Here is a 72,089-nt window from a genome sequence, read left to right as displayed (position 1 = left end):
TATTGTGAACTTAACTATTCACAAACATAAACATTTCAATATATGGGAAAAATCAAACTTGTGATCATTAATTCACCATGTCTCTGCTCAAGTGTTGGACTGACTGATGGATACAATAGGCGGAAAGAAGGGAAGGAGGAAATCTTGATAAAGGGAGAAAGATTTGTTGGAAGAGTCACAAAAAGTCTTCTCTGCTGTTGGTTAATGAAAAATAAGGGAGTACAGTAGGTGCTCATTAAATGCTTATTGGTTGATTGGTTGATAACATGAGTATGGCAGTAGAACCAGCCATCCCTGGTTCTTCCTCTTAAAAAATCAAAATGCAATGGAGTTAATGCCAGTTGTGAACATATGGAATGACACGGTTCTAAACAGTTAGATACTTTTAAGCACCTTAAAGAAACTCATGAATTGAAATAGCCCTCCAAAGAATTTTGTACACATTTATCTGACTCCACATTTATAGCAGAAGGAAAAAGCCAAACCAGGGAAGCTCATCTCTCAAAGGGTAACATAGAGGAATAAAGGAAAGAAGAGTTCAAGATTAACTTAATTCACTGAGCAATCAACCCTGGAGATCAACAGGGGTTATTCTTATGTGATCACCTTGGCTAACTCTCAGCTGAGATTTGACAAGAATATAAGCCAGAGTGAAAGGGAAAGTGTTATTCAGAAACTGGGTTTCAAGATGTTTTATGGGATTCGTTAACATTAGTTAATTTTTCCCGGGAATGGATTTTGGGATTTTTTTCTAGTTATATAAAGAAGTATTTCTTTTTCCTAGACAAAGAATTTCAGAATTTCTGAACTTCTACAACAGTGTACGCTTACCTATCGTTTTCATATGCTTCCTTAACCAGCAAATGATGTGGTAAAATTGTGGGTAGTGGCAGCATGAAGAACAGAACCATTTTAATTTGTCCCATCTGGCATATTAGCATTAATAAAAGATGTTTAAAAAGAGATGCCTTGAAAGGCTTTCACCTACTGATTTAACAAGATAATAAGGAAAGCTTGCAATCTGCCACTAAATATAACTGATAAGAATAAGAGTGTGTAAAATGATGATCACAGAGATTAACCTTTGAGACACAATTTTTAAAACCCCACTGATTACAACACAATCATATTAGTGCTAACATAAAAACAAGTTGTTCTTGGGTTTTAGCATAAATATACTAGGCAAAATTCCATTTTTTATCACTACCAGCTCTACGGAGTCCAGGTAACAGGACCAAAATTAAGATAACTCCCAGGGCAACCCTATCCATCTCACTGACCATAATGATTGCCACCCTCTATGGAATTAATTAACCCAGCCACGATCTGCTGTATCGAGTGAATTATTCTATTTTCACTTCAGGTTCAGTACAATAGAATCTCAATAGCATGTGTCTTCAGTACTTGGTATCACATTTCCCATGTATGCTATTTTCTTCGTGCCCACCTCTGTGCTAGTACTTCATTAGTATTTTTTTCCCATATACACTGGGTTTTTGGTGGGGCATAGGGAAGGTTTGACATAGACTAGCAGCCTCTCAATTAAAATGGGATTTGGGGATCATTTTCTTCTTAATTAGAAAATTTCCTGAGTGGTTTGTCTACATTTTTCACAGTTCCACTGACTGATCATTTTGACCACAGTCATAATTCTGAGGACTGGCACTAGTAACTATACTAAGGAGAAAAACGAATGGCATAGAGAAGAGGTAGGCACAGACACAGAAAGAACCTATTTCTTGAGGCTACTTAGAACTCAGACATTGATTGGGAGAATTCACAGATTGTAAATTAGGAAGTTAAGGAACTCCACTGTGCGGGTATAACTGTTTGCTTACCAAAAGCCCTGCTCCTACAGCCATGAATTTATAATCAGAGGAAACCCGTTCATCAGTAGATTATGCTGTAAACAAACACCTGGAAATATATAGAGAAAAGTGGTTGCATAAGATAAACCACAGCTATTCTAAGTCTTAAGTAAAAGGGGGGGGGAGGATTTTTTGAAATTAATGCAAAATTTGACAGCATGTAAAAATCAGAGCAGAAGAAATACCATGATGCAAATTTAAGGTATCTCCAGGGCAACAAATTCATTTGGTATCATGCATCAACAAGCACATAGGGAGTGTCCAGTGACTTAACAGTTTAGCTTTTGCACATATGGTATCCATTCCTCAAGGCAAACTTTGTGTTACAAAGGTATAGGTTCAACCTATATCAATCACAATGAATGTTTATATATATTGTGTGTAATCATCTCTACTATACATTGGGACTAATTTTTCGATTGAAAGCAACTGTGTATATTTTAAAAGTCAAATATGAAAAGTAGTGCAGATTGGGGATAATAATGAGAATTCTGTGTGCAGAATGAGGATTGAATGTGGCCCATAGGAGGGAATGATAAACCCATGGTAACCATGGCATATTTTTATTTTTAGACAGCCCCAATTAATCAAAATCAGTTTTTGCAAAATTCATTTTTGTTTAGATTGAAGAATTCAGCTGCAAAATAACCCAGCAGTAGATGTAGGACTAGGAGAATGGCTAATACTGTATTTAAATCACTGACAATTCAGAGATAATAAAAGGGCTCAGTCCCCATTCGGCCTCCATTTCAGTGGATTGGGGAGGAAGAGAAAGGGTGGAGCAGGGGGTTGAAATTTGCATTGTTGTTATGAATAATCAAGATTTCTCATTTATCAAATTCAATATTGTTTTTCAGTACATTAGAAAATAACCACACTTTTTTTTTCTTAGTTCCTCCTAAGAATCTTGGAACATGAATTTTTTTAGTTCATTTGATACCGTATGCTGCAAAAACACAGGACAGACATATTGATGCAAGATCACCTCTCTTAGCCCAAATGATTCATTTTCATCTCACAAGCTCTTATTGTTTTCCCTACCCCCCACGCCCCCCCCATATCACTACTTCTAAATAGTATGTTTAGGTCACCTTCATTAAAAAGACAAATCAGTGATTATTTTATAGACACATATTTGCTTAAAAATTACTGATTCATTTTAGAAAAGGATGATATCCTTTCAAACGCATATTTTTTTGTACATTGCATAGATGCCTATGGACAACATTAGTACCAAAAACAAGATACTGCTGGAGGGAAGAGGGCTAATCTTTTGGAAGGGAAAGGAAGGGGAGAGAGCCTACCAAGTAGAAGGTGAAAGGATTCTCCAGATTGCTGTGTGTATCTGTCCTCACTAGCAAACTCTGTAGAGAATTATGAATTCTCTTGTTAACCCAATTGGGATAAAACAATTCTCCAGAGAATTGCTTACATCTTCTAGGTGATTTCTATACTGTAGATGAAGCTATAAAGGCAACATCATTATCTAACAAGTTAATTGGCTATATGTGTGTGTTTATCACACTTACTGACAAAGATTAGTTGAGTAGGGGTAGATTTTCGTGTTAATGAAACCAAAAGTCACGGGGACTACATGGACTTGTTATCTTTATTGTGGCCTCAGACCAATTTCCTGATCCAGACTGACTTTCTCAAGAAAACATGTCACTGGTATTAAAGGGTCAAGGTTATACACTGAACAAACAGTGCCAATTCATTGCGCATTACTTAAAAAAGCAGCCCAGTCTTGTTGTAGCAGTAGCTTCATCTTCGTAAACAGAAGATGCTGATAATAAATGAAATGTATATAGCATTTAAGATTTGCAAAGCATTTTACATACACTATCTAACTTGATACTTATAATCACTTTTTAAGCATTGTTATTTATCCATCTCATGTATGCATTTGATGGGTAAGGAAACTCAGACTCATTGAGATTAAGAGATTTAAACACCATCACAATCTGATAATTGCCAGAGGTTGGATTCAAACTCCATTTGTCCCCAACAATCATCACAGGACTTGGCACACAATAGGCATTTAATAAATGCTTATTAATTAAATGACTGACTAGTTCTCGGTCCAATGCTCATTCTCCTATATTATATTGTCCTTTATAGATATTAGGGTGATTTCTTTATGTCAATCATTTAAAATATAATTTATAAGAGAAAAATTAAGCTAAAGTAGCTCTCTAAATAGAAAGGTTATAAGAAGCTCATTCAGAAAAATCTAATGCCAATGTCTTATTATGACATTGGCTTTTGAAGGTGATGCTAGTGGAATGTAATCTCTGACAACTTCTAATAAGCTGAAAGGCTTCAAGTACCAGCCCAACAACCCCTCTGAAGACCTGCCTAAATTCAGAAAGCATTGGCCACCAGATGGTAGTTTGGGAGGACCACAGTGTTTCTGGGAACAAGCAAAATTTAAAAAAAATCTGTTAGAATTCTCATTGGGATAGTGGAGGGTTGATGGAAATGGAGCAGAATATCCTCTATTTTTAGATTGTCTATAAACATGAATTTAAGTTCTGGTAGCTTTAGCATGCTTTTCATCTAATGACCAGTAATCTGACATAGTGTTGAAGGAATTAAACCATATCAATATGAATTGTCTCCGTATAAACTAACCAAAAGAAACAAATACATTACTAGAACACATATATGATACATAACTATAAAAGTAAATAAGCATAGTACATATCCCTGTTCACATATAATCATTCTTTAATCCTTTTTCATTGTTAGTACACACGTATTTCTATGCATTTGTTTCCCTGGAACCAGGAATCGATACCAAACGTGAAAGTTGATGAATTGGGAATTAAGTAGGTAAGAAGAGGAAATATTAGAAGGGTAAAGTTTCTAAAACAGAACAGGTAAAGATAAATTGTGTCCTTCATATTTAAAAAAGTTAGCTAAAAAATGAGAAGCTTGGGTGAAACACTTTAATGAGCTTATTCAATTTATGAAAAATCTCTAAAGGCTACAAAATGGCTAATACATCACTAATTATTTTTTTAAGAACTCCAGGATATCAGAGATTGGGTTTTTAAGAAAGACATCAGTCTTGATAACAAGTATAAGAGTTTCTTTAAGGATTTTCAGAACAAAGGCAATAAAAAGGCTTCATTTCATTCAAATGAAAAATTCCCTTACTCAAATGTTTTGAACTGTCCTAAGATGTTGTTTATATTATTATTATTGTTTTGACTATAAGTGTGAGTGATAAACTGCTTTGAAGAAAACATTTAATGAATTCCCACCAGTGGTTATGTTATTTTCTTTCGAGTCAGTTGAACTTAGTCAACATATAGGCATTGTCTCATTCCTCATTTTCCTTCAAATTTTTCTCTTCTTCTCATTATGGAAACCAATATGATTGACTTGAATAGGAATGAAACATTCAGTCTGACCAATTGTTACGGCTTGTTTACAGATTACGTAGGGCAGGAGCCTATATACAATGGAATAACTAAATGAAGGTAGCTGCATAAAGTCCTCCCCCTGTCTTCCTTTCCCTAAATCAGCTGTACCCCTTTCTCATCTTTGAATCACAAATTCCATATTTTGGAGCTATTAAGCCTGATGTTATCAGGTCCCTATTCTGAAACTTCTATTTGTCAGTACATTATATTGTCATTTAACCAAGGAAAGAGACATGTGGCTTAATATGGTCTCCCATTAGCATTAGTTGTATTTCTGTTCCTGGTCAAAAGGTAAGCCCTTTCTGCTTACTTCATTCAATGTATGTTTTAAGGAATTGATATCCATAATTTCTGTGTAAACCAAATTCATACTAATATTAAAAAACAGTCTACTGAAACATGTTCCTTGGTACCATTAAATTTTAAATGGTTTTGAAATACACACACACGCGCGCACACACACACACACACACACACACACACACACACACACTCACACACTCCCTTTCCCAAAATGTGAAGCAATTATTGTGCTCTAATCACTCTGGGCTGTGTTTGATTACTGAGATATCGATAAATGTTAAACACATCAAACATTCAGTAACAATGTTTAAATTCCACTGATGCCTAGCTAAAGGAAAATAAGATGTACACATCTGGTTAGTTCCTTGAGTTATAAATCTACAATTAAAATTTAGCCAAGCTTTAGATACTTAACTGCTTAATTGACCATATAATTCCTGAACATTCTACAAGTATCCTGTTATACAAAACACATGGATGTAGGTACACAGCTCAAGGATGACAAATCTTGGCTATAAAATTCTCCTGTACTTTTTAATTTGTCTTTTGATTTAAATGCCTCGAAAGAAAAAAATCTTATGAGGTACCCTTTGAACAGATACATACTCACTTAAAACCTTCCACATGCCTTTTTCTTTTGTAGCAGAGTATCCAGAAGCTGCCCTAATTAAAGTAAATACATTGTGTGGAATTCTTTTCAGACTCAACTGAGAGAATGTGTGTAAATTGCTTTAAAAACTTCAAAGGACTGTATAAATGTCTACCATCATCATCATCACCATCATCATCATCAGTATGGTGTGATGAATAGAGGGATTGACTTGAATGAAAACAACCTAAGTTCAAAATATTGCCTCTGGCACTTGCCTGATGTGTGAATGTGGAAGAGAGGCTTAACCTGTCTGAGCCACCATTTCCTCATCTATAAAATGGGCTGTTATGAGGCTCAAATGAGAGAAAATAATGTACATAAAGCCCTTCACAAAATTTAAAGAATTTTTATAAATGTCATTATTATTCATAGCCGTTTCCTTGTCTGATCTTACAGCAAAGTAAGACATGTTCCATTATGAAGGCATGGAAGAGTGAGTGGGAAGACGCTTCTCAGGGTCTCAGAGGATCTTCATGTCTACAGAAATGCATTAGCTACATTCTACATGACTGAAAAGATCTTGCTGATGTCTTATGGATAGAACTCTCAAGGATTTATTGGGCATTTTTATGAAAGGTAACATCAAGGAAGTGTTATGTTTTGCCCTTCCACCAAATGTTTCTGAGCTATAAATGTTATTTCAGTTAAAGAAAGCAGAAATTCTGCTGAAGTATAAGGCAAAGAGATATTTTTAAATGAAAAACATCCTTGTCCTATGCTGGTTTACTCTGATAAGAGTTCAAGAAAAAATCTGCATTCCCAATGAGCAAGGATTTTGACAGATCTAGGCCCTATGCCTTCTTTGGTGCCACCAAATCAAGGTCAGCTGAGCTATGGAGAGTGAGGTGAGTTTGCCCAGTCTTCAAATATCCACTATATTATCATTTCATGAACATCCTGACACATTTTTTTTCTGGTAATGCATCATTACTCTCCTTACCTGCTTCTCTGATCCCCCTCCCACTTCTTATTCCTTCTTTTTTATAGGTGACCCTTTAATGCAGAACAGATTGCTTATCCAACAACTCTCCCCAAGCCCTACCTCCAGCTATAAGGATGTCACATTTAACATATATTCCACATTGAAAAAACATTAACAACCTATCAGTTCAGACCCATCAATTGTTATCATCAGTCAAATAACATAAAAAATGAGATGATCTTAATATATAAACATTATCACGTAAATATCAGCGATCTCTAAATTTTCATTCAACATTCGTTTGTTGCTTATCTATTTTCAAAGCAATTATCACAGAATTTTGGAGTGAGTTAGTTACCTACCTTTTCAGCAGTGGTAGGGAAAGAGCTTCTAAAAAGGAACAATAGATTTAGAATCCAAGGACCTGGATTCAAACCCCAGCTCTCTTAGGCTTGGCTAAGGGCCTCAGTTTCTTCATCTGTGAGATGAACTGACCACAGGTGAGTGCCTTATAGTTCTAAATTCTATGATCCCATGAGTGATATCCACACCCAACAAATGTTGGCTGTCACCTAACTTCCTGTCTATTGACTCTTTGACTGATTGGCAACAGCAGATTAGTGGAATTATAATTTTTCCTATTCCTAGAATCTATGCCTTTGTTAATGAAGTCCTAGATTGCACTAACTTTTTTGCATGCCATATCAATCTGTGGATACAAATAGAATTGCAGTCTACTAAAACCACACAATCTTTTTCAGACAAATTGGTACCTAAAGTGAATTCCCCATAATATGATTGCATCTTGATTGGGAGCCTGAAGATTTGAGTTTAAGTCGTAGTTTTATCACTAATGATGAGGAGCTGGGTGACCTTTGGGTGAATCATCATGTACTTCTGGACTTCAAATTTCCCATACATAAAATGAAGAAAATGAAAAGAGGTACCAAATCGACAGCCTGCCAGTCAAAATGCCAAAGTATGGCCCAAACAAGACTGAAATATAATTGTGAAATGTTAAACAAAATAAGTGGGCACCTAGGTGGTCCAGTTGATAGAGCCCCAGGCCTGGAGTTAGAAGGACTCATCTTCAAATCTGGCTTCAGATACTTACTAGGGGTGTGACCCTGGGCAAGTCACTTAACCCTGTTTGCCTCAGTTTCCTTATCTATAAAATGAGCTGGAGAAGGAAATGGCAAACCACTCCAGTATCTTTGCCAAAAAACTCCCAAATGGGGTCACAAAGAGTCTGACAGAATTCAAAAGAACACAACCAAAATAAATAAAATTACAATGCCACATAGATAATGTTAATTTGTGGTTTTCTGAGTCAACAAGTAGCCTGCAAGGATAGATCTGTTTCTATTTGAGTTTGCCACCACTGGTGGATATGAAAGCAAACTGTGACATTCTATACCTAGCACTATGTTGTGGGAGATCCAAAGAACATAGTCCTTGACTTCAATACATCATCTTTTAATTTAGTAATACATTAATAAATATAGGAATTATAAAAGGAAAAAATACATCTTCAAAGGGATAGTATAAGGTTAAACTAAAAAAAGTATATTCTGAAAATAAATTTAATGTCTGTTTCCAATATTCTAAAATCCGTAACTAACCCCACCTAACATAGTAATCACACACACTTAAGTCATCTCTTGTTCACTGTATTGCATCCCTATGAAACACATAGGAAAGCCATATTTTAATGTTCAATTTTCCTTTGCCACACAGAGCTTGAAAAGAGGTCATCCTTGAGTCAAGAGCAGACCCAAGGGCAGTGCAATACCTTCTGACTTCCAGACAATGCATTTTTCCTTACCAGCTCCTCCTCTGATGACACTTTTTTTCAGTTAGGCCTAACCTGCCATCTTTCTCTAATAACCTTTCATTTGAACAGTCAATCATTGCAAACTCAGCATCCTTTAAAAATTCTCCTTAACAACCTCATTCCCTCCTACTGAACAATACAATTACAAGAGGCAGATGAAGACAATGGAATAAAATCATCGCATAAGAATCAGCAGTAACAGTTTTCAATGCACTTATCAGCTTACCCAACATAGCAAATTCTCAAATGTGGGATAGAAAAATGTTCCAAAGAAGGAACCTTCATTTCCCAAGATTGTGCAAGCATTTAATTTTTTAGTGCTACAAAATAGTCTTGATGATCTGTGTTTTTTCTTTTTCTCCCATAAGGTTCTACTTTAAGACCTCCATATGCTCAGTTTTAATAATTTGCTTCCCCAAACCAGGAACCATTCCAAATGTGAGTTATGGAAATATTGGGCTTCTTATAAAAAAAACATAAAAAAGAAATTACTGAAGCCCAGGTACCAATCTGTAAGACACATAGTAGCAGAGCTTTGGGAAAGGTTTTGCATGAAAAATTGCACTCAAAATCACTTCTTCTGAGGCAATTTAACTCATTTCACCACAAGTGAAAATTGCTGTGACAAATGTGTCACTATGGAGGTCAAACGGTAATTTGCACGTGTGAAGCTCTCAGCAGGAATTGTCATGTGATCCCAGCAATCACTAGCATTCACACTAGAAATCTTTCTAGAAGAGATGAGGGTCACATGGACTATTTGAAGGATCAAGCAGCTCGAAGCATATGTTTTCCTGGGAAGCAGAGACTGAAAGGTATAAGGAAGAGATATGATCAAGATGTTTGGAGTGGGAAAAATACAGTAATTTTAAGTGCTTTTGTGAAGGGTATCTAGAGAGAAGTGTCATCGGAAAGCAGGAAAGGGGAAAAAATGTAACTTACAAGAATTTGTTGATAGCAGAATGCATTTCATCTATGATAGATATTGGAGAATTTTTGGACCACCTTCTGATTAACCGAAAAGGAAAGAAGAGATCAGCAAGAAAGACAATTGTGACAGCATTGTATGTTTATATAGATCCATGGAGTAGATCTGAATTGCCTGCTCAGAACAAATTTTAGGGACACGAATTAAGGGACGATCATAGTTTTCTGAAAGGTCTGGGAATTACAAATAGATCTCTCCTGCTTAAAGCAGATTTTTCAAGTTATGTGGAGATGAATACAGTTTGTAGGATCCCTGGAAAAAAAAATTTATGTCTGGTTTTAAAGTATTGCTGGTAGTCTCACCACAGAGTCTCATTTCTGTCAACATATCTAAGGGAAGAAACAGGTACCTTCCCATTTGAGAAAGAGTGAATTTGTCCCAATGGGAGAGTGTATAATTTGGCATCAGGGCAGTTAGATGGTGCAGTGGATAGAGCACTTGACCTAGAGTCAGGAAGACCTGAGTTCAAATCTGGCCTCAGATACGTACTAGCTGTGTGACTTTGGTTAAGTCACTTAACTTTATTTGCCTCAGTTCCTCATCTAGATAATGAGCTGGAGAAGGAAATGGCAAACCACTCCAGTATCTTTGCCAAGAAAACCCCAAATGGGATCATGAAGACTCAGACACAACCGAGAAGACTGAAAAACAACAAACAATTTGTCATCAAACTTGAGAACTTTACCCCATTTGAAAGATTTTAGAAAATTCAAGATTTTCTCTACTTCATAACAAAATATCTGCTAATCACATCCCTCACAGTACCTTCTTCTTGCCGTCAGGCTTTTGTCAAGCATTTATTTACTCATTCATTCATTTATGTGTTCTAGGCACTGTTCTAAGCTGTTGTTCACTTCATTTTTGAAGCAGACTGATGACATCATGGGATGATGTCTTGAGTTGTGCATGAATTGGATTTAAGTGAGGTGGAGTTGCCCAAAGTTATCAGCCTCACTCTTCCAGAGTCATCAAACTCTAGAGGCAAGACAACAGCCAAGATGACTGGTGATGGCCCAGGATGCTGTGAATGACCTTGGTGTCTTCCATGTCTGACCAAGCTCTGAGTTCTCCATAGCACCTGCTTCAGGCTCCTTCGTGGAGGTTAGGCCAAATTGTCCTCATCTGCTCATTCTCTCAGGGAAATCTTCACGTGCTTGAGGTACACATTCCCTAACTCACTGATAGGTTTGAGGCCAGGAGATTACCCTCAACCTGCTTTAGCCTGCCCTGGAGATTCAAAAAATGGTGAAAATAAATGAATGAATGAATAAATAAACCCCTGCCCTTAAGGAGTTCACAGGCTAATTGAGGAGAAACCATGCTAACAACTCTGTACATATGAAGTATGTAGAGAATAAATGGAAAGTAATCTCAGAAAGAAGGCATTATCTTTAATGGAGACATATGAGTGTGAAGTGGTACCTGATCTTCCTGTTCTCTATTATGTCCCAAATACATGAGGTGAGATGATAGTATATCAGGAATTTGGCACTGGCATCTCTGTAGAAAACAGCCATGGATTTTTAATTAAATGTTCCAGTTTTCCTCCTAAATATTCAGCATGTTATTTCTACAACCTAAATTATAATCTAGATACAAAAGGAATCATATTTACTTCAGGTGACACTTAATCTAGAGTTATTTAAAAGAGGGAAGACTTGTCTAAACCATTAATATTTATTCCACTTTATCTACAGAGAGGCAAATGGATAAATCTAGTTGCCCAATTATACAAACTCTGACCTATTTAATTATCTAAAAAAAGATAAGAAAGAAACCATTATTTCAGATAAATCTGGCAAGGATATTCCATTTTCATATCAGGGCCATGCTAATATGTTAAAAATGGCAACACTACCTAAATTAATTTGCATATTGGGTGTTATACTAACCAAATAATAAAGAACAATCTTCACAGTACTATGTCAAATAACAAAATACATTTAGAGGGACAAAAGATCTAGAATATCAAACGAAACATGAAAAAAGAAAGGCAGAAGGGGAATACCACTTCCATAGTTTAAATTAGATTTGTAAATAATAATCATCAAAACTACATGGTATTGGTTTAAAAATAGACAAGCACTTTGGTGGAAAAGACTATACAAGAATCAGAAGTAATTAAATTTAATAATTTTAATAATTAATAATTTAATAACAAGCTGCCCCCCCATTACAGGAAATAAACTCCCTACTTGACAAGAATTACTTGAAAAACTAAGAAACATTCTAGCAGGAGTTTGTTCTATGCCAATATCCTATTCCCTATACCACAATGAACTTAAAATGGATACATGACCTTGATATTAAAAGTCATACCACAAAAAAAAAAATTAGGAGAGAAACAGATCAGGTACCTCTCAAAGTTATAGCAAATGGGTCATTATTTAGTAAATGAAAGATAGAGCTGATCACGAAAGATAAAATAGACAATTTTAATTACACAGAATTATCTTTGTTGTTTTGTTTTTGTTTTTGCTTCAATGGCATTAATGTAATTAGGACAAAAAGGGAAGCAGCTGACTGGGGGGAAAACTTTATATTAGATACCTCTAACCAGCATCTGAGATCTAACCACCAATAAATAGTCAAAATAATTGAAGATTATTTTTAAAACCACATAAAAGAATATCCAATATCACTACTAATATGAGAAATATAAATCAAAATAATTCTGAGTTTTCACTTCATACCCAGAAAACTGTCAGATATGACAAAAGATGGGAATAATAAATGTTGGAGGTGTTGTGAAAAAGGGGAACGCTACACATTGTTAGTGAAATTATGAAATGAAACATTCTGGAAAGCAATTTGGAATTATGCTAGGAAAGTAACTGAAAATGTTCATACCTTTTGACCCAGGTATCTCACTGCTAGACATACACCCTAAGGAGGTCCATGATGAGAAGGAGGAGGAGAAGGAGGAGGAAGAGGAGGAGGAGGAGGAGAAGGAGGAGGAGGAGGAGGAGGAGGAGGAGGAGGAGGAGGAGGGGAGGAGGGGGAGGGGGAGGAGAAGGAGAAATATTTATAGCAGCACTTTCTATGATAGCCAAGAACTGCAAACAAAAAAGGATGATCATTGATTGGGAGACAGCTGAACAAGCTGTGGTATATAAATGTAACTGAATATTACTCGGTTGTAAAAAGTAATGAATATGTTTAAAACTTTTAAATTAAAATTTAATTTAAATTTTAAATTTAAAATAAAATATAAACTAATGCAAAGTGAAGACAGCAGAACTAAAAAACAACATATACAATGATGACAATAACGTAAATGGAAACAAGAAAATCATTAAAAATTCAATGCTCTGCCCAAGACTGGCTCCAAAGAAGAGATGAGAGAAGATGCTTCCTTTTCTTCTTTGTGTAGGAGGGAGACTATTGGTCCTGAAAAGAAAACTTTTGGAAAGTTTCGGTTTGTTTTGCTAAAATATTCTTTTTCCTCTTTAATTCTTTATTATTGTGATGAATCTCTGAGAAGGCAAAGAGGTAGACTATATTAGAAAATGTAGGTGATATAAAAACAAAAGCTATCAATAAAAAAGTATATTTAGAAAAAAATAAATTTGGATGATCTGGTGAAAATTGAGCAAAGATGAGAAGTGGTCATTTCTAGTTTGCAAAGGCTAGAGCACTTCTTTTGGCAAAGTAGCTCGGATGTTAGCATTAGTTATCTATATATGTTATATGGTTGGTGAACAATTGAAAGTTAACTTGAGCTATATAAACTAAAAACTAAGGAAAAAAAGTAAGACTTTAAACTTTGATGAGAAAGAGATTATAAATTCCCTGAAGACAGAAACTTCAACTTTCATTTCTTTTTTTTACTTACAGAAAGATGGCAAGAGCTGGCCTCAGAGGTGGAAGACTTGGGTTCGCATCTTGACTTTTATATATACTGGCTATATGACCCTGGACAAGTCACTTAACCTTAAATTGTCCCAGGTGACTCTCTAAGAATGTAAATTACACAGGAGTTGCTAATCTACATTAAAGAGTGGGAACATTTCCTCTCTAGTAGTTCCCTAAACCAATAAAATTCCAGGTTCAATAAAATTTTTTAAAAGTTCTCAGTGATACACAGAGTAGATGATCAATAAGTGTTTAATAACTAATTAAACAATAATTTAAAATAATGACTAATTAAATAATAAATAAATAATAACTACTGAATGGTAGTCCAGTGATATTAAAAGTAGAGGAGTGTTTCTAGTATGTGGGGTGGATGATTTTTGTAAAATAGACAAGAATCCAAAATGAGAAGGTGTGAAAATTTCCTAGTCTAAACAGGTAGAAGTAGTCCCCACATTAGACAGTACACCAATTTAACAAAGTAACTTCACCAGTTCCTTTTCAAAAAATTCCAAAACCTAGTCCAAAGTCAATTTCAAATGTAAAAAATAAATGAATTAGGTAATAAATATTTTAAGTTGAGGGTTTGTTGTTGTTGCTGCTGTTTTTAAGCCTGTATTTGTTGTATGCCCCTGGGAAAGAACTAGAAGGTCTCTAGCGAATTGGGTATAACAACGTTGAAAAATTTATGGAATAGCATTGACAGGAATTGGGCAGCTAGATAGCACAGTGGATAGAGCGCTGGGTCTGAAGTCCAAAAGACCCAGCTTCCTGATTTCAAATTTGGCACTTACTAGCTGTGTGATACTGGACAAATCACTTAACCTTGTTTGCCTCAGTTTCCTCACCTGTAAAATGAACTGGGGAAGGAAATGGCAAACCACTCCAGTATCTTTGCTAAGAAAACCCCACATGGAGTCATGAAAAGTTGGACAACAACAACAGCAAGGAGACGGCATGATATAAAGGAAAAAGCAATACTGGAGTGAGAGGTTCTGTGAGACGGTCAAATCCCTCACCGATGTTTAGTATCTGGTTAGGTTGTGTAACTTGTCAGCATGTTGGGGCCTGTAAAATGGGGGAGGAGAGAAGGGTTGAGTTAGACTGGAGGCTGCTTACAGCTCCTGACTGACATCTTAGATTTTTACTGGAGTACTGACTCAGTGGTCAATATGGACATACATCTCTTGGCTCCATCTTTAAAGATGACACGTCTGAGGTGTTGTTTTTTTTCTTTTCCACTCAAAAGATGTGACATCAAATCAATCAGCAAGCATTTATTAAGTGCTAGGGATGCAGAAATGTAAATGAAATAGACTCTGCCCTCAAAGAACTTATGTTCTTTAGTGGAAGAAGACATGTACACATTTAAGTATATGCAAATAAGACATAGCCAGAACTGGAGAGCAATTTAAGGCCCAAAGTGGTTGGCTTTGCCATCACGTTGGGGCTTACCCTCTTTCAAGTTCTTTTTGTTAGCATGAGGGGACACTGCAACCTGCCTTCTTCTTCCTTGCTGTGCTATTGAAACACTGTAAGAAGACCCTTTGAGACAACCATCTGCTCTCCAATTAAACTAGCAAGCATTTTCCTTTCAATAATTTATTGTGGGCGTCTTTTTGTTTCCAAGTTACTCTCGGTAAAATTTCATGAATTAATTGGAAAAATGAACTAAACAAAGACTTAGCTTCACTTGAAAGATGGAAAACTTCAAGAAGTAAGGTAGGACCACATGGCATGCCATGCTTTGCCCTAAGAATAAATGTTTGTTTTGCTGAACCTGAGAATTTATCCATGTTCCAACCAAAATTTATGAACTGCAGTGGTTATGACAACACATAAGCTTGATACAAGGTTTACTAATAAATTGGGCTGCTTTATAATTGTCTGTGAAATTGCAAGCACTTGACCTTGATTTATTTTGTGGGCTGGCCTTTTCTCCCTAAACATGCTAAAGTGGATCCCCTGCCCCCACCAAATCCAGATGTTTTAACATTTCAAAGAAGATGGAATGCAAACTTGAGACTAAGACTGCTTTTATTTTATTTATTTATTTTAAAATAAGAACAAAGTAAGGCTTTGCTCAAACTAGAAAAAAAATAAAGCTCTTTGGCTGGAAGCAGCCATTTTGGAAAAAAAATATAGAAAGAGAGTAAGGGGATGAGGAAGTTTTGGTTTCAATTTTCTGGAAGTAGGAGAACAAGATAATGTAAAAAGCAGATAAAAATAGATTATCTGAAATAAAAAAGGATTGGAGTCTAGATTTGAAAAAAGTACTCAATGATTCTGAGTCTTACTTAAATTGCCTCTTTTCTAGACTATCTGGGAAGTGTCCCATTTTCCTGAACAAGGAAGGTTTAAGTTTGCTTAGATTTTAAGTTAGGACAAGTTATCTCTCTCTCTCTCTCTCTCTCTCTCTCTCTCTCTCTCTCTCTCTCTCATACAGACACTGACATAGACACACATGCGCACATGCACACACACACACACACACACACACACACACACACACACACACCGTCTCTCTTGGAACAAGTGTTCCTCTGAATGTTTCTTTGATTGGCACTTTTGATAGCACCAGGAATTTACAATAACCTGGGAATTGGGAATTGAGTGGCTCCCAAGAGCAAGCTCAGAGGTGAGACAGTCAAGAGGACAGCTATTCTGTTGTGATCTTATCCAGCCAGCTGGAGGAAAGCAACCACTTATTCCTCACCAGGAGCAGAGCTACTAGGTAACTGTTCCAAATGGATGAAGGAGGGGGGGAGAGGGAATAGAGAGATAAGATAGAAATGTATGGACCATGCTGATAAGGCTAGTGACAATAATAAGAAAGGCTGACAGCCTGATGTGGAAACACAAGGCAGCCTTAAGCCTGAGCCATTGTGATCCTTTCCTTTAATAATGGCCAAGTATAATCTATACTTTTACTTGACTAAACCGTTGCATTAGGAACTTCATGTTTCACATTACACACTTGCCTCCGCCCACCTTTTTTTTTTCCAAAAAGTCAAGCTTTGGTAACTAACTCAGATAAATACCTAGATAGAGAAAGGGGATTGGCCATGCTTTTCTGATAGCATTTGTATAGCATCAGTTTATAATCACTGCTTTCTACCAGCACAGGGCCTCTTGGGGGCATCAGGGATTTCACATAATACAGCCACCAGAAGACTTAAGAAATGAAGTCAGGGTTTGGGGGGAAAAAAGACTTTCCCGTTGCTATAGAATCACTGTTTACTCAATTACCTTGAGAAGCAATAGCCTTCAGAGGGGGTGGTTTATGATGGTTTCATGCAAAATGGAATGTTGAAATAGAAGAGGAAAGATTGGCTTTTATACAGGACCTTTCATATTCAAACTATGATACGGTATATTAGAACGAACTAATATATTATTTCTGCATTAAGTGAGTAGACAAACACAAGAGCTATTACATGCTCAGCAATAATTCATAGGCCTTAGACTGTAGGATCTATATTACTAAGACGGAGAAGCTCAGTAAATCCAACTTCTCTTCTGAACCTACCAAGGGAATGTGAAGTACGGGACGGACCTGCCACAAAATCTGTAGCTTGCTGTTTGGAAATCTCAGGAGAAAATTTGACTGATTGGACATCTCCATCTCTTTAGAGAACTCTTACAAGAGTCTTTCCAAAGACTGTACTTATTCTGTTATACTGACATCTGACATTTGCTTTTCTTCTAGTTTGAGACTTGATCAAACAAATCCAAAGCAGGAGAATTACTCCCTTAGCAAGCCTGACACTGAGCTCATTTCTCTTCTTGTTCTGGGTATCCAAACCAAGAATTCAGCATGGGTTTCCTGTAGAGTCAAAATATACTTGGAGTCACTGATATTTCTCATGACAATAACCAATAAGGTCAAAAGGGATCAGTTTTTAGGGTGAAGAGCTGTTAGATGAAGGATAAATACTCCCAAACATGATGATTTTATATCATCTGTGAAGCCATTTCCAAACTATGGAAAGGGAATATGTTGTCCTATTTTACACTGATAGTAAAAGCAAATATTTATAAGACAAGGCTGTCCAGGAAAGAAATAGTATCCACATATAATCTGTTTTTGTTGCACTGTCTGCTGCTCAGTTTTATAAACAGCTGCTAGCCAAATGTAATTCGAACCCAAACCCAATCACTCTATGTCTGTTTGATGGAGGAAAGGGAATATTTTGTTTAAATATGTCAAAGAAAATGTTAAAAGTCACTTCGATTTTTGGGTTGGTTTTCTTTTTAGTTGCTTTCTTTTTTTTTTTCTTGGCAATATGGACCATCCTTTTGAAAAAGCCTACAGAAACATGCAGCAAGATGAGAGTTGTATTGTTATAAAAGACTAGCACAAAGCTTTGTCACAGAGACATTCGAGTGTTTCCAATCGTGAGTAGGTGGCACAAACATGAATCCTACTGAGAAATAATGAAATGTGTGTACATATGAACCTCCTGTGTATCTTTTGGAAAACATATCCCCAAGAGAAAATGACATAAAACAACTTGCAATTAAACTTCATTTGATGCCAGATGAGAAACAAATGTTTTGGAAAATGTAATTTTTAATACAATAATAATTTGCTTTCCATGTGCAGACCAGCAGCTCTTACACAGTACTGTGGCCTTAGCCAGCACATATTTCCAAAAGAAGTTCAGCTAAAGCTGAGAATTTAATTGAAATATATATGAATATATATATACATATGCATATCTATTTACTTACTAAAATGTTCAAGTAATGAACACTGATTATTCCAGCTTTATATTCACTGTAAAGTTCAGGGGACAGATAGGCAATTATGATATTGTAAAGGCTTTAAAAAAAAGGACATCATATAATCATAAAAAGTACTGCTTCCTATACCAAATCTGCTTTTTAAAACAGAAACACATATGCTTTTTCAACTTAAAATGTGTAAGTATCCCATTAGCCATTTTATATCTCCAGAAACGTTCTTTTAGGTGTATGATTATTTTAGTATGTATATGTTCACGCACACACACACCCATGTATACATATACACACAAAATTTCTTGTATAATGCATTTCCATTGGACTGATAATAGAGTACCATATAAAAGCTTTATTCTATATATTAGAAGGAAGAAGCAATACTTTTTCCCTTTTGACAAAGGGAACCTGTACCGTAGGAAAGTAAATAATAAAGCATTAAACTTGAGACTAATACACATGCATACATACATACATTATACAATATATTGCATACTTATATTACACATATATGCTGCACACGCATGAGAATTGCATGCTTACATGCATGCATGTATTTGTGTGGACCTGTGATTTCTTCCATGGAGGGAATATTCAGTGCAGAAACTCCCTCCAGTGATGCAGCTATCCTAGTCTTTTCTAATCTATAATCACAGAGAGTACTTGGGACCCAGTTTGCTCTGGGACCCACAGCTAGTGGGATGTGTTAAAGATATGTCTTAAACCCAGTTCTTTCGAAACCCAAGTTTTCGCAGAATACGTCACACCATCCAGCTGTCTATCAATATACATTAGTTCACATCATATTTATGAATCTCGGAGAATTAAAAACACTCCCTTAGGTCTGTTCACCTTCAGGCAATTCAATAAACATGTATCAAGTGCTTTCTTCTTGCTAGGCTTTCCATAAAAGCCTATCCACGTATGGGCATTATTAGGTCTACAAGCCTTTTCTAGTAGAACCTCAGTTTTGGGAATGTGTTGAGGATAGGCGTAATAACGGTCTGCTGTCACAAGCTCAGCATAGAGATCCCAGATGAACTCACAGGCTCATTGCCAGAATTGGTCACTAAGGAATGACTTTTTTTTGGTCTAGAGACATTCCTTAAGGTCACCTTCTAAAGCATGAGGATAGCTATCTGTATCAGTAGAGAGACCATTCAAACTAGTGGCAATCATTAATTTGCTTTAATATAAAAAGGAAGGAAGAAGGCGAGAGATATTTATTAAATACTGTTGTCAGGTCCTGTGCTAAGGCTTTTTATAAATCATTTAGTGGTGTATACATAAAGAAATATGTATAAGGTCAGAATTTAGTGGATAGGACAGCCTTAGAGTTGGGAAAACCTGAGTTTAAGTCCCACTTCTGACACATACTGGCTGTGTGACTATGGACAAGTCACTTAATTTATCAGCACCCCAGCCAACCCTCTAAGACTGGAAACTACAAAACAGCCATGCTGCATTGGCAGAGAGAGTTTTATGTATTTAGCAAAGCAATTAAATCACAGGTCTGCGCAAATGCATCCACATGCATGCACACACACCATTTGACAGTCAATCAATCAATAAAATTAACAAGTATTTATTAAATGTCTACCATATGGCAGGTACAAGTACAAAGAATAAAACAATTTTTACTCACAATGAACTTGTAGCACAGTGAATAGAGACCTGGCTTCTGAGTTAAGGAAGACTAGGATTAGGGTCCCTACACTGACCCTTACTGACTGTGTGATCCAGCAAGTTACTTAACCTCTCAGTGCTCCAGGCAAGTAATGCTATTAATTGCAGAAAAGGTGTGAACCTGCATCAGTAGAGGGATTTTCCTCAGGAAGAGCTCTCCAAAACAGTAAATTCATACTCCCAGTCCAGAAAACCAAATTAGAGAGTGACAGACAGACAAACACAAACACACACACGTGCACACACACACACACAGAGAAAGAGAGAGACAGAGACAGAGAGAGGGAGGGAGAGGGAGAGAAGGGAAAGGGGGAGATAGAGAAGCATGGTTTTTCCCCAGGGATCATTAGGCCCAGAGACAGGATTTCATTGATGGAGGATCCTACCAGTTATAAAAAGTGTACTCTTCTAATGCAGGTCATCAAATTCTGTGCAATTTATAATCTTAGAGATCATCTGGATCACTAATAGATTAAGGGATTCGTCCAAGGTTATGAAGCCAGGATGTGTCCTGTTGGGACAGGACTTAACCCAGGTCATCTTAACAGCAATTCATTCTCTCTATCCATTTCATTACATTTGCCAATCACCAAAGGAATCAATTCCAAGAATAAGGAGGTGATTGATTGACCACATTCTGCCATGTACAGACTGCTTCTGGAATGTTGTGTTCCACCCTGGGCACCATGGGTTAACAAGGATGTTGATAAACTGGAAAGCATCAAGATGAGGGTGAACAGGGTGGTTCAGGGCCCCTAATTCATGCCATATGAGGATGTGTTGAAGGACCATGATTGCCCTAGAGATGAGATGGGGGAGTGGTGGGAGGGAGGCATGTTCAAGCTGTCTTTTAAGTGCTTATGCTGGGCATAGTGCCTGGCACCTAAAGAGTGTTTAATAAATTTTTCTTAATTGATTGATTGAAATCTGGTCATGTGGAATCCAGATTACATTTTTTTTGTTTGGCCTCAGAGGACAGAGCTATGAACAGTGAATGAATTTGCAGGAGGTAGTGGTATCCCCTCTCCAGAAATCTTTAAGACTCAATGCCTACTTGTTGGAGTGGGGATTCTTTTTAGGGTATCAAATGGCTGCTGAGGTCCTTTCCCGTGCTTAATTTCTGCGAGTTCCTGATTCTCTGAATCTATTAGGTCAAAATTAACATTGTTTTGAAACTTAATTATTCTAAACTTAAATTAAGAATAAAGAGAGTAGGATGAAACTTTGTATGGTACTGCTACGGTTGATTCATTTCTTTCAGTTGTCTGAATGGCGACATTTTGAACAATGCTCGGTTTGAATCTAACCAAGCTGATGGACTACTTTTGTCTGAATGAACTACTTTGGAGATGTAAATTGATCAGAATAACCAGACAGTTGCTTGAGAAGTTTTTTTTAATTTTTACTGTATAGATATAAATGTATCTAAAGATCAACTTTCACCCATTTAACATTTATAGAATACTAATTATTTTGCTAGGCATTGTAAGTAATAAAAGATTAATAGAATATGGTCTTTACCTTTCCAAAGCTTACATGTGAAGTGGGCTTTTAAGGATAAGTAGGACTTAGTAAGGTAGAAACAAGGTAAGAGCACGTCAGGTGGAGCCAACACAAAGTGGCATAGGGATAGTTGAGGAAGCACAAGGAATAATTAAGAACCATAAGTAATCCCATTTGGCAGAAAAGTAAGGAATATGAGTAGAAATAGCAAAAGCTAAGACAAGAAAGCAATTTGATGTTAGAGCCCTGAGGTATTCAAGTGTTGCACTAACCATCAGGATACCGCTGAAGATTTCTAAATAGGTGAGCAAGCTTATCCAAGCCTTTGGGAGAGGAATATGATGATTATGAAAGATAAATGGGTAGAAGGAGAGACTGAAGGTAGAGAGATTGATTACAAAACTACTAGAATAAGCCCGATGAAGGATAGTAGAGATCTGTTCTCAGAAGTTGGTAGTGCGGTGGGAATGGATGGAGGGAAAATTACATGACAGATATTGTGGAATTTGATTTGACAGGATTTGAAGACTTGATATATAGCATCAAAGGAATGACTGAATGAGTAAAGCATTTATTAAGGGCTCACTATGTGCAAAGCATTATGCTAAGTGCTAGGCAAGCACATAGAAAAATATACTTTTATGGACTCACTGAGCCCACATTCTAGGAGAAAATACACATGGAAGTTTTCAGTTTTAGGTCAGATGGAAAAGTCCCATAGTCTCTAGGGTGCAGTGGTAAAGGAGATGCTAATGACTCTTATTTTATGTCATTTTCACTGATAAAATCCTATCATTTTCTGATTTGAACCTTTTGACAGCATCTTCTGTTCTGGGTCTTCAATAGCTTGTAACAACAGTGTTGCTGGCAGCTGCTGTGACTGTGTAAGACCAACAACACCAGAACACAGGAGGGCTTCTAGCACAGGTTCTTTTATCTGCTTTTCTAAGGAAAGTAACTTTAAGGGGTTAACAATCTCACTTTAATTAAATATACATATACCATTCACTTAGTTCAGGGGGAAAAGCCAGCACCCTAAACTTCAGAGAGAATACAAACAGAAATTACAAACATAAAATATCAACAGATCAAATAACACAAACCAGTATACAGGCTTCTAGCTTTCTGTCCAACATCTCAGTACACAGTTATCAGGGAAGCACCAACATCTGGCTTTTCAAGCCAGGGGGCTCCTTAACAATGGCTACCCAGAGTCTCGTCTGGTCAAATCATATAACACTCTTCCAGTGTGTGGGAGACCCCAGCAAAATGCTGACCTCTGAGTTTATATACCCTGTTCAGGGTCAAAGGGTGTCACTACTATGGGATTCAAAGCTATACAAACTAGGCTTTCCCTTGAGTAAGTAGGTCATCAAAGACCCCTGATTAAATCAAAGAAACAAAGGCCAGATTCATCAAAGGCACTTGATTACCTAAGTGCTCCAAAAGAGCAAACAGTAAAAAACTCCCCCCTTAATTACCATAACATAGCTGTAGCTACAGCACCTGCAGGAGCAGGTTCTAGGTTGCATCTGGGTTGCCTATCCAAATGATGGCTACAGAAAATGAGCTGGAAGCACTGCTATTCCAAAGGTTCTTGGGTTAGGGTCCTGGGCAGCCTCAATCAAAGTCTGAGGGAAAATGGTGATCAAAGTTGGGGTGGTGGTGTTGATTAGGTCTGCCTGGCACATGCTGCCTTTTGTCTCTTCCTCAAAGTGCATTGTTGTTTTGGCTGGCTTGCCATCCCTATGAGTGCCAGTTGACTGGCAATTAGTTTGGATGGGTCCACAGGATCCTCATCCTCAGATGGCTATGAGGACTGGGCTAGAAGCAGGACTGGTGTTCTGGGAGATGTCACTCCAAGTCACTTTTACCCAAATCCCTGTTCGAAGCATCTCAGAAGTTGCTGCTGATTGTGATAAGGAAAGTTCCTTCTCCACAATTATTGCTCTTTCCAATGATAGCTGTGGGGTTTGCACAGGAAATAAGTCTGATGGTTTGGGAGATATGGCTGTTCCCAAGAACTCTTGCTTCAGCTAGGCCACCAGCAAGAGTAGCAGTTGTTTGGCAACTGGTAGGGATGGCCAGGTGAAAGGGAGGTAAGTATACTTTCCTTGGCAATATACTTTCCAGGGATGTACATATAGATGATGAGGTTGACTCATGCAAGTTAGCTAGCTGTGTTTGGGAGGCTTTGAAGAAGACTGTGGGAAAGGAGGTATTAAGACTGCCTAAGAAACTGAAGGTCTACAGAACCATTGTGTTGACTTCATTGTTGTATGCCTGTGAAACCTGGACAGTACATCAACCAACCAACCAAACAAGACTTGCCAGGTGACGATTATAAGGGCAGGTCCAGAAGAAGGACTGCTATTCTTGGGGGCGGAGGCGCTACTCCAAGTCTCTTGCACCTATTGATCTATTGGTGGAGGTTAACCGAAAGCTGTTGCTGGTATTAATGAAGAAGTTGGGCCCCTTCTCCAATATGATTTCTCCCCTCAACTAAATCATTAAAGGAATAAGAAAGCTATGGCATCCCAAAAGTTTTGAGAATGGACAAATCAGAAAATAGAGGTGGCATTCACAGAAATCACAAAGACAAGTGGATAAGGGAGTTTTAGGAGAAAGCTAGTGACTATGGTTTTGGATTTCTAGATGTCTGAAGTACCATTAAAAAAGCCAAGTAAAGATGTCTAGCAGTCTATTGTAAATGAGGGAACTGGAGACAGATGTGAATCATCCACATAGATATAATAGTTGAAAACAAGAGAGTAGACTAGACAGCCAGAGGAGAAAGGAATAATTTGGTGTTATGAGAAAATTCTTTCATATAACAATGTCCTCCATTTGGAGTCACCTGTATCTTACAAAAAGCAACATATTTATGCTCTATATTAATAGATGATTGAATGACTAATTGACTTAAATGGATTTTTTTTTCATTCTTCACAGATTCTCACTTAATTGGGGGAAAGTATAAAACAAAAACATCTAAGAACTAGGGCTATGATTCCAAAAGGTTATAGTATGCAATATATTTAAGTACAAACTACTTTTAAAATCTGGCATTAGACAATTTAGAGTATTTTTTTAAAGCAACATGGATGTTACGTGGAAACTTTTGCAGTGAAAGAGATGAGATGGTGGAAGTCGTTTCTGCAATGCATCATTTGACAGGAAGTTAAGCTATCAGAATTAAGCCTTATAGGTATCAATCTTACATCCATACATGGTGTATGTCCTAGTTACTGCACAGATATGAAAGGCCCATTAGGGTGTCTTATCAGCTGTATATTGGTGTAATTAAAGAGTCTGATAGCATTAACCTGAGCTGTGAAAGTCTCCAGACAATGCCTTGTTATCAGTCATCTAACCCTTGAGTTTAAACAGTGACAATCAGAAGACTTTCTCCTCTACTTAGCAGAGCACAGGAGATCTTTTTTTTTATTGCAACTAGTGGATTTCTTAAGGCATGTGACTTAAACTTTCATTTCATTTTTTTCTTTAAATTTTTTCCCCTGGAGATCCAATTCTCATGGGAATGTTTCCCCAGGTTTCTTTGGTGAAAAGGTTAAAATATTATCCCATACAATTAAGCACAGACTATGTCTGGTTTGCTTCAGTATAGAGCAAATACTGTTGTGTGGATAGACGTGTATTTGCTCAAAAGATGATCCCCTTGATTTCCTAATTCATAACCCTCATGCCATAAGGGTTTTCACTCACATTTATTTCTACCTGTAGCACTTTTGCAAACAACATAGGTGATTGAGGTGCATTTTGTAAATGGCATTCCTCATTAGACCATGAATCTTTTTTTTTCTCCTCATTAGTACTCAAATGACAGTTTCTAGACCAACCCAGTGGCTGCTCCTACCTTTATGATAGTTGGCTGATTCAAATTTCAAATTCTCATTCCACAGATGTTGTTACTAAATGGGCTTCTTCTTTACATAGGCAACTGCTCCTGGGGACAACAAAGATGGAACACGGGATTAAAGCCAGAACATCAGGGTTCTTCTCTTTATGACAGCAGATAAGTCATTCAGACTCTCTGAGCCTCAGTTTCCTCATCTGTTAAGTGTAGATAATAACATGTACACAGTGCTGTCTTGGTAAACAAGCTGAATAGTATGTGCAAATTGATCCGCAGCTGTAAAGATGCTAGATAAATGTGAAGTTCCAACTATTCTTAAGGATTTACTACAAAATGGATTAAAAGGCCACATCAATTCTTATTTTCCTTTCATATTCAGAGACAGCATAATATTCTGGGCATATTACAGGGAATGGCCTATTCTACCTCCCTCTAATAGTCTCTGTTCTAGTATATGGTAATTATCCTTTCCATTGAACATTGTAAGTGAAAAATTCCCACCATCCCTGCTCCACCTCCCATTCTCTTATCTTACTGGGCTTTTTTATATGTACTTTTTCCTTTGGTTAGGCTATCTTGTTTTCATCCATAGTCTATGATCAACTAGCAAGCTACTGTGTTCACATTTTCTCATTCCCTTTCTTTGCCTATGCCCAAGACCAATTTTTCTTAGGCTTCTAAAATCAAAGACCCAGAGCCCTGAGCATGATCTTTAACCAGTTTTCCATGCTTCACATGAGCACTTTCTGTGCCCACCCCCAACTCTTATCAGTCGTCACTCTATTTAGTATACATGAAGCATTGCCTAGATCAGGATTTATTCAGATTATACAGTGACCTGTCCATTAATCAATCCACTGTCCACACTTCATAAAGTGAATAGCAAATGGCCCATTCATTTTGAACTGATAACTTGGACTAAAACACCATCAACTTTAATGCGAAAAGGCAAGGGAAATTCCCACACTCTACCATGAAACCCTGACCTGAGGGGATCTGTTCTAATGTTCACAGGAAGCCATAAATTGTAGAATACATTTTGCCCTGTTGACTCATAATTTGTGAAGGGATAATATCAATCCTTCTCTGCCCTGTTCCCCTTCTCAAATAATCTTACGTCTGCATGAGGAATCTAAAAGTCCTTAAATGGAAAGGATTTTTTTGCCATGACACAAAAGTACAATGCATGATGGGCAGGAGTACATTTCACGGGCTGCTGAAAAGGGACCTACTGGTACCATGGTTTGGAGAAGGCAAATCCATGAAAAGAAAGCTATAATGATGACCTACAGGTAAGCTTTGGTGCAGTAATACTTTTGGGAAAAAAAGAGGAAAAAAATCATAGTTCTGATTTCTTACCTGGTAAATCCAATAAGTTTTTTTTTTTCCTGTGGTACTCATTTTGCTTGACCTCTGTTGATACTGTCACTTATCTCCTCTTTCCTGATGATTCTCTCTCTCTATCCCTCTTTGCTTTTGTGACATATAATCCTCTTGGTTTCCCTCCTGCCTTCTTTACCACAGCTCCTTTGCTGAAACATCACCTTCCTCTTGTTCACTAAGTGTGGGCACCTCCCAAGACAATACAGTAGCTGTCTTGGTAATCTCATCAGCTCCCATGGTCTCAATGACCATTTCTCTGAAGATGACTCCAAAATCCATGTCTCTAGCCCCAATATCTCTTCTAACTCCAATCTGACAATAGCAGCTGTCATCCGCATATCTCCACTTAGACAAGTCTTGTAGATATTTCAAACTTAATCTATCCAAAATGGAATTCATTAAATTTCCCCCAAAATCCATCTCTCCTCCAAATTTCCCCATTTCTTTTAAGGTTACCATCACCCCTGTAGTCACCCAGAATTGCTACCTTGAAGTCACCATTCATTCAACAAGCATTTAAGTATCTACTATGTATAAGTCACTGCATTAGGCACTAGAGATAGAAAGACAAAAATAAAATAGTCCCTCCTCTGAAGAAACTCAAATTCCATCAGAAAAAAAGTTTCATATGTGTGTATATGTGTATAACTTACAATAGAAATGGATATATATTACACACATGTATGCATATGTATGTATATGTGTATATATATGTGTGTACATATATGTATATACATGTATGGATACATATATGTGTATATGTGTACGTGTGTGTATATTACAATAGAGATGATTTTTTTTCCTATCAAGGAACATGTTTAGTCATTTTAGTAATGTCCAACTCTTTATCACCCCATTTGGGTTTTTCTTGGCAAAGATACTGGAGGGGTTTGCCATTTCTTTCTCCAGCTCATTTTACAGATGAGGAAACTGAGGCAAACAGGGTTAAGCTACTTGCCCAGGGTCACACAGCTAGTAAGTATATATATATATATATATATATATATATATACACACACATATATATATAGATATATAGATATATATACATATATAGATACAGATATGACACATATTTAAGTGACTATAAAATCTAAACCAAGGAAATACAAGGTAATTTAAGAGTCAGCAGCAGTGAGGGGACTCAGTTAAGAACCTATGTAGGAGGTGGCATTTGGGTTTAGTCTGAAGGAGGCTTTGAATTCCAAGAGGAGGAGGTGAGGAGGGGCATTTGGGGAAGGGTAGAAAGGCAGGAGTTGGTGTCCCAAGTTTGGGGAACAGCACTTTATGGGATGGTATATCGCCAATGCGGCACCCACAGCGAATGCTTTGAATATGTAGGCGAATTCCCAGGTTTGAATCTCAAGATATAACAGACTCTCTTCACTGAAGACGAAACCAAGACATTTATCCCAACACCAGAAAGCCAAATCCCTCATAGCAACAAAAAAATCTATACACATGATCAATGCAGTGGGCATCGCCATCCCCAAGCCTTCCCTTGCTCGTGCCTTCCCACAAACAAGCTCCCTCTCTCACCCACGCCAGCTGCTCTGCCTGTGACTGCCTCCTCTCTCTCCCAGCTCAGACTCTCTCCAACTTCCTGCTCCGCCCACTCGGCAAGCTCCTCCTACCATGGGCTCATGTGACCCAGGCTTCTGTGTGATCCAGGTTTCCATGTGACCTAGGCTTCCATGTGACCCAGGCAGGTCACATGGGCCTATTAATGGATGGGAAACACCTTCCCATTTTCATTAACCTAACAGATGGGGAACATCATTTTAGCCCATTTGGCTAAAATACACAGTATTTGAGGTATGACGTGAAGTAAGTCTGGAAAGCCAGGAGCAAGAGTGTGAAGGGCTTTATATAACAAATAATAATAGTAATAATACCAATAGCCAGCTTCTACCAAGAAACCCCCATGAAGAGTCAACAACTATTATTATTATAGGCACAGCTGGGTGGCATAAGGCATAGAGTGCAAAGCCTAGAGTCAGGAAGACCTGAGTTCAAATGTGGTGTCAGATACTTACTAGCTGTGTGACACTAGACAAGTCACTTAACCCCATTTGGCTCACTTTCCTCATCTGTAAAATAAGCTGGAGAAAGAAATAGCAAACCATTCCAATATTTTTGCCAAAAACAAACAAACACCCAAATGGGGTCACGAAGAGTCAGCCAACTGAAAAGGAATAAACAACACCAAGACTCCAGGTCCAGCACTCTATCTTCTGCACCACCTGGTTGCCAGGGTGGTCAGTGAGTAGAGAGAAAGAATCCACTGTGGGATATGTTGCAGAAAAAACCAATTAGACTTGAGAACTTATTGCATATGGATAGGGGAACAAGTGTAAAATTATATATGATTCCAGGTAATAAACCAGTTGCTGCAAGGAGGAAGGAGGAGAGGGAAAAAGTCTTAATTAAGCTTCTACTATGTAGTAGGCACTTTATAAATATCTCATTTGATTCTCACAATAACCATGGGAAGTAGATGCTGTTATGACCCCTATTTTCTAGGTAAGGAAACTGAGGCAGGAGAGGTTAAAGAAATAGGAAAGTTACGAAGACGGGTGTATGGTTTTGGTGGGAGGATATAATGGATTCTATTTTGAACGTGTTGATTTTGAAAGGCTTATAAGATAGTCATGTGGAGAAATTCAGAAGGCAGTTGTTACTATGGTTCAAAAAGAAGGGAAGTGGAGGAGAGGGGAGGGAAGTTAACTGCCCAACTGGCAGCCCATACTACTCACAGGTTGTTGTTTGTCATTTGTTCTCGAAGAGGACCATGACATCAGGAAGGGGATGCCATGACTTGCAAGTGAATTGAAGTGAGGAAGGGCTGTGCAAAGTCACCGGCCTCACTCTCTTCTCCAGAGCCCATCTGGGTCCAGTGGCCAGATATAGCTCAGGACCACTAGAGATGGCCCTGAGTGCAGTCAGACAGGAAGAAGGAGAGCAAAGGGAAAGCAGTACGATGAACATTTTAGGAAGAATTTCAAAGATGACCAGATTTAGCAGTTTCAAGTTCATTGGTAATCTTGGAGAGAGCACTTTGAGTTCAGTGATGAAGTCAAAAGTCATATTAGAATAATAAGGGAGAGTATAGGCAATGAAAGAGATAGAAGGTTAACTAGGGAAGGAAGCTTAACGGTCACAGCATAGAAATGTAGAAGCAAAACCAATCCAGGACAAATTATGTTTTAATGGGGGGGTGCGACATACAGAAGGGAGCATTGGTCAGAAAGTTGTACTTTGGTCCAGAAAAGTCAAGAATTGTGAGTGGGGCCATAGCAGAGTAGATTGACATGCTTATACGGGAATAATGACAGTTCATTTGATTAGGTTCATGGTTCCAAGAAAGGGGGCAGGCAACTTGGGAGTGAGAAGGTGCTAGAGGTGAGGGTACAGTTCTGAGGTGTTAGACTTACTGTCTCTCTCCAAAAGGCCTCATTTGTGGAATCACTAGAAGGTATTTATGCGACACTTAGGTCTTAAGAGTGCATTTAGCTTGATTTAATTTCTTTAAAGGTTGTTTGGAGTGGGAAGGAGGGATAGCCAAACCACTTCCTGTAGAAGTTGATCTTTTTTGTCTAATTTGTCCTAATAGGAGAAGTAACGGTCTAAAATTGCACTTAGCAATTGGCTACACTTGGACAGCCCAGGCATAACTAACCAATCTGCAAATAGGTGGTTTCCACACATGAGTTGTAACCTACCTGAAGGTCAAGAGAGTACTATTCATTCTGTTGAGGTACTGACTTCATTATACATTTTTTTCACTTTTTATAGAAGGTCCACACTCAGTAGTGATGTTATAATGCCGGACCATCATCCTCTTTTGCTATTTCATCTTATTTGGTGGAGACATGGAAATGAGAAGAGAGAAATTTCAGACCCCTATTATTTCAGTCACTAAAAACATTCATCCCACTGAATTTACCATGCGAGTAAGAGTTTTGTCAGGCAGTCTATAATCCAGGTTGCTGAAAAATGATCTGCAAATTCATTTCACTTCTTATAGGATAATTTTTTAGTCAATCTGGCCAGGGTCGGAGGCTGAATTCCTTCATTTCTCTTCATGGTCATGCTAAACTATGCACAGTGTGGTGTTTATGCTGTGTACTTCTATTTTGCTACACACTGAGCCATTTTTTTTAATCTGTAGAAAATGTGCAACATTCACAGTCAAGGTTCTAATGGCCATTAATGTATTCACGTGAAGTGATGATTCTAAAAGTTTTGAAGATTTCAGCTTGAAGGCTCCATATTCTCTGAAGCTTAAGGCACTTTGTACCTCACACATTCTGAGACTCAGTCATTCAAGTTAATTACTGGCTGCTGCTGGCTGGCTGCCATGCTCTGTGTACTGTCTCACCCCCAGCTGGGTATGGTCAAAAGGAACCACAATATGTCCTCCACCCCCAGGCCCCACACCCGTCTACCACTCTCCAGTCAAACTATGAACAGCAGCACAAGCTGCCTGAACTTCTTAAAATCATCTAAAGTAAGGCGCTGGCTCCTGTTGGGGTTTTCCCTGTTTTTTATTTAGTTGTGGAACCAAATTTTTTGTTGCAGACAAAGTTTTGCAAACTCTTCTTTCTTCACCAGGACTGAACAGCATTAAATGACTCAGTTTTCTTTGCTGCTTTCTTCTCTTTCTTTTTTTTTCAGCAGCTGTGGTAAATAATTATGATCTGAAGAAACAGAAATAATGATAGGAATTGCATTTTAAAGATCTATAGAAAAATTTCAGCAGCCCTCAACGTCTGTACCTAAAAATCTGTTTTGATTTAACTCAGTTATAGAGGAGATGATAGCAAAGCAGAAACAAAAATCTCATGCATAAACTGTAACAACCATGTGCAATGTGGTTTTCTTTCCTTATATTACAGAGCAAGTTTTATTTCACTGTGAATCAAAGCAAAGGTCATATTTAAGTTGTCTTACCAAAAGAAATTATCCAATGAACATGTAATTGTAAATCAAATAATACAAACTGTGGCAATGACAAGCTAAAAAGAAAGATGGAAGATTGGGTCCATTGGCTCTGTGATGTCTACATTAGGTAACATGAATATTTCAGGATGGGTCATAAATGAGGTTTATTACTAAAAATAATATAATGTCTGTTCAACAAACATTTTGTTATGTCATTGTAAACATGAAGACTTTCAGCTTATGAAAGCCAGTATTAATGATGCCATCTATGTAGGAATCTTGAGGGATTCAAGATGGATGTGTGTTTCACACAAGTTGTGTCCATACAAGACCAAGCAAATATTTGGGGAAGGAATTGAATGAGCCCGTGTATATGGACATGGACAAAAACAACTTAATGAGATTTAGATCATCCCCCTGTTTTACTCTGTCTCCGCCAGTGTTTCTGAATGTTTGTCTCTTCCATTTAAAGAATGAATATCCAGAAAAGATAAATAATTACTGAAAAACAATACAGGGGAAGAAAAACGCTATTGCCAAAGCAATACAATAGATGACTGTCATTTCATTTCATTTTGGAACCAATGTATTTGTTATTTTCACATAGATCCTGTTTTTCTTAAAAATTATGGGAATGTAATGTCATTCCCCAGAGGCAAATGTAGCATCCCTTCTCAGAAGGGAGAGAAGACAGTTTTACTGAGTAATGTGCCAATCTTGTGCCAATGAGATAGTTTACTTATGTGGTCATACTCTACATTTGAAATAAAAATGGAAACTATGATTCCCCCTTATTGAGGAGTGTTATTATTTTCTTTTAATCTTGGTTGTTGTGTTCTGCACTCTAGCTCTTCAGTCAGAGAGGTAGAAGCAACTAAGGATACTATTGTGAGGACTAAAGCTGAAGCAATTTCCATGAGTTTATATGGAACAGGGTATCTGAAGATGATAATGGCTGGGCTTTTGAGCCCTGTATAAGAACTTCTGAGCCTCCTCCTATAGGAGGAGTTAGCTCTATTCTACGATGGTACACAATCTCGTACCATAATTTATTTTATTCCTTCCCCAATCTATGAGTTCTTTCCCATTTCTTTTCTAACACACACAAAAATTATTTTTAAAAATTTTTGGTGTATATTGGCTAAGATGTTTGTCACTAACCTTTATGGGATGTATGCTTAGAAATGGAATCTCCATTAGAAAGAATACAAGCACCTTGGTTAATTTCTTTGCAAAATATCATATGGTCATAACAATTCAGAGCTCCACCAAGAATACATTAATGCACCCATCTTTCCACAACCCCTCCAAAATTGACTACTCCTATATTCTGTCATCTTTGCCAATTCATTGGTTCTGAGGAAATAGCCTCAAGATAGTTTCGGTTTGCATTTCTATTATCAATGATTTGAAGCGTTTTCTCATATACTTGGTAATAATTTGCAATTCTTCTTGAGAAAACATTCATTTTTTATATCCTTCAACCACTTATTTATTGTAAATGGATTATGGTTTTATATATTTATTAGTTGGCTATGTATCTTGGAAAGCAGAGCTTTGTTGAAAATATTTAATACAAAAATATTTTCCAGTTGTCCTAGTTTGATTATTTTATGCATAAGCTTTTCAATATCAGATAATCTAAAATTATCTATTTTATATTTTATAATTGCCTCCATTCTTTGTTTGCTTAAGAATATACCTTCTAAAGCAATTTGGAACTATGCCCAAAGGGCTATAAAACTGTACATATACCCTTTGATCCCGCAATACCACTCATAGGTCTGTATCCCAAAGTGACAATAAAAATGAGAAAAGGACCCACATGTACAAAAATATTTATAGCAGCTCTTTTTGTGGTGGCAAAGAACTGGAAATTGAGGGGATGCTCGTCAACTGGGGAATGGCTGAACAAGTTGTGGTATATGAATGTAATGGAATACTATTGTGCTATGAGAAATGTTGAGCATGCAGATTTCAGAACAACCTGGAAATACTTATATGAACAGATGTTGAGTGAAGTGAGCAGAACCAGGAGAACACTGTACACAGTAACAGCAACATTGTGCAATGACCAACTTTGATAGGCTTAGCTCTTCTCAGCAATACAACGATCATTGGATGATGACAATTTCAGAAGACTCATGATGGAAAATGCCATCCACATCCAGAGAAAGAACTATGGAGTCTGATTGCAGATCGAAGCATAGTATTTTCTGCGTTTTTTTGTCGTTTTTTTTGTCATACTTTTTCCCTTTTGTTCTGATTCTTCTTTCACAACATGACTAGTGTGGAAATATATTTATTCAATTGTACATGTATGACCTATATCAGATTGCTTGCCATCTTGAGAGGGGAGAGGGAAGGAGAGAGGGAGAAAAAAATTTGGAACTCAAAATCTTATAAAAGCAAATGTTGAAAACCATCTTTACACGTAATTGGAAAAAAATAAAATATTGTCAAGTGGAGGGGGGGAAAGAATATGTCTCCTATCTATAGATACAAAAGATATATGGTATATTTTTTCTTCAATTATTTATGGTGTGACTCTTAATATTCAGATCATGTGTGTATTTTGGATTTATTATCGAATGTGGTATGAAGTACTGTACTAAAACAATTTCTTCCATACTGCCTTCCAGGTTTCCTAGAAGTTATCAAACAGGGAGTTCTTTTGTAAGCAATTTATGTTTTCAGGTTTATCAAAAACTAGGGTATTGAATGCAGTTTGGTTTTTATTCATCCTTGTCTATTCTGTTCCATTTATCTTATTCGGCTGGTGCCAAATTGTAGATGACAGCTGCTATAACGTAGTTGGAAGTCTAGAAGTGCTATTTCCCTTTCTACTTTTTCTCATCATTTCCCTCAATATTCTAGATCTTTTGTTCATTTTGTCTATCTTGGTAAAATATAACTTTGGCAGTTTGCTCTAGTGCTAGCTATAGATTAACCTTAATAGTATTGAAATTTTTATTACAATTACATGGTCCATTTATGAGCACTGAACATTCTTCCAGCTATTCAAGTTAGTGGTTTTTTTAAAAAATGTATTTAAGGGCATTTTGCAATTGTATCTATACAGGTATTGAGTGTGCTTTGGTGGAATGACTCCCAGATACTTTTGCTTTGTAGAGTTATTTTGAATTAACTCCTTCTTAACAACTATTTGAGTATGGCCTTGCAGTTAGATTCACAGCAAACTAATAGGTGTATTTTCCAAATCTTCCATTCCTTATTTACTAATGAGTATGTTACATAGGAATTCAAGTGTGAAAAGTCCACGTCCAAAGACAAAATATGAAAATTATTAAAGCAAAATATGCATCATCCTAAGGTCTAATTATATAGTCCTGGTACTATTTCTATTTTCTTATTTTCTATTCAAAGGCAATGTTTTGCCAACTCATCTCTCAGTGGTTCTCATCCAAAATATCTCTCCATTAATTCATCAAAGCAGGCCATTGTCACAGGACTGTGAACATATATCGGCACACCAGAGTAGAGCCCCTGAGGATCACTAACATGTAATTGTGTAACATCCTGTCAACATGAATCCTTTTGTCTCATGCCCAATTTGCCATATTTTAAACATTTCAACTCTGAGGCATTTTATGGAAGCAAAAATAGCTCTCACTGGCCTTGAAATAAGAGCTTGTCAACATTTTGTTTGCAAATGTGGCTTAAAAAGATCAGTTCAACACTCTTTTATTTTCTTAAAATACACACATAAACCCATCTACCCTGATGAATTGATTGAATACCTACTGCAAGTCTGTTAAAGTTACAGTAGTACGGCCTTTTACCTTTGTTGTACATCTCTACTGTCTTGCAAAATGTATTGGCTATAGTGGGCACTTAAATGATCACTGAATAAAATTGAATTATCTATGTGTATAAATATATATTATATATAATAACATATCATAGATTATTTATACCTTACTAATATCTTATATATGTATTTGTGTGTGCATATAAATATTCACATATATACATTTCTAAATATTTTTCATTTAGATAGAGAAACATGAGTTTTTCTTACATGTAATGTAAGCCAAGAGATGACCAGTTAGGAAGCCCTAGGGTCAAATCCAGCCTCTGACCCATACTGACTCTGTGATCCTAGGCAAATCAACCAACTTAGTACACCAAACAACTCTCTAAGATTTTAAATTGCTTTGGTAGAGAGAGTTTCACCATCAAGACTTCTGTACCCTGATGAACTCTCAGATGCTAGTGACACAAAGATTTCCATTCTAAAGCCAAACGAAAGTAAGTTTTCTAAGTTACCTTTCAACTCTTTAGTATTTGCTATGCTGCATAACTATATTTTATTTCAATATTGAATATTAAAACAGAAACTTTGGGAACTTTCTCTCTTAAGAATTATTTTACATATTTTTATAATAGCTATAATGTTATGCACGTGGATACTTTCTCCAAGGATCAGACTGCAACTCCTTCATTTTTCATGGGATGCTATAACGAATAAATTATTTGCCCCTTGATCAACAATTACTTTTTTTAATTAAAATTTTTTCAACCAAAAATATTTTCTCTCCCCTGATGCCACCCTTTCCCTCCTACTAGGGAAAAAAGAAAGGAAGAAAGAAAGAAAGAAAAAGAAAACTTTTAACAAATATGTGTAGTCAAGCAAAACCTTTTCTGGCCAAGGATTTCTTTTTCTTCACTTAGTTATCCCACTCCTTTGATAACATAACTCCTGTCTAGCATGGACCCTGTTTTTAAAACATTTCCAGATGGGGGCGGAGCCAAGATGGCAGCTGGTAAGCACGGACTAGAGTGAGCTCCGTACCCGAGTCCCTCCAAAAACCTATAAAAATGGCTCTGAACCAATTCTAGAACGGCAGAACCCACAGAACAGCAGAGGGAAGCAGGGCTCCAGCCCAGGACAGCCCGGATAGTCTCTGGGTGAGCTATATTCCACACGGAGCTGGGAGCTGGGAGCTGGGAGCTGGGAACGGAGTGGAGCAGAGCCCAGCCTGAGCGGCGTGGACGATCCAGTCCAGAAGCCGGGCGGAGGGGGCCCTAGCGCCCTGAATACGTGAGCAGTTACCAGACCCCTCGACCCACAAACACCAAAGACTGCGGAGAAGGTTAGTGGGAAAAGCTGCGGGAGTGGAAGGAGTTCGCGGTTCGGCTTCCAGCCCCGGGGGCAGCGGAGGTGGGGCAGCTACAGCTGTTGTTACTTCCGGCTCCAGGCCCACCTGGTGGGGGGAATTAAGTGGCGGATCACAGCAGGGGTGCACAGCCTGCCGAAGATCTGAGCCCAGTCTGGACTGGGGGTCCTTGGGGAAGGAGGAGTGCGGCTCTGACAGAGCTGGCACCTCCCCCCCAAACGTAGAACATAGAACTCTGTAATCTACAAGCAGTCATACCCCACTGAAAAACTCAAGGGTCAAGTTAGTTGGTTGGGAATATGGCCAGGACGCGAAAACGCGCCCAGATTCAGTCTCAGACTTTGGATTCTTTCTTTGGTGACAAAGAAGACCAAAACATACAGCCTAAAGAAGACAGCAAAGTCATAGAGTCTACAACCAAAGCCTCCAAGAAAAACATGAACTGGCCCCAGACCATAGAAGAACTCAAAAAGGATTTGGAAAAGCAAGTTAGAGAAGTAGAGGAAAAATTGGGAAGAGAAATAAGAAGGATGCGAGAAAACCATGAAAAACAAGTCAATGACTTGCTAAAGGAGACCCAAAAAAATACTGAAAAATACACTGAAGAAAACAACACCTTACAAAATAGACTAACTCAAATGGCAAAAGAGCTCCAAAAAGCCAATGAGGAGAAGAATTCCTTGAAAGGCAGAATTAGCCAAATGGAAAAGGAGGTCCAAAAGACCACTGAAGAAAATACTACTTTAAAAATTAGATTGGAGCAAGTGGAAGCTAGTGACTTTATGAGAAATCAGGATATTATAAAACAGAACCAGAGGAATGAAAAAATGGAAGACAATGTGAAATATCTCCTTGGAAAAACCACTGACCTGGAAAATAGATCCAGGAGAGATAATTTAAAAATTATTGGACTACCTGAAAGCCATGATCAAAAAAAGAGCCTAGATACCATCTTTCAGGAAATTATCAAGGAGAACTGCCCTGATATTCTAGAGCCACAGGGCAAAATAGAAATTGAAAGAATCCATCGATCGCCTCCGCAAATAGATCCCAAAAAGAAATCTCCTAGGAATATTGTTGCCAAATTCCAGAGCTCCCAGATCAAGGAGAAAATACTGCAAGCAGCCAGAAAGAAACAATTTGAATATTGTGGAAACCCAATCAGAATAACCCAAGATCTGGCAGCTTCTACATTAAGAGATCGAAGGGCTTGGAATGCGATATTCCGGAGGTCAATGGAGCTAGGATTAAAACCTAGAATCACCTACCCAGCAAAACTGAGTATCATGTTCCAAGGCAAAATATGGACTTTCAATAAAATGGAGGACTTTCAAGCTTTCTCAGTGAAAAGACCAGAACTGAATAGAAAATTTGACTTTCAAACACAAGAATCAAGAGAAGCATGAAAAGGTAATCAAGAAACGGAAATTGCAAGGGACTTACTAAAGTTGAACTGTTTTGTTTACATTCCTACATGGAAAGATGATGAGTATGATTCATGAGACCTCAGTATTAGGGTAGTTGAAGGGAATATGCATATATATATATGCATATATATATGTTTATGTATATATATAAGTGAATGTGTATGTATGCATGTATCTATGTGTATATGTATGTATGTGTATGTATGTATATATATATATATATATGTAAAAGAGAGAGAGCAGACACAGGGTGAGTTGAGGATGAAGGGAAGATAGCTAAAAGAAATAAAATGAAATTAAGGGATGAGAGAGTAACTTACTGAGAGAGGGAGATAGGGAGAGATAGAATGGGGTGGATTATCTCCCATAAAGGTGGCAAGAGGAAGCAGTTCTAGGAGAGGAGGGGAGTGGGCAGGTGAGGGGGGAATGAGTGAACCTTGCTCTCATCAGATTTGGCCTGAGGGGGAATACCATACATACTCAGTTGGGTATCTTACCCCACAGGAAAGAAGAGGGAGGAAGATAAAAAAAAAAATAAAAGGCAGGGGGATGATGGAGTGGAGGGCAGATGGGGGTGGAGGTAATCAAAACAAACACTTTGGAAAGGGGACAGGGTCAAGGAAGAAAATTCAATAAAGCGGGATGGGTTGGGAAGGAGCAAAATGTAGTTAGCCTTTCACAACATGAATATTGTGGAAGGGTTATACATAATAATACATGTGTGGCCTAGGTTGAATTGCTCAACTTCTTAGGGAGGGTGGGTGGGAAGGGAAGAGGGAAGGGAATTTGGAACTCAAAGTTTTAAAATCAGATGTTCAAAAACAAAAAAACTTTTTGTATGCAACTAAAAAATAAGATACACAGGCAATGGGGCGTAGAAATTTATCCTGCCCTACAAGAAAGGAAGGGAAAAGGGGATGAGAAGGGAGGGGGGTGATAGAGGGGAGGGCTGACTGGGGAACAGGGCAACCAGAATATACGCCATCTTGGAGTGGGGGGGGAGGGCAGAAATGGGGAGAAAATTTGTAATCCAAACTGTTGTGAAAATCAATGCTGAAAACCAAATATGTTAAATAAATAAATTGCATTAAAAAAAAAAAAACATTTCCAGATAAATAACAACTACTGAAGCATCTTTGTTACCCCTGCCCTTGGAGGATCTACGATTGCTTCCAAACCATGATGAGGCTCCCAAGGAGTAATGGAGGGGAAGGGAATAAGCATATATTAAACACCTACTATGTGTAGGGTACTGTGCTAAGCATTTTATAAACATTATCTCATTTGATCCTTAAAGATCCCTGCAAGGTAGATAGCAGAGTAGGATTAGAGTACTTCCCATAAGTCTTTAAAATACAGGGACTAATCCATTGAAGGTGGGAAGTACATAAATTTATTTTTAAAAAAAAGATGTTCTGGCTGCATTTAAGAACATGCTATAAATCCCAGGTTCTTCTTAGTGTCCGTTTTCAGAATCCTCAAGTGGAAATGTTTGCTTTAGACTCACCACATTAATACAGTTTTTTTCTGTGACATGTAAATCATAAGTTTTCATTGAAACATGACTAATAACACAATGAAAAGTCATAGAACCAACTAGAAGTTGGGAACTGTATACATTTTCCCTTTAAACATCACACCATAAGTAGCTGAAACGGTTGAGAGCCTTTCAAAAATTTTTAATATAAAAATATTTTGGTGCCTTAGTACTGTCTTATATTGTTTATCTTTCTTGTATCAAGGAGATGGAGCATGACTAATTTAAGGTAGAACATGAACAAAAATTCTCCATATAGAGCTAGTTGCTCATTGTATCAGGGACTACTTTCACTTGTGAACATTTGTAGGCATTGACTCATGATGTACATATTACTAAGAGAATTGTTTGTGGCATTGAAGAAAACTACCGTTTACCAATGGAATCTTTTTCTACACTTGTATATTTTTCTCTAGACTATAGACAGATCTCTGTGAAAACTGTATGGCTCCTTTGGCAGCTACCAACCATTAAACATTACTGTTGGTTCCTGTTGCCTTCCTTTTTGGAAGGCAAACATGAAATCATTGTAATCAAAAAGCGGTGTCTGCTCTATTTTGGTTCTTTTTTACAGTGTTCAATTTAGCAAAGAACATTTTTAAATTGAATTTTGCTCCCTTTTGTCATAGAATAACCATGTATTTTAAATAAATAGTACACAAATTTAGGAATATCTCAAATTATCCCCAATTGAAAACTTTCATGCATTACTGCTATGAGGGACTTCCAAAAGCCAAGCATCCTAGGAACAGACACATCTGTTTCTCCCTCAGTGTGAGCACACAAGTACCATTAACTCTGATGGGAGCCATACACTCATACATTGAATGGGCAAGTTCAATAGCCCTCCTCAATAAACGATTTACTTAGTCATTCATATCCTGAAATGACCAACTTCCCCTGGTACAAGGGCACATTTGTTTTACAGATTGGTGTGATATGAAATTGCTCGAGACAGCATATCTTTACATTTCTGGAGCATATTTTAACAGGGTGTTTGTGGTTATGATTGGAGAAACACAGCAAGACTGGGAATTCATAGAACAGAAGACTTAAGAGTCCTGGGTGATACTACTCTTAAATTACATAGATCAAAATGTCCAAGTAGATGCTTAAACTGAAAATAAATAACAGATTCAAAGCCTTAGTTATTTAACACATTTCCAATCAATGATTGAAAAAAAACTGGTAACAGCAAGTTGGTGACATAAGGATACTAATGTGTCACAAATAAGATTTTAACTTAATATCTCACATCTTCATAGTGTTTGTCATAATAATTCTTTCTATTAGCTACAAAAATAATATATGTTTTTATACTCACATTTTTATAAGATTGCATAGCTTGTATGCTGACCAGCTGGTTAGAATCTGGCAGAAAAAAATTGTGGGTATGACAGTCAGCTTCTTAAGTCTATTCAAACCTCAAGTTCTAGAACAAAATCTCCTATAAGCACACGACACAAAGGTGTCCATAATGAATAAGTAAGTAGTGTATTTCCAGGAAAATAAAAAATGTGGTTCAGAGTTAGTCAGAAATATTTCCAAATATTACGTTGTACCAAATTTCTATATACCCTTACCACCTGTCGACTGTACTATTGAAATGGCCTCCTATTTAATCTCTCTGTATTAAGTCCCTCTCCATTTCAATCTATGCTCTGCAAAGCTGCCAAAGTGATTTTTCTTAAGCCCAGATCTAACCACATCACTACTCAATAAAGTTGAACGGCTCCCTATCTCTCTAGGATAAAATAAAAGCTTCTCCATTGGGCATTTAGGGACCTTCAAAACCCAGCCCCAACTGATTTCCAATATCCCCTTCTTGAATGCTATAGACCAGCCAAACTGGCCTTCTTTCCATTCCTCAATGCAGCATTCATCTCCCTCTCTATGCCCTACAATGGCTATCCCTTATGCCTGCAATGTACTCCCCTTTACTTTCACCTTATAGAGTCCCTCTCTTTAAAGCACAGCTCGGTCAATCACTCTTTATATGAATTACTTGACACATCATACCCCAACTGGTAGTAACCTCCCTCATGAACAACTTTGTATTTATCTTGTATTTATTCTCTAGATCTTTATCCTACATGAATTTATGAATTGTGTCCCCCAACAGAATGTAACATCTTTGAGAGTGGAGACAATTTCCTTTTTTGTGTATATGTACCTAACATCTAATACAGTACCTGGAACATAGTAGGTGGTTAAAAAATGCTTTTGGAATATGCTATCCATCTCTGAACAGAAAGATGATTGATGCAGGGTATAGAATGGTATGCATATTTTTGGTCATGGCCAATCCAGGGAATTTATTTTGTTTATATGTATTTACTATAAGTATACTTTTTCGATGAGGAAAGTAGGAAGGAGACAACATAGAACTTTGTGAATTGAAAATAAAAAAATAAAACCAAAATAAATTTTTGTTGATAGGCTGATTGAATAATTGAAGGTCTTACTTGTTCAGGACTACTACTGCTACTGCTACTACTGCTGCTGCTACTACTACTACTTGGATTTCTTTAATTTCTCCAAAAGGAAAATAGTAAAGTGTTTCATATAAAAATTAGTAATGTTGAAGTCGATGGTAGATGTCCCAGAAGTGAACACTATATTGTATTTGTGGAAATTGGCTAGCATCCCTGGTCTCCACAATTCCCAGGAATATTCAGAAATATGTATGCTTACATTTTGGAAAACAAAGATTTACTAAACCAGGAATACTCACTGACCCAACCATACAATTGATTGTTTGGCCCATGCCCCCAAAGAGATGAAAGAAGGAAAAGATCTATGTGTACAAAGATATTTATAGCAGCTCTCTGTGTAATGTAAAGAATGGAAACTAAAGGAATGCACATCAATTGGGAAGTGGCCAGAAAAGCTATGGTACATGAATATGACGGAATATTATTACATCATAAGAAATGATGAACAAATTACAGAGAATCCTGAGTAGTTTGAACAGAGTAAAGCAAGAAGAACCAGAGAACTATTTTATGCAAATAAAATTTTAAAGAAGAGCAACTTTGAAAAACTTAATGACTCTTGCAACCCACCTCCTGACACAGAAAGAATGACCTCAAGATAAAACAAGACAGACACAACTGATGTGGGATTTTTTTTGCTTGACTCTGCATATTTGTCTGTTACGAGGGTTTTATTTTTCTCTCATCATCATCATCGTTAAATGAGAGAATGGGAAACAAGTGCATTTTAATTGAAAAAAGTAAGTCTGCTTTAAGAAGAGAATAATACCATCTGCATAAGCTTACCCGTAGTCACTCATAGACGTTATAAAGCATGACCTCTCTGTGCTTTGATCTAAAATAGAAAATAAAATCAGATCACAATATGGCAATTAAAAAAAAACCCTTCACTATTTCACTGGATTCCTGTTCTCATGGTTATTAATACTCATTTCAGTGCAACCCATTCACCTTCTCATCCTGCATGCAATTCCTGTCCATTACTTCTTATCAATTTTTCACTGAATATTCTCCCAATATGCTGGTGATTTCCTCTAGGTTTTTGACATTCTTTGGGTCCAGAGTGACTCCAAGGCTATCCATATGTTATCTCTCACTCCTGCTAGACAAGTTGTCCCAAAAGTCTTGGTGCAATTTTTAGTTTTCTTAATGTTAGAAGTATAAATGCTACAAGCTTATAAAAAATCATTTGAAAGTTTAAAGGTTAATTTTCTTTTACACTTGTTTAGTTTTAGGAATTTTGAAATCTTTTCATTTTAATTTTAACAAGATGAAATACCTTGTCACACACTGTTTGTGGGAATGTTTCTGGATGACCCTTTCTCAGACCAGTGGGTAAGTAGACTATTTCTCCTGCTTGGCCATCTGACTGATCTATCTCCATTAGAAGTTACTCGTGGGTTATGACAAGACTGTAACATATGCATCCAACTCTTCTTCTTTAGATGATCTTAAGGCAAAGATTATGAAAGCAATCCTTTTGGTCACTGATAAGCAGCTAATGAAAGATTTTACAAAGTTTGAAAATTAGCCAATTGAGTGATAGCGCAGGAGAGCACACAATGGTGTTTATTTTAACCTTTAGTAAGACTCCTATCAACACTTAAACATTTAAATAGTTTATGTTTCAAATTTTTAAATGTTTGTGGCCTTTATGCTTCTGAAATGATTAAATCCTAAAACTACCCTAAGACTTTTAGGATAACTTGTATTACCAATGCATTTCCTTTTCTATACATACTATTTTTCCTGGATGTTATCTTTTATCTTCTTGCATGCCAATCACTGATACAGTCCTTTCAAAATTCTGTAATATATAGCAGCCTACTTAGGCATCCCCAAGCTCTTCTCTATTGCCTTTGAATCACCTATAATTTTGATTCTTTGGAAATCATGGTATTGAATGATTTGTAGTGATAAAGCATAACTTAGAGAATATGGGTGGTAAATATGTGGTGTGCTTGTGCATGTGTGTGTGTGTGCATGTGTGCATGCATGTGTGTGTGTGTTGTATCAGAGACCAATTTGAGATTTTTGAAAGCATAAGATATTTTTCTAAATATAATTCAGTCTCCTCTGTTCTTCCTACGCAATTCTGATTGTCCGTCTCTGGTGCCTATCCAAAAAGTAAGTATTGATGGATTATTCATCCAATTGTCTGTTATAATCTATTTTGTTTTCCCTGTGTGGATTTTTAGGAAAACCTCTTTAAAGTAATCATAGCCTAAAGTCAGGATCCAAAGTATTCTGGAGATCTTACCACCCTGAGGGAATTCTTCTTCCATTTGGACTCTGCACAGGGCCTTCCTCTATTATAGGTGTTATACTTTGGCAAGTGTACATATTCCCATTTTATTCCTCCCATGATTTTGTCAGAGAATTGCTGAGCAAAGTTATTTCTGTGCCTGCATTGGTCACAAAATCGTGCGTGTGTTGTGTGTATTGTGTATATGTGACATGGTAGACTCCTTATTGAATTTTTTGCTATCATCAACAGCAACAAAACTCAGTCCATCAGTTTACAAAGTCCTCATTATAACTGTCAAATGTAGAGGTGTGATGAAGGCGAAATGACAAAATCAATTAATTCATTAAATATTAACATTTTGTATATATGTGATTAATAATGTATAAGTATAGATAACACTATATATACGTATGTATATAATGTGTGTATGTATTTATAATATGTATATGCTTGTATTTACACATGTGTGGTTGGGTAAGTATTTGTACAGGATGCCCAAAATTTTTTGTGCAGTTTTAAGTTTTAGTAACTTGAAGTTCTACTAAAACTTTTGGACACCCTTTATATATACATATACATACTTACATACGTGCATAACATATGCACACATATATACATACATATGCACATGCATATGTAATACCAAATTACCAAACAGTGACTAATCTGCATTGGTATATGGAGTTTCTTCACTTGGAGCTTCCTATATCCATGAAATCTTATTTCTCAACATCCCTTTCCCCAAATACTGTGACTATGATGAGAAAACATGGCCATGTTTTATTTTCAGTGATTCTGTAGGTAGGTCTTGATTAGTGCGAATAATGAAGCCTATGAGGTAGTTGGATTATTTGAACTGGTACTGCATGCATTGCAGTGGTCTGAAACCAATGACATTTCACATAATTATAACTCTGAATGGTACAAATTAAAATGTATGTGACCACTTCATGGGATTTGCATAAATCTTAACTGAGACTTTGCTATATTTAAAAGATTTTATATTTCATTTACACACTGAAAACTCTAAAGAAACATGAAAATATATACAATTTAAGTTTTTCACATTTTCTATGTATGATAGAATATATAATATTACAGAGTAATATTTTTTTAAAATGTTCCTGGAACTTCAAGTCACACTGCTCTGTGGTCTTTTTGTATAACTGGCACCATTTCCTCCTGGAAGAAATTGTTGAACATCGCCTGTGGTTGCAAAGGAAGTTTTCAGTCACCATTTTAGGTCAAAAGGTCTTTGGGAAGAAAAGAGGGAGGAAAAGAATATCCAGCCCCTGTTTGTCACTGCAGACAATCTAAACAAAGAGACCAAGTAGAAATATCTGAGTAACTGATAGTGAGAACAAGTGCCCAAACAACCACAAACTCTACATAAGGTAAGCTTAAAGTTGAGACAGGGATTTAAACCTAGCTTTGACATTGATTGAAATTATCAGCACTTAAGTAAGCATTTGGAGTTTGTTTAAAGATGTGCCACTCTAAAAAGAAGCTTCCTCCAAGACAAGAGATCAAGACCAGCTGGTGGAGAAATGGAGCAGCACATGTTATCCTTGTTAGAGGCACAGAGGAAGAGATGTCCCCAACAGTCCTGTGATAACTTTAAAAGCCTCCTGTGAGAGATTGCTTTGACACCTTGCTTGCCTGAGAACCATTTCAAAATTTCTGGTGCTTTATTTTATACAAATGCCAGTCAGTAGCAGCACTTTCCATTTCTATTTCAAATGGATCATAAAACTGAAAGGACATGAGGACAGGAAAGGAGGAAGTGGAAATGTACCTTTGGTTCAGATCATTCATATCAATGGATGTGTGGGGCTGGTGTAATGGTGAGGAGAGGGGATAAAACATACTATATGTTTGTGTACCTTAGGATTCCTTTGTCTTCACTATTTCATTTATTTTACTTTGCTAATAAAAAAAAAAAACAGGTCTTCTACCCACAGTGACATAAACTCAATATTATGTAGAAGAAAAGTTTGCAGTATGCCATTTTAGATTGGAAAAGTGAGCATTAGAAAGAAATTGTGACCCTTCTCTACTCTCTGATCACCCACAACCCATATAACCTGTCCTTTACCAAGAGGGTAACCAGGGGTCCAGAGAAAAATATGATCTTTCCATTCCTAAGTTTTCAATATAGAAAAAGAAAAATACAATTCTGTCCCATCTATAAAATTCCATGCACACTGTCTTTGTACCAGCACTGTCACCCCAAAAATGAATTAAATATATGTATCAAAAACACTAGTAGAATCAAATTTTGACCATAAGTCCACTGTATTTCCCCTAGTTCTTTCCCTAGAGCATAGAATGTTTAACATTAATCAGATTAGGCTCTAGTTTTCCCAGCACGTGAGTGACTTCCTGGTAGGAAATTCTGACTTTTGTGAAATATGTTCAAGCTTTCATGTCACAGAGGTATCTTCAGATATTGTATGAGATACCAAACAGAACCTCTTGATTTTCTTGTGGAAATGCCATTTTCAGAGCATATCTATGTAACTTGGCCTTGGACATCAGTTTCTGCTGGCCCTGGGAACAGTGAGGCTTTGACTGCCCTTGGAAAGGTAATCTACTCTTCCTTTGTCCTCAAAGAAGAAGAGGGTAGAAATCCCAGAGGACCAAGAAAGGAGCAAGGACATGGGTCTGGGTGAATATTCTCAGGTGTATGAGAATAGGGAGAAATGGAATGGAGAATGAAGCAGGAGACTAGAGGGTAATAGAAGCCAGTGGACAGTTTGCCTTGAACAGTCACTGGACATGAAACTCCATGAGCTATCATCTCTGCCTGCTGATGATGGACAGTCTGAAGTTCTAAGAGGCATCTGGGACAGGTTGATCGCTGCAGAGTCTTTTACTCTGAGGCAACTATTGCAGATGGTGATATTTTTCTGACCCTTCTCCCTTCATCCCTACAGGAGACCATGGAAAATCCAAATCTTACTTGTTTTTTAAAAGTTTATTTACATTTCCATAATTAGTTTAATATGATGACTTGAGACAATATATGAGAGATCCTGACAATTTCTGATTGGTATGCATTTAATTACCATGAATCGGGAGTTAGAAAAAAGGTAGATAGGCATGGCATGGGAAGAGAGACAGAGATACAGACAGATAGAAGAAAGACAAAGATAGAGACAGAGCCACAGACAGAACAGAGACAGACAGAGGCAGAGAAAACTGGGAGTTTCCCCACACAAAAGTGAAAGTCATAAGTATGAAGTTTTAAGTGGTGCAAGGCTTAGTAAATTAAAAACGAGCCGTTTCCCTCCAAGATACCCTTGGGCTATAAATTTCCTGAGGAAGGGGTAGAGTGAAAGCATTAAGTACCAGAAAGTCATGCCTTTAGGATGACTAAAGGGTGAAACTGAGAAAAGTGATAACCACCCCACCCCCAGCCCCCATGAATGAAGTGGTCACACAGGGGAATAGCTTCCATGATAACCCAAACACCTTCAAACCCAGATCAGGCTAAGGAGAGGAGCAGGGTGGAGCAGTTGCAGTGTGCTAAATATTCTACAGACTTCAGTTAGTGAATGATCTTACCCAAAGAGCCTAATTTTCTGCCAGGGAAGAGTCTACAACATTAGAAAAGATCTACTTCAATACTAAATTAAATACATACAGATTGATTGATTAATTTTATTTTTGGTGATATCTTTTGTTTTTATATCAACTTCATTTCTGATTGTATCTTTCCCTAATCCCTTAAACAGCAAGCTGTCTCTTGTAATAAAGATTTAAAAAAAGAGGGGAAAAAAATCGTTCAGTAAAAGTCGGCAATACAAATAGTATTTGTAATATAGTGCTTTAAGATTTACAAAGTGCTTTACATCCATTATCTCATTTGAGACTCACAATATTCCTGCATGTAGCTATAGATATAGATACCACAATTTACTTACCCATTCCTCAACTGATAGACAACTATTTTGTTTGGGTTTTTTTTTTTAATTTTTGTTGTAGTTTGTTGTTATTTTACTATAGTACTACCAAAAATGCTACTATCTCCTTGGTATACATTGCTCTAAGTATGACACAGAGATGATTCCATTTAATTGTTGACAGAATATAAATATTTATTGTAAAATAGTGTCTGTTCCAAGATACAGTCGAGAAAAATAACACATATCTACTGAGTGTTGGTGCTTGGTCCATTCTTAACCTCCTTCCCTTTGAAGAATGGTATAAGGTCACACATACACACACACACATATACATACACACGCACACATCCATGCAGAGGATATCTGGCCTAACTCATGCTGGGAATCTAAGAAGCCTAGATAATCCAAACCCAGTGCACTAGCTTCAAAGAAAAGGGAGACAAGTGTGAGGCCAACAGGGGATTCAAGGGAGAAGTAAGGCTTATGAGACTAGGGAAAGGCTACCTTTGCCACTTCCTATCCTGAAGTAGATGTGGAACAGTCCTCTTCCCTGATCTAGAAGATGCTGCCTTATACACTAAAGAAGTTGACCAAATGCCAGGGCTGAGTCAAAAGGGTAACGCTTCGTCAGGGCAGCTTCCCCAAGCACTCATGTACACGGTGGATTTGAGGAGGGAGTTCCAACAAAAAAGATCACGGACATTTTCCCCATGTTAATTCATGGCCATGCTGAAGAAGATAATGAGAAATTAACACCTCATTCGGCAGTTCTAAGCCATAGAAAAGGAGCAGGATGACATAGGTAACAGCTTCAAGGTGTAAGATATGGGTCTGCAGTAGAATGTAATATGAAGCCATCATGGAAAACAAGAAGGTCAAAACCAAGCTGATGCCAAGAGCCATAATCCTTTAGCAGAGATTCCCTTTTGTGTCAAAAAATACCTGGATATCTTCATTTCAAACAGAAAGGAAGAACATTACCATATCAAGAATCATTAGATTGTGACCTTTTTTATTGTTGTTGATGTTTCATTTTTTGTTAGTTTTTGTTTTTACCTTTTTTGTATCTTCATTGTTCAACACAGTTGCCTGACACAGAGTGGTTGCTTAATAAATGCTTGTTGACTTAACTTGTTGACCCAATTGGCTGCTGGATATGATAACAGGAGGACTTTGGTACATAAAGAACTATAAAGAACATAAAGAACAATATATAGGTGGCTTAGCACCAGTTGCTGAGCAAATATAGGATGAGGGAAGTGGACAAGTGTTGGCCTAGAGGGGGCAAAGCAGAGGGCAGTCTTTGGTGGAAAGAGGGATCTGAATCTCTAGTTTTCACAAAAATAATCTTTTACCTGTCTCATCTTCCCCACATTATTCAGAAGGGAAAACTAAAGCTGTGGGTGGAATAGGTCTGAAGAGGGTTGAGTCAAAGCTATGGGGTGGGTCAAGGCATGGAGGAGGGTGAGGAGAGTCTTCTCAGGTCTGGAGGCCATGTTGAGGCACAGAGACTCAAAGGCCTTAGCTAAACAAATTATTTTAAATATAATATCCGCAGCATATTTCAAAAGCCCTAATCTAAGGCCCTAATGTTTTGGGATGGGATGGGGGGGGTTGTTGATCTTAGGTTATTGAAGACAATGCCAAGTGCAAAAACTAGTATATCCTATCAAACTAAAAGGTCCTGAGGTAGAGGCCCCAGGATGGACAATATGCCTTTGGTCCAAATACCAGAAGAGCTAAATTCAAGGAGACTTCATAGCAGGCTGGCCAGAGGGTGATAGATTGTTTGGCCACATAGCTCCTGAAGATCATCTTACAGCCTTAGGAGAGGTGGCAATCAGGATAGATGGAGGGAGTATCCACATGGATGAAATAACAGAACCATGAAACAGGGAAAGATAAGATCAATTGTTCAGTAATTCTTGACCACTTGCCAAAGGAAAATGCCCAGAACTACATATCGTGAGTAAAGTAAATAGCATTTCCAATTTCAATTTTTGTAATTGTTCTTTATTTGGAAATAAAAGATGTCAGCAAGAGTAAACCATAACACATTAAATATCATGACCTACTTCCCTACAAAGAGATTCTTGTCCAAATATTGCAGCAATTCTATCATCCAACAGAGAGGCAGTTCTAATAAAGACCAGATATGCCTTCTATTCTAGATCAATTAATCAAAAAGCTTTTACTAAGTGTCTGCTATGTGCTAAGTGCTGGGGATACAAGTATAAAAAAAAGAAACAGTCCTTCCCTTAAAGGACTGTACATTCTAACTGGAAAGACAACATGTGCATAGGTAAGTACATATAAAATAAATATAGCAAATAAGTACATATGGTGGGAGTTTACTCCACTCCAAGTAAATAGAGAAGGCCCAGACTTCTATCAATCAAAAGAATGAGCTAGGTATGATGTGTGGAATCAGTCAATCAATGGTATATGCTAATTTTTTTTTAGGAGTGGTTGAAGAGTCAGGCCTGGTCTACAGGACTTTGATTAAAAAACAACACTTTAGGTAAGAATGTGGCATTGGGTGGAGGTGAGAGATCTTGGTGGTAGAGAATCTTCAACCAAGCCCGTGAGAGGAAATCTCTGAGGGGAAGGAGAAAAAGGCTTCTGTCAGATCCCTTTTTCCAAAGGAAGACCTTGTGAACTTCAAAAGGTTAGAAGCCTTGGGTCTTCCCAACTGCAATAGTAAGAGCCTCCTTAGAACCGTAGGGGTTGACAGGAGCATCCCTGTCAGAATCTGAGAGCCATTTTGAAGACAAACAAGAAGCCCTGAGGAAAGGCAACACCAAAACTCTACAAGGAGCCCAGAATGAAGGTATACTATACCTAAGGTGAATTCATGAGCACTCCATGGAAGGGAAGAAAAGATTTCCAGCAATGAGGCGCTATGAATTGTCTCTATGCAAAATGTACTCTCTAAGCTTGAGCCAACTTCCCTGTAGACTCTGTATGGACTTGTGGAACAGTGTGCCTCCAATTTGGAGGAATGTTTTGTACTAATCCTATCCCACTTTAATAAACATCTGTTTTTAAAGGCTAGTTAAGTCTGGCTGGCTAATTGATATCAAATAATAATTAATGAAGAGCACGCCAATAATAATATTACAAATCCCCAAGCCCAAGACTTCAGGGTTACCTTTACATCTCTGAGGGGAGCCATAATAGCTACCCTCTGGGGACATGGCCCACTAGTCAAGAAGGAGTTTGGAGAGTTAGCCCAGAGCCTGTGCTACACAAATAAATAACTGGCATTTATATAGCCCTCTCAAGTTCACAAAACACTTTATATGTGTTATCTCATTTTATCCTCACAGCAGCTCTATGAGGTAGGTGCTATTATTATCCCTATTTTATGGGTGAGAAAACTGAGGTTGAGAAAGGTTGAGTGACTTTGCCCAGGGTCACATGACTAGTAAATGACATAGGTAGAATTTGAATTCCCGTCTTCCAGACGCTTCCGCCTAGCTGTCTACATTTAAGTACAAGGTAGTTAGAAAGGGAGGGCATCAGTAATTGGTTAGATCAGGAAAGACTTCATAGAGTAGAAGGCAAGGCTTGTGTAGGTTCTTGAAGGAAAAGAGAGATTCTCTGCTGTGGAGGTGAGGAGAGAGTCCATTTCAAACACAGAAGACAAAATAACAGTAAATTGCTCTCACGCTTCTCCTAACCTTAGAGATTTCAGGTGGAGGGCAAAATACTTGGCTTCAGGGTATAGGACACAGAACCAGGGCACCAAATTTCCCAACGTTGGCAAACAGGGTAAACAGTTTATACCTCAAATGTGAATGGAATAAGGCAGCTAGATTGTGCAGGGGATAGAACACTCAACCTGGAGACAGGAAGAGTCATCTTCCTGAGTTCAAATCTGGCCTCAGACACTTAGTAGCTGTATGACCCTGGGCAAGTCACTTAACTCTGCTTGCCTCATTTTCCTCCTAAAATAAGCTGGAGAAGGAAATGGCAAACTACTCCAGTATATTTGCCAAGAAAACCCCAAATGGGGTCATGAAGAGTCAGACACAACTGAAAAGCCTGAACAACAACAAATGAATGGAAGAATAGAGCAATGAACGACCACCCATCTCTTCAAATATGTTTTAAAATGCTTTTATAAAATCTGTCTCCTTCTAGCCCAGCTCTAAAGTCATTATCTAAGGCATATTGTACATTAGGACATAGAAAGTGACGTATTTTGAGAATGGTGGCTTTGTAGTAGCCTCCAGGGAACTTTTCTGAGAAAGAAAGGAGAATGTATGTGAAGACTGGATCACACCTGCCCTTAGTGCCCATGCCCTGCTGTGAATTGCTCTTTGAACAGAATTGCTGCTTAGGCTTCAAACCACCACTGTGACCTGGAGAGGTGAGCAGAACAAGCAAGATTCTTTGGTTCAGAAACCATAATGTAGAAATAATGCCATTTAAAGCTATAAAATTTAGAAGAGGTTGTAACTTTTCTGGGGGGAAGGGGGAAATAGTTAATAGGTCTATTTAAAAAAACTGGAATATTTAGATATAATCAAATATCTTATATCCCTCGATTCATTTGGATTGGCTTAGCAGAAGTAAAATATATATTTATATAAAATCTCAGAGATTTTTCACAATTTTAAAACATGTTCTTTTTTCCCACCCATTTATGATTATGTATCCCTAGTAGTTAGTTGCCTTTTCAGGGTGAAATGACAGGATTTTCCTGGGTATCTGGAATAGAGAAAGAGACAGGGGATATATCAGCTGCATGAAATGTACTGAGCATTGTGAACAGTGAATAACTGATGTGAGAAAAGCTAAATGGACTCAAAACAGAAAAGCCAGGCCCCATGGCAATGAACGTAAACTGCATACCTAGCAGTTCATTCAACTGGTGGACAACAGGGAGAGGGGACCTGTTAAAAGAAAATCGCAAAACAAGGGAAGAAAGAGGTTCCAAGAGCTTATGGCTGAATTGGACAAAAAACCTTCAGGTTTTAATTCTAGAAATGTAAAATGTTTCATATTCACATCCTCAGGAAATAATGTTCCTAGTACAATATGACATAATTCAGTAATATTTTGGGGGCATCCAAATGGATTTTTCCCCTTTATCTCCTAAAGTTGAGAAAACATCAAAATCTACAAAAATCTACCAAGACACAACAATGACCACAAAAAAACCTCACTTTAACTTTTCAGCCTTTGCTATTGGATGAGGGCTATTCCCTGAATATAGCATAGGGATGTCATTGGCTCTAAGGGAGGAAGAATAGACATCTCTAGCGTCTTCTCCTCCCACTGTTCTCCACTGGAGATTTTAATTCCTACCAGGAGGGGAAGGAGGAAGAGCTACTCTACTCCCTTCAAGAGGAACATTGACTAGAATTATATCTATCTGCTCTCTTAAATATTACTAGTCTAGAGAATGTGAACAGATTTCAAGCTAACTTCTGATTGCTATTTCTTTATTGGAGGTAGGGTGACAAAGAGGGCACCAAACTATATCCAAGTCCTGACCCCTTCCCCACCAAATATCAATTCCATCAACACACAAAACATTTAGTGAAAAAAAAATCAATTTATCCAATTTGATAGCAAAGCAGAAATTGAAGAAGCTATACATAGAAAAATATGTGTGTGTGTGTGTGTGTGTGTGTGTGTGTGTGTGAACAGACAATACAAAGTGAAAGACCTCTCACATTTGGAGTGAGGTAACTCATCTCCACAAAGAAAAGAGAGTCCTAGATCTCATCCAAGAGAAATTTCCCCAAAGCCTTTAATATAGGAAGCAGAAAATAGTTTCTATAAGAAACTGCCAGCTCCTGTCATGTCTTCCCAGAGTCTTTTCTTTCAGTAGCCTGAAGTAGGGTTGGCCTCATCCATCTTCCCTCTTGAATCTGGAAGCCACAAGTGCCCAAAATGACTCCAGATTGAAGAGCACTCAAACTGACTCAGTGAGAGCTGAAGAGCTCTACTCTCTCCCACTCTGCTAACTCCACCCTGCCCTTGACATAGGCAGGAGACATTGATCACCACCAACAGAGAGTCCCATGCCAATGAGCTTTAGCACTGGGGTTACACTACTTAAAAATCAAAAGAAAAGAATGGATCTGTTGTACTGAGATCCACTGTAGTAACTAGTTATTCTCTACCCACTATCCTACTCTAATTACCCTATTCTCTATAACCATCCAACAAAAACCCTACTCATTAAGACACGTATCAATTAATAAATACCAAATTTTATCAGCAATACCTGAAGTGGTTTTTAGAGGAAAGTTTTCATCTCTGGAGACTAATATTAACAAAATAGAAAAAAGAAATCAGTGGACTGAGCATGCAATTTAAAAAACTAGAGTATAATTTTCAACAAGTTACAAAAAAACCCTCGAAATTTTGAGAAAGAAAATCTTGAAGATAAAGAGTGAAAAATTAATGAGTAAAAATAAAAATATTTTTTAAAGTCTGATAAATTCAACAAACCATACCTAGCCTGATCAACAGAGGATGGGAAGATCAAATTACCAAAGGAAAAAATGACAAAATAAAGTCATAACAGAAGATATAAAAAGAGAATTACTAGAAACCACTATAAACAATAATAGTACAGTAAAACTATAGCAGTTGATGAATATCTATGAAATATTAAATAAAGAAAAATAATAAAACAAGATATAGATATCTTAACATAATCTCAAAAAAATAAGTTGAGGAATTCATAAATGAATTGTCAAGAAGGAGGGGAGGAACCCTAGGCTATATTTCTTTCAAAGAAATTATTTCAGACATTTAAGGAGTAATTAATATCTATGCTACAAAAGTCATTCACAAAACAGAATGAAAGCACTCTACCAAACTCTTTTTGTGAGACAAATATGGTCCTGATAACCAAACCATAGAGAAATTTTAAAAAAAGAGAGAAAAAGGGAATCACAGATAAATTTTGCTAATAAATATTGATTCACAATTTTAAAAATAAAATTACTATAAGGGGATTATAGCAATGTATACAGAATATAATCACTGTGACCAAGCTGGATTCATACCAATGGTTCAAAATTAAGAACAAAATAAATATAACTAATGATATAAACAAAAAGATAAATGAAAAATCTACATGATTATTCCAATAGATGAAGAAATATCCTTTGATAAAATAGGATAGAGACTGAACCTAAGATTGCATATATATGTATATGTGTGTGTATGTTTGTCTGTGTATCTGTGTCTGTGTGTATGTATGTGTGTATGCATATATGTATGTATTTTCTTACAGTTGTCTTAAAACTATATTGTCATTACTATATACAACATTCTCTTGGTTCTGCTCATTTTGCTCTTCATTATTTTGTGCAAATCTTTCCATGTTTTTCTAAGATCATCAAGCTCACTATTTCTTATAGCACAATAGCGTTGCAACACAATCTTATACCACAACATGGTCAGCCATTCCCCAATTGACTAACAAAATATGAATTAATTAATTGTGTGTATAATTTAAAAAGTCTAGAAAATGAACATAGTGAAAATCTCCAATTAAACACTAAATTGGTGTAGGGAGCTCTCATTGAAAAACTTCTGCCACTACAGCTTAGCACATCCTCTTCAACTTATGGTCTATGAAAGTTGTCCAGAGCAATGAGAGGTTAAGTGAGTGGTCCAGGGTCACACAGCCAGGATGTTATCAAATGTAGAACTTGAACCTAGGCTTCCTAATTAAGGTTCTCCAAGCCTTATTGTTGGCCCTGTTATGGTATCCTCTATATGTCAAAATATCTGTCCTTTGGATATACCATAAGTACCCCTAAGCTTTGCCTTCTACTCTATGACTGAACCTTCCTATATGTATTTTCTTCCATAGTGTCTTTTGAGGACAAGAACTGTTTTTTTTTTTTTTTACATTTGTGTCTCTAGTACTAAGCTTGGCAAACGCTTAAGTATTTAATAGCCGGGTTTTTTTATCAATTGATTCAAATAACTGGATAGGCAGTCACTGGTTGTGGCTAGTTCTGCACCAGTATAATAAAATAACAATATTACCTGAGTTAATTTACAGATTCAGTCCCATACCAATCAAACTACTGATCAGATAATTTTTAGACTCATAATTTGTTTAAAAGAACAAAAGGTCTAGAATCTCAGAGGAAATAGAGAAAAAATATAAGTGGACACATAGTATTATCAGACTTCAAATTACATTATAAGAGAGCAATCAACAAAACTATTGGTAATAACTGAAAAAAGATAAATAGATTAGTGAAATAAATTAGATAAGCAAGAGATAGATAGAATTGAAAACAGTAGTAGTCCAGTGTTTGATAAACACAAGAACTTTTAAACAATAACCACTGGGAAAACTGAAAGACACAATCTGGTGGAAATTGGGTTGAGCACAACATCCTATACCAAAAATAACAATAAGCTCAAAATAGATAAGCATTGTGAATATAAAAGCACACACACACACACACACACACACACACACACACACACATCAGAAGAAATCAAATCACGCAACTTTGATACTATGACTAAAGGAAGAATTCTTGTCTAAACAATGAATCAGCAAAGATCAATTATTTTGACTAGATAAAATTTAAAATCTTTTGCACGTATAAAATCAATGAAGCTATAATACATAGAATGACAGTAGAGTGAGAAAATGTTTGCATCGAATAAAAATTTAATATCTAAAGTACACTAGGAATCGCCAAAAATTATAATACCAAGAGCCATCTCCCCAATAGATACATGTTGAAAAGATTAGAACCCAAATTCCAAAAGGACAATTGCAAACCCTTAATATCCACCAAAAAAAAATTCCACACAAATCAATCATTCAACAAATATTTATTAAGTGCCTACTATGTTCCAGGCAAGCTAGTAGTAAGAGAAATGCACATTAAAACAACTCTGATTTTACCTCATGCTATGGAAATTGACAAAAATGAAAAAAAGATGGGAATTATCAATGGTGTAGAAGCTTCAGGAAGGCAGGCACACTGTTGCACTATCTGTAGACACAATTGCTCAACTTTGCCTAGAGCAATTTGGAAATATGCAGTAAAAGTAACTAATCCTTTCTATATTGTTTTCCCCAGCAGTCTCGCTGAGAAAATCTGAGGTACATCAATGTTCTTGTATAGACCAGAACATTCACAGAAGCATTCTTTGTGATTGTAAAGAACTTCAAGAAAAGGTAGGGTCCAGTAACTAGGGAATGATTTTTACAAAGATGACATAGAAATGTAATGGAATATTATTGGGTAGTAAGAAATGCAGCATATGAGGAATCCAGAGAAACATGAGAAGATTTAATTTAAGTGGTACATGACAAAATAAGCAAAACCAAAAGAACAATATCTGCCTGGATGAACAGTATATGTGAAATGATCACTAAATGAAAGAAGAGCTCCTAATAATTGAAATAATTGAAAAACTAATAAAGAGCCCAGAGAATACAGGCATTATTGGGTTAGAATATTGTATCAGTAATCAGATACAACCACTACATTAGATCTTTTTGCTTGTTTTCCTTGGTATAAGGGAAGATTAAATCTGAATAAAAGTGAAAAGTTGAAATTGTTTGTAACAAGAAAACAGAAGTGATCAATAAAAACATAAGTGTGTATACCCACATTTTATTGATTTATTGATTATATAGAATATAATATATTACATATGCTTGCATATATATTTATGGAGAGAGACAGAGAGAAGGAGGGAGAGAGAGAAGTTTATTCTACTAGGTGTCCATGAACTTGTAGTTTGTTTGTTTTTTTTAAATATTTTGATAATTGCTTTTTCATTGCAACTGTTTTCCTTTAGAATTCTATGTATTTTATTTTTATGAACTTAAAAGTGTTATTTGAAGAAAGGGTCTATCATAGGTTTCACCAGATTGTCAATGGGGTCCATGCCACACACACAAATACACAGACACATGATTAAGACTATGCTAAAGAGACTAAAATTAAGAAATTTTGTTTCTTTTATCTTGGCTGTATCCCTGATTTGCTCTTAAATCTTGGAAAAATCCTTCACAGATTAAAATAGTATTTGTGTTAATGAGGAACTTGGCACATAATGGTTAATTCTTCAAAATTTTGTAAATAATTATTCAAATCAGCAAATATTCTAGAATATCATATTACATAATTGATTTTACATTAAGAATAAGGAAAGCCAAAATCCAGTCTCTATTGATGGTCAAAAAAAACTTATTGTGTGATTTACATGGAGTTCTTCACAGTCTTGAATGAATAATTTTTATCATACAAAGTTCTTTAAAATAATCAGTCCCATAAAACGTTAATGACATCCACTTTCTTGCTCTGGATTTATTATGAAGCCTCCTAATTCATTTACAAAGAGGCAGAAGAAATTTTTAGTTATTTACATTATTCAGTACGTCCTGATATGGACATGGGACTGTCTCTGTTCCCAGTCCCAAATGTGTCCAAATCAGCTGCACACTTACATTGCAAAATGCATGAAATGTAGACAAGAGTAGCCAAATTTCACAGATTGAGTGAGAACTAAATGCTGAGTACATTTCCCAGTACATTTAAAATAAATTGAACCAAAAAAAAAGAGCTGAACTACCTTACATATACCACAAAACACCAAATTTAATTAACACTTCATATTATATGGGGAATACTAAATATGTTTTTTTATTCTACATGCTGGGAAAATTATTGTATAATTTACCAGCAATGAAGCCAAGGGTATGTAACAATAACAGATTATCTAGAACAAGCAGAGTGAACAAATGTATTCCCTATGCACAGGTGGATAGTTGTATTGATGCCAATAATATAGTACTTTCTCCCCCTATTTGGTATTTTAAACTTGCATTTTGTTGTCAGGCTCCCTGCCAATAGGCTTTGCAGGTCACACTGGAGTCTTGGTAGTATTTCCAAAGGTAAGCTAATTAAGGGTTGCAGTCTGGAATGTTATCAAGCTGCTAGTTAGGCATCTATCTACTTTCCATACAGATATGAAATATTGACAGCAAGTTTTACAAGTGTGATGACATTTTTTAATTCACTTCATTGAATATGTTTTGGTGTGACTCACACTTTAAGGGAAATCAGAACTATACCTTTGCTGAAGATGCTATTCACCCAAAGAAATGAATTGTGGGTTCTTCAAAACCATGGTATAATAGAAAACCAAGACCTTATTATTGTTATAAATGTTGTTTCACAAGGCATACTTGTGACTTTCAAACAAGTCTTCCTTGTACACTACACAGTCGGTGTTTAAATGTGGATGACAAGTCATTAGTCCAAGTTAGGCATTTATATGACAACACCTTTCATTCCAGGACATGGAAACTGATAGCTGGAGAGCTTGAATAAATTCACATAATGAAAAGTATTGCAGAATCTCAGAGTTGGAATGGACCTAAGAGTTCCATCCCCTCTATAGCACAACTGACAAATAGTCATTCGACTTATATTAAAGACCTCAAGTGAATGGCAATAGACTACCTCCCAAGGCAGCCCATTCAACATTAATACAGCTGCTAGTCTCTATTTATTATTAAGTTTTTCTTTGCATCAAACCTAAATTCACCTTTTTGAAGTTTCTACCCATTTCTCCTAGATCAGCCTTCTGGGACTAACCAAAACAAATGTAATTCCTCATCTACTTAACAGTCTTTCAAATACTTGAAAAGAGCTATCATATTTCCTTTAAATCTTCTTAGTTTATACATACTCATTTCTTCCAACAAATTCTCATATGATATGAACTCTAAGTCCTCAACCATCCTGTCTGCCTTCAGTCGCTCTTCAGGTCATTTACTTCCTTCTTAAAATGTAGCACCCAGAATAGAACACAATGCTCCAGATATGGAGGTCCCTTTTAACTGTTCAACATGGCTCTAATTAAGTTTCCTAGTATATGTAGCAAGTTCTTGGAAGGCTGAGCATTTCACTTCTTGGGAATTCTTGTGGCTTTATAATATGTAATCAGTCAGGAGGTTTCAAATGGGTTCCAAATTTCTTCGTGTATCATACCTAGGACTTTTTTCTGTTTTGTAGAGGGAAGAAGTTGATTCTTACTAATTTATTGTATGATCCTAGTCAACCCACTTAACCACTCAATGTCAACTTCCTTAACTTCAGAATTAAGGGATTGGCCTCCATGGTATTTATGATCCCTTCTAACTTCAAAATTATTTTAGTCTCCAGACTTCATACTGGTTAATACTTTCAACTTCTCTCCCAAATGAATATTTACTGGAATAGAACTAAGTTGAATTTCAATTCCTTTGCTTTTCCCCAAACCATAAAATACTTTAGTCAGAGTTTACCCAGGGATTATCCAGGGAGAAAAATAACCTGAACTTTGTGTGCTCTTATAGGAAAGTGTCAGGTGTAGTGACACATGCCTATAATTTCTGCTCCTAGGGAGGTCAAGGCTGATGGATCACTTGAGTTCTGATGCTCTTAGCAGCAGAAGGGCTAAAACTGATTGGGTGTGACACCCTAAGTCTGACACTCATGTGATGAGCCTCTTCAAAGCAGAAGGACAACAGGTTGCCAAAGGAAGGCCCAAATGGCTTAGGTTAGAAATAATGCAGGTCAAAGCTTTCCTGCCAATCAGCAACAGTGTTGGGCCTCTTATTGGTCTCTGCAATTCCAACCCTGGGCAAGATCAGTCTCAAAAAGAGAAAGAAAGTTGGGGGGGTGAGGAGGAATTCTGGAAATCTGCCTGGTTTGCTTTGTAGAAGTAGACAGATTCTGGCTTCATTGAAAGTGCAAATTAGCAGTAAAATGGCCCATGGATAGACAAGATGAGGAAGGCTGAGAAAAAACCAAAGCACATATAATTTACCAATTGGATCATCAGGCTATAAATAATTCAACTGACTACGAATTTAACTACAGAGTAATTAAGTTAACTACATATTTATAAATATATTTATATATTTACAGATATCTTTGTATTTAAATTTAAAATAATTAAATTAAATATAAAGCATAATAACTTCAATGGAAAATAACAAAATCAACTGGCCAGACCAGATTTTGCTAAAATCTTAGTAGCATTTTGGGGGCGTTAAGATTCTGGTGAGGAACTCCACCTTATTTACCTCAACAGGTCATCAGATGACAGAGTACACAACCTTTCTCTAGTTCCATCCCTATGGGAGGTCTTTGTCTCTGTGGCTTCCTGGCATAGCTTTCAAGCACCAGGGGCTGCCTCTGCATCATGATGAAGCATCAGAGTAGTAACATAGTACTTTAGTGGAAGATATGATTCTTCCATGAAAGTTTCTATATCCCAGCTCATAGTTACAACATTCCATCCTCATCATCATCAATCAATTATATGATATATCACATATGTAAACAAAACATATTTATATGATGATATAATAGCATAGTTTTATATTGCTCTACGATTTGTAAAGCACATTACATATGTTCTCATTTTATTTCTCATAAGAACCCTGCAAAATAAGATTATTAGGTACATTTTACAGATGAGGAAATTGAGGCTGCAAGAAAGATTAACTGAATTGCCCAGACTCACACAGCTAGTTTTGGTGGTAGAATTTGAACTCAGGTCTGTTCTGACTCCAAATCCAATGCCCTATCCACTATATCACCTAGGTATCTCACAAGCACTTGCTAAAAAAGAAACCAAAACTTAGAACCTGCCCAAAATTTAAATTAAAGCAAAATTTGGTCCTGTATCTCAACCACCCAATGAACCAATTTCATGAGACTCGAGCTCTGTTACCTTCCTGTCAGTATGTTTGCTTGGGCATATCAATCTTTGACTTTCTTAGAATGTCTAAACTCCTTATTAAAGCGAACTTCTACTATAAGTGATTGAAATAAAATAAAAAGACAGTGGGGAACTTCAAGACTTGTAGACTTTCCTCTATGGATCTGGATGGAGAATTCATTTTTTGTTAAATTAGATGAGCCAAGTCCTTTTATGGATCTGGTTGGACCAGATCTTTGGTCATAATGGCACCTGTTTTCATGTTTATTTTCTTTTGTGAACTCACATGATTGATTGGTAGTGGTTTGGCCTATCCATGGGGTTTTGTTTAATGCTTTTGATATAAATTGCTGGTGTTCATTTAAAACAAATCTACAAATTAAGTGTAATTCTTGTCAGAATTTTGGAACAAGAGAAAACCATACTGCAGTGTTCCATGAGTAAGTACTGTTTCTTTTTCATCATGTTTAAGCAAGCTACGAATCTTCACTTGCCATTGAAATATTTCTGTAAACCATGCAACCTTTTGCACAAAAGATAATTATGAAATAGCTAACATTCATTTGACCACAACCAATAAATAATTTATGAACTGGGTGTTTGAAATTATGCAAATGTTCCAAATACTTTTTGTTGCCTGTACATCTGAGTAAGTATGATTCAGAAGAAAGTGTGCTATGGATTAATAGATTCAACATTTAAGTGATTTGCATTTCTACAGCGTTCTTTTCTTTGCTGGCTCCTACTATCTTTAGTATCATAGCTCAGAAAACAAGCCTTGACAATACTGTCTCTAAATGTATTTGAATATCCTGGCATCCCTATTCATCAGTCTCTTTGATGCTTAAAATGTCTTTTGCTTTCTTTCCAGAACTCTTTATGAAGGCAGAGAGATATGCTTTTAGTAGAGTACCCACCAATCTCATAATACACACTAAATGGAGAAAAAAGGACATCTTTAAATATTTTATGGATGTGAGATAGTCCACAGCAGAGTTCATGCTATAGTAAGTTCTAGAACAAGCATACTAGATACTAAGTACTTTAGGCAATCTACTAGTGGTACTGTTAGCTAGTGTTGGATTAAAAAGCATACTAGCCTTACCATACACTGTTACTGATTTATATGGAATTCTTATGGACACAATGATATTGATGAGAAGAATATCTTTGTTGTCACAGTTAGAAGTAGACATCATACATATGAAATGGCAATGTACCATATTTTGGATTACTGTAATGTATAATAGCAGATTATTTAGAAACCTCAGTGTAAATATTGGCCCATCTTTTCTTTAGAAACCATTGATAGGTCTAGATATAATTTATTTTCCTTTCTCCTCTCTCACAGAGGGAAAGGAGGAATTGGAGACATTTTCCATCAATAAAGATATTCAGAAACCATAGGATCATGAGAACATGGATTTAGAACTATAAGGGGCCTCAGAGGCCAATGAGTCCAGCCACTCCATTTTATAGATGAGAGAACTGAGAAGAAGAACATTAGAGAGATTTGCCCAAGGTCACGGAGGTAAAAAGAGCCTGGTGCCAGATTTGAAACCAAGTTTTCCTCAGTTCAAGTCCCGTGCCCTATCTACTATACCATGCTGTGTCTCAATTAAATTTTCCATTTTGTAGTAAAATTATTGCATTAGATAAATGTTTGATTTTCCTACACTAGTAGAAATAATCTTTAAGCCATTGTCCCCCTAATTCCTTTTCCACCCAGATGTCCCTTTTGTTTCTGGCAAAGAACATTAGACAAAGGAAATATTTGAAGGTATGATTAGTTATCTTTTGAAAACTGCTATTACATCTTTTACCTCAGTGCTTACCCAGCCTTTAACTACTGAATGAGTGTTGCCTCAGACAAACTGAGACCTGAGAAAGACCTCAGCTTAAAAAAGCCAAGGTCTCCCATTGCATTCTGGGTCATTGCCAGTCTTCCTGACCTATGTCCTGACACTGGACTCTGATGACTCTGAAGGAGAGAGCGGGGCTGATGAGTTTGCACAGCTCTGTCTCACAAAGTCTAATTCACTTGCAAGTCAAGGCATCACCCTCCTGATATCATTTGTCCTCTTCAAGAATGAAGGACAAACAAAAACTCCTGTATGTATTAGGTTAATTATATTATTTCAGTCAAGAAGAGGAAAAAGACACTGGAATGAACCAAAGACCATGGATTAATCATGGACATTCTAGTATTCATTATGTTATGACCTCACGCTTAAGAATATTGTAATGGTTTGCAGTGAGAAAAAAATCATGTTTTTACAATGTTTTTTATTTTTGTTAAGTATAGTGCTTGGTATCTGAATGAAAACCTATTTTATTTCCCACTCAAAGAGTTCCTCATTCAACAATCATTAAGTTTTTTTTTTTACCAAGGTACACAAAATTGTGACTTTTTAAAGATCCTTCATTTATAATTCCTTGTACTATCTTCTCTATTTGTTATCAACATGTACCATCTACTCTATTCAGCCAAGATTTCTCTTTATTTTAAGAACTTTTCCCATGTTTTCACAAGTTTGGGAGAATAAACCCACAAAGCTTTCTGGCTGAAGGAAAAAACTTATGGGTATAACAATCTGAGTAGAATCTACTCATTTTTTTCTCTCATGAAGATCTTTCATTTTTCTCCCATGATAGGTAGGAAGCCTTTTGAAAAAGACAGAACTGGAAATAAAAATTAGTAATCTTCCTTTTTGAGTTACGTCATATGGCCAATTCAACAAATAATCTTTATTATTTTTTTTGGACTAGAGAATTCATAGGTTGATATCCAGCTTTGTAGAATCTGCACAGGTAGATTTAGAATGTAATCCCAGTGGGTTTTTTCTGAGCTAGATTAGTTTATTTATTTTAATAGCAACTTATTTTTCCCCTAATTTCATGTGAAGGCAATTTTTGCCATTTATTTTTATAAGATTTTGAGTTCCAATTTTTTTTTCCTTCCATCCTTACTCTTCCCTCTTCCTAAAATGATTTGATATGGGTTATAGATGTGCTATTATGTAAAACATATTTCCATATTTGTCACAGTGGTGAAAGAAGAAATAGATCAAAAGAAAAAAAAACAAGAATGAAATGAAAAAAGTATGCTTCAATCTGCATTCAGATTGGATAGAATTTTTCTTTATGAGTCCTTTGTACTTGTCTTGGATCATTGTGTTGCTGAGAAAAGCTGAGTCATTCATAGCTGATCATGACACAATGTTGCTGATGCTGTGTACAATGTGTACAGTGTTTTCCTAGTTCTGCTCATTTCATTTTGCATCAGTTTATATTAGTCTTTCCGGGTTTTTCTGAAATTGACCTGCTCATCATTTCTTATTGCACAATACTATTCCATTATATTCATACACCATAGCTTGTTTAGACATTCCCCAAATAATGGGCATCTCCTCAATTTCCAGTATTTTGCCACCACAAAAAGGGCTGCTATAAGTCCTTTCCCTGTTTTTATGATCTTTTTGGGATACAGTATGCACAATCTGGTTGCTCTTTGACCGTAGTACCAAATTGCTCTCCAGTTGGATCAGTTCACCACCAACAGTTCATTAGTGTCCCAATTTTCCCACATCCTCTAATATTTATTATTTTCCTTTTTCATCATATTAGCAAAACTGATAGGTGTGAGGTGGTATCTCAGAGTTATTTTAATTTGCATTTCTCTAACCAATAGTGATTTAGAGCACTTCTTCATATGCCTATAGATAATTGATTTCTTCATCGGAAAACTGATGGTTCATATCCTATAACCATTTATCAATTGGGGAATGGCTTGTATTCTTATAAATTTGATTCTGTTTTCTACATATTTGAGAAACTAGGCCATTATCAGAGACACTTGCTGTAAACATTGTTTCCCAGCTTTCTGCTTTCCTTCTAATCTTGGTTGCATTGGTTTTGTTTGTGCAAAAACTTACAATCAGAATTATCTATTTTACATTTTTTTAATGCTCTCTATCTCATCTGGTCATGAACATGTAACTCACTTAATTTCTCCTTTAAGAATTTGGATGCTATGCCATTTGGTACATCCCAGTCAGTTTTAATATAGGTATCTAATTCACACTTAAGGAAGATCAGATCCCATGAACTCTCCTATCATTTGTTAGACATTTTATCTGGAAAGCTATCCATCCTAGATTTATTTTCTTCAGAAACGTTAATGATTTCAAGTCACACCTCTTAAAAGAATGAACTTCTAACTTTACATAAGGAGATCCAAGTTCTGATTTTACTTGTTCCTTTTATTCTCAGATCTCACAAACCTAGTGCCACAGCCCTCAAAAGGCCTTTACCATTTAAACAGAACTTAGTCAAAGGTTATCTACTTTAGGATTTTAAATAAAGTTCAAGCAACAAAATAGACTATCTTGAAATTTTAAATAAGTCTGAAACAAAGAACCCTAACACCAAGGTGCTTAAATCAAGAATTATTCCCTCTTCAAGACTTCTGAAACATGATAAGGAGTTGTGGGGAGGGGGAGCAGCAACAGTCTTCTTCCATTTTTTTTCTGTGACTTGTTCAGTGTCGTAATGGTTCTCAGCTACTAACAATTCTTAATCTAGAGACTTTTTTTTTAATTTCAGGAGGAGACTAAGCCTGAATCACATATTCCAGTTTTCCTAAAGGTAGAGGTCAAATAATGGAAACAGTGTGAAATAAGAATGGAAAAGGAAATTATACCACATTCTGGAGAGCTTTGAATGCTAAACTACGAATCTGTATTTTATTCAAAAGAAAATAGAGAACCACTGATAGTTTTGGGCAAGGGACTGACATGATGCATTAAAAAGAGCACTACATTTGGATTAATAGGTCCTCAGGTGGATTCCTAGCTCTGATTTATTGTGTTGTGACCTTAGACAAGTTGTTTGACTTCCCTGAGATTCTGTTCCTTCATCTTCAAAATGAAAAAGTTAAACTAAATGATCTCTAAGCTCCATTTCAGACTTGAATCAGTGGTCTACTGATCCACAATCCCCATTCTTTTGGGGCAGAGCAATAGACTAAGAATATTTAGGTCCCATGATGATATTCAGGCTTCTGTCTCCCTTATGTCAGTGAGAGAGGAAGTTGGCCAATGCCCACCTTACAGAATAGTAACATTTTTGTACTGGTCAACACAGCACATGGGCAAGACAACAGAAGGCTGAAATGGGAAAAGCTGGTATAAATAGATTTGAATAGACGTTGTACAAGGATTTGGCAGGCCAAAAATAGTTATGTGTTGATGGGGTGGAGAAGCAGAACTGCCAATTCAAAGACCTAGTGGATGAGCTCTCTGACCTCTTTCCACCCTAGAAGTTATTGTGCTCATCACTGGAATGGAAGTCTGTTGCTCTCATTAGGGAGGTTGCTGCTTTCTCTGGCTTCTTCCTTCTGCATTTTAGTTGTGTTTGGCATTGAGCAGTGGTGTTTGAAGAGGGCTCGGCCCCCACTAGTTTTAAGCTGAGCCAGTCAGTGGAAAAAATGACAATGGCATCTGGCATGGAATTCAGGTGCTAAAATACCTTATTTAAAATAAAGGAAATAACACCTATTAGGAAGTGACCCTGAACTAACAAATTTTACTGGCCTGGAGAAGGCATTTTCCCCTTTCAGTATACTGTAAATGCTCTTGTGTCTTTTATGGCATTTCACTGCAGAAATGGGTGCATTCAGGAATTTTAGATTCTGGTGCTATTTTTATTGCAAACCATTTTGTGTAGAATCAGGGAGCACCGAGCTGTGACTTGGTGGGTTTCAATAAAAGTTTTTGTGCACATTTAGCCAAAAAGGGAAAAAAAAGAAAAAGGGGAAGGGGAGGAAGCTCAAACTCTTGGCAAGTTCCCATCAGCAGCGCAGGAGGTTGTTCATGTAAAAGTCAAAAATAAAGCTTGTGGGATAAGTCTGAACATGGCATCCAAGCCCTAGAGAAATGACATTTTTTTATCCTGAGGAGGGAAGAGGGAATCTGACAGAAGTGAGCAAAACCTCCCTCTCTAGTCTTCCTCTGAAGCCGTCCTGATATTGACTGTGTGCATGTTAAGCTGAGAATGCAGTGGGGCATATCCGCTATCCACAACTGTACAAAACCGCTTTAAAGGGAGCACATGGTGCCGACGAGCCCAGCTCTCAATGGAAAGCATACTTCTTGATTAAAAATGCATGTTTCCACTTCATGCCAAAACAAGAGAGTATTATTTTCAGACTGATCATAAACCCGAGTTAAATGTGTTCCTTATTTCAAAGGGTAAAAAAGCATCTCGGGTCCGTGAGGAAACGTTTAAATGCTGAATGGTGATTTAATGTAGCACTACTATGCACGTAATTTATTTTGAAGCCCAGTGATATATTAAAATCTTCAGCCCTTGTGACAGCCTGAGATTGCACTCCCTTCTCCCCACCACTTGACTAAAAAAGAGAAGCCTGATGTACCCTACCCCGCGCTGTAGATAGCCATCCTAGCCCACATTGCAATGCCAATACCACTGCCATTATTTCTACTTCCAGAAACAGTAATTCCTGGGGTGATAACTTTCAAACCGTTCCCTTAGGAGTTCAAAAAAGAATACTATGATGACCAGTGCCAGTATATATAGCTGTTTAGAAGAACTTCTCAGATCAAATCTTTTCTTATTGATCAAAACTTTTCAGGTATTAATGACAACTGTGAACTCCAAGGTTGCCTTTTCTTCCTCTCTCCCTTCCCCCTTCTCTCTCTCTCTCTCTCTCTCTCTCTCTCTCTCTCTCTCTCTCTCACCCTCCTTCCCTTCTTTCCTTCCTTCCTTCCTTCCATTATTAAAAGAAGAACTAGAATTTAAGAATAACTTCAAGGACCAAGATATACTAAATGATGCAGTGTGAAAATAGAGATAGTAAGATGAAAAGTTTTATTTCAAACTACAATTAGAATTTCTACTTCTAATTATTTGTTTTTAAAGTGTATTTTCACAGTGCAAATTGAAGTAAAATTATTTTAAATATTGACTCATCTGGTCCTTCTGGTGTTATGTGCCCATATACAAAAACTTGTCATCGAAATACCAAGACTGGCTTAACCTAGCACTGAACTATTTCAGAGGAAAATCGCATTTAACCAACAGCATAAGCCACATCTTTTTGAAAGTAAAGGGAGAAAGGAAGTACCTCTTAACCCTGTTAATTGGGCTTAGTGGGGATAATTTGACTTTTCCATTTCCTTTAGAAGGGAAGAGAGCAAGTTGGCAAAAAGGTGGCATTACAATTTGAGATATGAGTGGCAATCTTGAATCTGCAGTTTGTTTCATCAGGAACAAGATAGCTGATTTCTTTTATTGCTCTCTGCCTTTTAAAAAGTTCCTAGGCTATATAACCTCATATATTCAAATGGGCCTATAATCTCATTGACTTAGTTGTCCAATGATGCAAACAACATGCTAGTCCATCTTCTGTATCTCCGGTCCATGTCCTCACACACATTCACCAAAAGGAGATCTACCCCATGGGCTGGAGTTCTTCCTAATTTTCTCCTGGCATTGTGAGAATTTCATTGGAGCACTCAGGCTGTCTACCTGCTAGCCTTCCATTTTTATCAAATCTTTTAGATACAATATGCCTGTTAAATCTTTCAAGTTCATCAATTGTTATATGCAGCAGCCTGCTTATGTCAAGCCTGGGCTCAGTTCCTCCACTGTCTTCTGCATGATGCTCATTTTCAATTCTTTGGAACATTATGTCTCACAGTCAATGGAATATTGATGTTCTGGGAGAAATTTTGACTCACCATAATACCTTTGTTTTTTTCCAGAACATAATCTAGTTTACTCTCCTGTTTAATTCTAGGCCCAATTTGCCAACCATCTGTAATGTCTGTCCCACATCTATCTATTTATCTATCTACTGTTCTATCAATCTGCTGATAGAAAATCTCAGCTCTATACATTTTCAACCTAACTCCCCATAATAATCTGGGCGACACACTTCTTTCATCCATTTGATTTTTCCTATATGATTAAACCAAACTTTTTACAATGATTCCAGGAGGTACTTCATTATTCTTATGTTTGATGGAACTAAATAAAATGTCATCCATAGGAAATCTCTCATCAGTCTGGCCTCTGTACTAAAAAGATCTCTTTTATATCATAGGGGCAGACACCTCTGACAATGACACTAAATATTTCCCTATTTAATGTTTCACTTGATGTTTGTGTTCAAAAAGCCATGGAACAAGGGTAGTTTTGTTGTTTTATCTTTCAAGAAATATCTAATATTGGGAGCTACTACAGTCTACTAGATAGAGGCATCATCAAAGCCAGGAAGACCTTGCTCTGGATGTGTCATGTCTCTGACACATATTACCTTTGTGACCTTAAGCAAGCTATTAAACTCTCAATGTTCCAAGCAACTAGGACATAAAATGTTGAAAAGGTGATGAGCTGGTGCATTGGTGGAAGGAGTTTTCTCAACCAGGAATTCTCCAGCAAGATCCCAAGTGGAGTATAAATAGCAATTGTTTCTGTTCTGGCCAGAAACTCTGAGGGTCTTCCCCTCCCAGACTGATTCTTTTCTGAAGGCAAACTAGTTCATCTTTTGCCTCTATCCACACCTAGCCTTTAATTTCTGGGACCTGGAAAAGACTTTAGCTTACAAAGACCAAGCTCTTTCATTGCATCTGGGGACATCCCCAGTCTCCAGTCCTGACCTACATCTTACCACAGGACCCCTATGTCTCTGGAGAAGAGAGTGAGGATAATGACTGCACAGCTTTGCCTCACTTACATCTAATTCACTTGCAAGTCAAGACATCACCCTCTTGATGTCATTGGTCCTCTTCAGGAATGAAGGATGAACTACAAACAACAAGATCCCAAGTCCAATTCCTATACTTTTCTCTTTGTTGAAAGGAAGATGTATGGATAAGAGACATCTTTTTTGGATGAGTGTTTAAGGCAGTGCTTTACTCTAGCAAAATAATTTTTAAAACCAATAAGTAATAAACAAATTGGTATCCTTTATTCTCTACAAATTTCATTCAGTTTTGTGATAATGTCATATGATCACATGATGATAGATCTAAAGCTGGAAGGAACCTCAAAGGTCATCCAGTCCAACCTCCTCATTTTACAGAGAAGAAAACTGAGATCCATGGAAGTCAAGTGATTTGCCCAAAATTACTTCCAAAGCTGGGTTGGTGGTCTTTTTTTCTATTGCTCTGTATTGCCCATTAATGCTGTCCACTATAGATTGTTGCTTACTCAAAATTTCCAGCCAACTCTTCTTTCCTACTAGCTATTCTGCTTGGTTTGAATCGAAAATCATGCCTCTGCCCCGGCTGCTATCTGGCACCCTCCCCTCCCCACTTTCAGATTCCTTTTATGTATTGTCTTCCCATGTTAAATTGTATGCTCCTTGAAAGCAGGGACTATCTTTTTCTTATTTGTATCTCTAAAACTTAGCACGGTGCCTGGCACATAGTGCGTCATAAATGTTTATTCAAAATTAACATGGGAAAGCTTGCCTATTTCTTATTAATATCTTTATTAAAGGTCCCCTCAATTTTTATGTAGATGATGCTTATAAAATTTTTGATGTGATGGGAAACTAAGTAAATAGATTGATTGTTGT

Source organism: Trichosurus vulpecula, chromosome 1 (genome assembly GCF_011100635.1).
Source record: "Trichosurus vulpecula isolate mTriVul1 chromosome 1, mTriVul1.pri, whole genome shotgun sequence".
Taxonomy (NCBI): domain Eukaryota; kingdom Metazoa; phylum Chordata; class Mammalia; order Diprotodontia; family Phalangeridae; genus Trichosurus; species Trichosurus vulpecula.
This window is presented reverse-complemented; position numbering follows the sequence as displayed.